The sequence below is a fragment of the Rissa tridactyla genome, chromosome 8 (genome assembly GCF_028500815.1).
Source record: "Rissa tridactyla isolate bRisTri1 chromosome 8, bRisTri1.patW.cur.20221130, whole genome shotgun sequence".
In the NCBI taxonomy this organism is placed as follows: Eukaryota; Metazoa; Chordata; class Aves; order Charadriiformes; family Laridae; genus Rissa; species Rissa tridactyla.
The window spans coordinates 30,701,438-30,762,385 of NC_071473.1; the positions used below are offsets into that span (position 1 = coordinate 30,701,438).

Sequence of the window (60,948 nt, forward strand, 5' to 3'; positions counted from 1 at the left end):
CTCCTGTCTCTGGGTTTGTTGCAGTTTGATGTGCAATAAATACAACACAGGACACTTTGCTATTTGTGACGTGTCTCCCTGCTGCCCCTGCTCCTAAACCTGGATGTGAACTTCCAGCATTTAAGAAATGCTTGATATTAAGAATGTGATGGAAGGGCTGTCAGCAGCTTTTATTTCAGATATAAATGTATGCCCCATCCTTCCTCCTTTGGCTGGTCCAGAGGCTTATCTGTCAAAACCCACTGTCACATCAACGTTAATTAATGTGCCAATTTGGAGGTACATGTTTAAATGGTATTTTTAATTGCTAAATGTTTTCTTCCTGCCAAAAGTGTGCGTATTGACAAGCATCGTCCCTAAGCTTCCAGGGAGGCAGAGATGAGTGAAGCAGAACTAGGTCTGTGTCTGACGGGAAGAGAATTAACCGGGACAAGGACCCTGCCAGGAAGCGAGCGTTTTGGGAGGAGCAAAGGAGTTATCCTGAAGCATGTGCCAAACTTAGTGAATGAAGTCTAGTATTTTATGATTATGATGTCTCGGCTGCGTAGCCTTCCTGGAAAACAAGGTACGGTGCCCTCTCACGCACATCACTAGTGAGTAACACCCTCAAATCCCCACCCCTGCTTATTGCAAGGTACTAGCTGTGGTGTCTTATCTAACTTTATTTTCTATTTTCTCTGTGCGTTCAGGATAACTCTTTTGTTCCATTTTCAGCCCACACGCTGACACAGCTCTCTCCCTCTGTCTCTTTCCCCTTACGCTGTTGTTTAAGCATGCTGTAAACTTATTCATTCCCTAAAGGCAAGAGCAGCTATCTGAGCAACACTTTGTCAGCATAATACATTTACAGAATGCATATTTATGAACCTTTGAGCCTTTATTGTTCCAGAGGGCAAATAAAAAACATGAAAAGTAGCAATATAGTGTTTCAAAGGTCCCTCAAGGAAAACAAAAGTAGTTGGAAATAAATTTAGGGAAAAAAAGTTCTTCTCCAGAAGAGAACCTTGAATTAGCAGATACAAAATACGGGCCGGTTAAGGCTGTTCTTTTCTTCCACCTACCCCAGACCCTCCTGATCCAAGTTTGAAGAAAGCTTAGGCTTGAAAAATGGTTTTAAGCTTACAAAATAGAATAAATGTCATAGATTAGACATATGTAATAGTAAACCAGAGATTTTTTTAAAGCAGCATGTTTTGCGCAATCATAGTAAAGTAAATACAGTTTTAAAATGGAAATGATCATCTTCCTTGGAAGCTACAAGATCAGTGTGGTGCGTGCCACGAAATTGCTACAGAGAAAAGGTAGCTGGAGGAAGCTGAAAAATCAATAAAACGCCCTAATTGTTGTTATTTTAATTGACTCTATGTTCTTACTAACTTTACAGTGTATACCTCGACTTTTAAAGTGGACGGGTTGCTACTTATTATTGCCGATAATAAAATAAAGCTAGTTAAGACAGTGTTTGTGTTCTTAGATGTGTCCATTAGCTCAATTACAATTAAAAGGTTATTATACCAATGTTTCTAGATTAGACAGCCTAAAAATTATAACGTGTAGTGTTGTCTCCCTGCGTGAACAGCCTCACATTTTAAAATGAGAGATGTGAGCGTGGCTGCCTGGAGCTTTCATTCAAAGTGAAAACTGGAGTGTGCGCCCAACAACGGAGCTCATGGAAATTCAGCTCAACCAAAATTTGAAGTACTAAAAAAAGGAAAATAGCTCCAGCAAGCAGGAGAAAATAGATTGAAGTTCCAAATGGTCAAAAATTAAAACAAATGTAGATTTTTAGCTCTTCTACATTTGTGAAGTTACAGGGATTTGTACGTTTTCCTTCTGGGATAAGAGTTGGTAATTGTGCTTTCTGTTGCAAAGACTTGAAAGACGCGCTCAATGGGAAACCCAACTGGACTCGATCTCTATTACTCCTTTTGGCCCAAATTAGGGAAGGAGACCCATAGAGCTCCCCGTGGAACCCTACTGGTGGGAAAAGTAGCCCTGGGGTGAGCTGGAAACTGCGGCGCCTCTGCCATAACGTGCTGGATGATTTGTGTGGAGGGATGAGGGGTGGGAGGGAGGGTTTGTTTCCTGTATCTGTCCCAGTTTCCCTAGTGGATACTTTCTTCCCAAACGGATGGTGGGTGTGTGGCCGTATGGGCTGTGCCCGGCGCTCACAGGCGTGCTCTAAAAGCTTGGGTGGCTCAAATCAGCGAGACGGGTCCTACTGTGTTTGCATTATGTGCTTTTTCTGTGAGCATGAACTCTGATGTAGGGGGTTTCTGTTGAGAGTTTTCATTTCAAAGGTATTGGCTCCATTATAATGGCACACCAGAAAAAAGGTGAGGTGATAGTTCCTGAGTGAAAATTCAGCATTGCGCAGAGGAGGTGACTTTAACTTTTATGCGTGTGTTTTGTTATTTTCAGTAGTCAAAATGCAACAGAATCCACAAATCATTCTAGTGCCTCCAAAGCTGTGGTTTTAGCCATTATTCACAAATTACAGATTTTCTTTCTTCTGTCTAAGTACTGGATGTTGAGAGCCCCAGCACAAGTTTGCCTCTGAATATCATTTTCCGATGAATTGTGGTAATCATTTGTTAAACATGAGAACAGCTTGAAATGTTATGATCACTCAGGATTAACTGCACGGGTATACCCTTACCTACCACAGTGCAGTGACTTTAAAGAGAAAAAAGGGGAAAAAAATAAAATCTAGTTATGTTTCATTGATTTCTCACATCTTCGGTGTCGCTGACAATGTTACTTTGCAGCAAGGCATCTGAAATATCAAATGATTATTTAAAAAAACCACACAAGAAACCAAAATTAACCTCTTTCCAGTTCTACAAACACGTCTGCCTCTATTGCAGCGCTTATGGCATGGGGAGGACTCACACTGCTGGGTTTCTACTCGCCCTATACCGCTGTTTAAAAGACATTGTCTTTTAAGGGTGTGTAACCTCATTTACGAATGTGCTCTAAGAAAGTGCTGGGTATCCAAAGTGCTGCTTCTCTTTTATCCAGCTGGGAAAAGCATGGTGTGATGTTGGTGCCCCAGCCCATGCCTTGTCCCCTCGGCTCCCGCCTCCTCCCCCGCAAAGCAGACCTTGCGCTGTGGGGGCAGCGCTAGCGAGCGCCCAGGGGTGTTGCAGGCCTCTAAATATTTTAGTGGAAATAATTGGACAGATCTAATTTGTTGTAGAGTACAAATTAAATTTTAGGAAAGCAGGATGGATTGTGAGCCAAGGGAGGTGCAGTGGGAGGAGGGGTACCAGGGATACCCCGGGTTAGTCCTCACGTTACCTGTACGTTGCATCACGATGTAGAGACTACAACTAAGTCCCTCTGCAGTATTTGTTATATACTGTTGTATAATACCCCTCTGTGGTATTTGTTGGGCACCCCTCCAATGGGGTGGGGGCTTATGCCGTGTCCGAAATGGGGTAAACAGCACCTGCTGTCCCCAGACTCCACGTGGGGAAGCCCCATCAGAGAGGACAGTGACGGGGAACGGAGAGAAAACCCTCGGTAGACATCTACCCCAACAAGGTGTTATCAACCATCAGTGTTACAAACATGGCTTAGTCTCAGCAGGATTCTGTGACACAGGAAACCGGAGTGAGGTGATCACATAGTTCCTGTTGTCACACAGATTCCCATAGACCCCTTAAAAAGCCCCAAACAAAAAAAAAACCAAGACAGTAGCCATCATGCTTTAATTAACTGCGGGACTGGGAGCTCTGCTTTTTACTCTCACTCTTGCTGCTGGTCATCCAAAATAGGACTGTGTCTTTTTTTAGCAAAAGAGGAGGCTCTTAGAGAAGAAATGCTGTGAACATATGAAATTTCCTATCATGAAAACCATCCAAAGTCATAAAGATTATTAAATAAAAAATAAGAGAGAGAACTCAGTTTTCTGTTTCCTAGCTTTCTAAACAGCTTTTTCAAAGCTTGTTTCACCAATGTGAAATCAAGCATAGATTATTTACATTCTTGACTCACTGTGAGAAAGACTGATATGTGAAAAGATCTGCAAGTTAAAAAACCATACATGACTACACTGTCATCTTTAAATTCCCTATACATAACAAAAGTGGCAGGATGCAAATATGAGGCATTCTAGATCAAAGCAGTAAAAATATGAAGATATTATCCACAAAATATACAGTGAGTGATATTAATGATAAATATTTTAAACCCAGTAAAAGGGAAAATGTATAGGAATCTTTCTGTTTCAGGGTTCCAGACTACACTAAGTTTTGTTATAATTAGAGGTCTCTAACACTGGAAAAATGGAAATAAAACATTTTACATTATTTCTAGGTACTAAAGAAATGAAGGGATTGTCGTCATCTTAGTCTTTATCATTTTCTTTTCATAAAAGAATAGCGAAAGTAGGGGAAAAGGGCCATATTGTCACTGAAAAACAGAATTGTACTGGCTTCTTTTATTATAATGAAATTTGCTATCCTAGCAACTTATGTATTGTTTGAAAAATTCTGGGGTTTTTTTGGTAGTGTATTTCTCTGTTTTTCCTGGTCAGATTTTTCTTAAATAATCAAAGAAAATAAGGTCTTGAATACTGTACTGGAAAATGAGTCCTATCTGATGGTCAGGTCCGAGCAATTGGGGCTGAAAAGCAGAAACTGAGTTGGGACAAGTCAAGGCCTTTTAATTTACCTAATGTTTGTTTTGAGGGCTGCTACGTTATGGCTGTATATGAAAACTTGTATCATTAGTATTGTATCCAAGTTGATAATTTGATGAATGTTTTAGAGAAAAGCTTCTTAAACCTGTCTGACACGACAGCTTGTAAAATTCTGTTCACACCATGAACATGTGCCCAAGTTTGCTCCTGGTCCCAGGGCTGGGTCTGGAAGGCTTCCCACCAGATCAGTATTCTGGTTTCGGTCTGCCGTTAGCTGTGGTTCACGACACCCTTCCATTTCCCATTTCTGACCGTATGAGTAAGCTGAGGACTGAACCTTTTCAAATAGGTGTTTCCTATGTCCAGCCCCTGCTAAAAAGTCATGTTCCCTTTTAAAAAGGTAAAGTTTCTCTCTGTTTGTAATTTGGCTGTACGTCGGTGGCTCTGCTGTAAAAACAACTAAGTGAGAGGCTGATGTGAGAGTCAGGCCAAGTCCTAGCGTTGCCGGCCCGTGCCTGAGTGATAAGTTGAAATATTCTTTCTGAATTATACCTTCTCTTCTCCAGGCTAAACAACCCCAACTCTTTCAGCCTGTCCCCACAGGAGAGGTGCTCCAGCCCTCTGATCATCTTTGTGGCCCTCCTCTACACACGCACCAACGGGTCCATGTTCTTCTTATGTTGGGGCCCCCAGAGCGGGAAGACCTCACAACAGCCTTCCAGTACTTAAAGGGGGCCTACAGGAAAAGTGGGGAGGGACTCTTGATCAGGGAGTGGAGCAATAGGATAAGGGGTAACGGTTTTAAACTGAAAGAGGGTAGATTTAGAATAGATATTAGGAAGAAATTCTTTACTGTGAGGGTGGTGAGACACTGGAACAGGTTGCCCAGGGAAGTTGTGGATGCCCCATCCCTGGAAGTGTTCAAGGCCAGGCTGGATGGGGCTTTGAGCAGCCTGGTCTAGTGGGAGGTGTCCCTGCCCATGGCGGGGGGGTTGGAACTAGATAGTCTTTAAGGTCCCTTCCAACCGGAACCATTCTATAGTTCTTTGATTCTATGAATTATATGTTTCAATCTGAGAGAGTTGTATTTCTGAGACGCAGTGCCTCCAACTGGTGCTCTTCAGGCTGGGTCCTGCTTCGCTGCCTCCTTATCTGGGGCCATTTGGAAGAATTAAGATCTGGATTTACTAGAGACTGCATGCCAAATTAAGGGGGAAAAATAACAAGAGAATTAGTTTAGAGAAAACATGTTTATTTCAAAGAGACCACGCAGTTTTTGTTTTTGCTGAGGACATGGTAATATGAGATAGTAGGAGCCGAAGGTTTTAATGATTTTACGCACCTAAGATATTAAGGAGTCTGTAAAAGTGTGTCCAGCCCTATAAAATAATTTCCTAGTGAAGCTGGTACCAAGATAAATGACAGCCTGGAGTGCTTGTCAGCTCTGTGGGCTCGGTCCTCTGGAGTGCAGCTGGAACCGCCACACCAGGAGGTTGATTATTGCCAATAGTCTCTGCTGGGCATCTGCTTTTTTTGTTGTTGCTTCCCCAGCCCTGCCTGCTTCCCCCCCCGCCCCGGTTAGGTCAGTGGCTGCCTTTTTGTCTCCTTCCTTCTCTGTTTCTCGTTTGTGCGCCGTAGGGATACATATTGAATGAACTGAGGAAAAATAAGGAAGAGAATCATAATCCTGACTAATATCCCCAGAGTATCACCAACAGGTTAGACGACTTCTGTGTTAGGAGATTTTAGGGAGTTATTGTTAACTGGTTGCTCTTACATATCTTTCTTTTTAAAGTTGGATTAAAAGTAAATATGGAGATTAACATTCACTGGTTTTGTGTTGGGGAGGGTTCACTGATTCAGCCGCTTAAGAGCAGGATGAGTTTGGTTGGAGGGTAGAAAGCCTTTTGTTGTAAGCTTTCCAGGAGTAGGTCAGTAATACCACCCATAGGCTAAACCAAAAGCATCGTGCTACTTGCTTAATAATTAAATGAGCTCCTCGTTTCAGTCGCAGTATCTAACATAAGCTAAATCCAGCAAGCCCACCAGCTGTGTACTCGCTCGTAGAAAGTTACCGCTATAATGTTGTACTGAATTTCTCCCAGTCATCCCAGTCTTATTAATGCCTCAGTGTGGCATAAAGCTTCATTCATTATTCATAATAATCCAGTCAGAGGGCACTCTGAGACCTGATAAATTCTCACCTAAATGACAACAGCTGACAGGGCCTAGGGTTTTATAGCCTTTCTCTTGCCATAGCAAGGTGCTGTGGGCAAAGGTCCAGAATGATCCTCTACTAATGACCAGTGTGATATATGAGCAGCTGCTGATTTTCTGACATGAAGTCTACTCTGCTGAGCATCCAACCCGCCAGCCGTGAGTAGTGGATGAATATCTGACAGGCAATATGCTTCAAGAACAAGTCACAAAAAAAAAAATCTGTCTCAGGTGGGAGGGAATAAAAGGGTTAATCCTGTGCTAGAGCACTGCAACATCAACAACAACAAAAATATCCTGGGGGCAAAAAAAAAAAAATAATCAGAAGTCTGTAAATTCTGGCCGTGCTGATGTGGAAATGAGAATACGATTCCTACTTCTGAAAACTCTTCCTTTCTGGCACCCAGAGGGTTGAATAATCATGGCTTTAGAAGCCTGTAAATTGCTTTATAAAAATCAATAATCATCTGCTGAAGGATATTAATTGCACTTTTTCACAAAGGGAAAAAGCTTCATAATATTTTATTGGTTTTTAATGGGCTCTTTGATACCACAGGAGGTAAGTGAAAAGCCTTTTTCTTTTGTTCAGGCACAGACCTGGCCTTTCAAAGGAACGTATGTACCTATTTGAGTTTTAACTTCTCCCTTGTGTTGTGGGTTCAAATTAAAAGCAGGTGGAGCCCTTTTATTTTGCCCTTCTGTTTTATTTTCAACAGTGATTGATTCTCTGTTATATCATCTTACCTTTCCTAAGTTATATTGACAAACGTATGTCTCTTCCTGTGTTTCATTGCCATGCAAATTTAGGCGTTAATTCTGGAAGTTTGACTTTATTGAGATACAGCAGAAAAACAAACCTCCAAGTGCTTCGAAAAGATTTGGGACTGACAGGGCCAAGTCTGAGATCTTCTGCTTGTTAAAATAAGTACAGTGAGTACTCTTCTTTTTTTTTTTTTTTTTTTTTATGTGTGCCTCATCCTTGCTTTGGAAGAATGAGCCTTTGAGACTCTTCAATGGTGCCATTATTGCATTTTCTACATCCACAGCGTGTTGAGTCTCTAGGCCAGGAAGACAAGCGGTTGTTCTGCATATGGGCTTTGCTCAATATGAATTCCTGTCCACTCCATGTAGCACCGCTCAAGTGGCAACAACAGGCAGCTCTGGCCTGAAATCGTAGAGAGCTGTAGGTGAAAAGGCGGTCCTTGTGTGACTGAAGTTGAAGGCCAGAAATCATATTTGTTTGATGCTCTCTTTTGACCTTAATCTTTCCATGTTTTGTGACAGAGAAATCCACAAGATCAATGAGAATCTTTTCCCCTGTTCCCTCTCACTGATGCCTTCTTGTCAGTTAATGGAGAAATCAGCTCTGCCCAGTTCCCACATTGAACCAGTAGATAGGATACCACCAGGCAAAAGTCAGGTTAGTGGAGGTGGATCAAGTCCTGCACTGATTCTCATGCTCTCTTTATGTACAATACGTTGTGGCTCTCGGGATAATTCAGGGCTCAACCGTTGACACTACTTCCATCATTCCAGTGCTGCAGTGGTGGGACTTGCTTTTGGGACCAGACTTTGAGGCCTGAAGGCGGCAGAAATTCACCGTCTACTGGAATTATGGTAAGGCTTGATTTCCCTGACTGAAGTCATTCTGACAGCCTTATTTGGACTTGTTTTGAGAATAAGTATTTCTATTAAAAGTGACACGGACTATTTACAAATGAGGTGTGCCTGAACTATGTGAAACCTAAACGTATTCTAGACAAGTTTAGGCTTTGTTATGTGCAAGAGCTGTGGGTGAAAGCATTCCTGGAATCTCCCATGGTTGCCAGAGTGACCTATGACTGTAACCAAAACATTCATCACTCTTGCTGGGTTCCTCTGTCAGCCTCCTCAGACACTTCTTCCTTATTTCCATTATTTTCCTGAAGAAATAAACAAAATATGACATTTGCTCTAGGGTGACCCACACCAGTCAGAATATTGGCTTGTTGAACACAGCCTGACATGCAATTTGGCAGGCCAAGCTGTTGGATTTTGTAGTTGTCCTCTATTGTCTTCACCAATGGCTTGTTGTCCTGGTTTCTTCTTGTTGCTGCTCCCCTGGATGAATGCAGTTGGCTGATGGGTTCTTTGCTTTGAGTGTTAGGAAGGTGATGGGAACATGTTCTAGTGGGTGTGGTAGACCAAGGAAGACTTATTATTCTTATTGTTATTTTTTCTTGTTGATATAGAACAGAATACTCATGGACATGGTGAAGTGCCTGTATGATTTTTGTTGACTGGGCAGGTCAGATGATTGCCTCTAACGTGGAAATCCGTCACTCAAGTGTCCATCATTCAATATCTCTTAAGTTTCCAACACCCCCCCGCTTCTGTCTGGGCATTTCCTATTACAATTTTTCAAATGTTTTTCCACCTAAGTGTGAAAATGGTTGTTTTCTTTGTGTGGTTTTTTTAGTTTAGTATGGGTTTCTTTTTTTTGAGTTAAACATCTACATTCCATTCCGTCTACTTGAAGGACCTGGAAGACACTTTTCTTTGGTTAACTCAAAATTTCCCTCTCCTGTAAAATCAAGGGCAGACAAAATACAAAATTGTTCAACAGAATACTCTAAAAACAAACTAAAAAGCATTGCAAAAATAACTTTAATAGAAGATAAAGCTGGATTAGTAAGTCCATTGGTTGTAACCTATGCTTTTGAAAATAAAGCTATGTTTTTAAATGTGAACATTCAGTTTCTTATTATTAAAAACTTTGTCCAAAGATCTTAAGTTTTCATATGAAGTAATTTAATAAAAATTAATGACGGAGAGCAGAAGAGGGGAGGAACCTACACCCATCGAAGATGTATTCAGAAGGGGAAGACAGTTCCATCTTTAATGCTCCCTCTAGGGTGAAGATTTTTGTCCCATCCTGGAGGCATCGTGTAGACCATGGTGCAGGAAATAACTGACTTTAATTCTCTTGGTCTTTAATTCCTGAGTAATGCTAAGAGTCCCTGCAGAGATTTAATGGTAAGTGTTTAACAAGGGGAACTCTCCTTTCCTTCTGTGATCTCATATTTTGTAAACTGATTAATTGAATGAGGAAAACATTTCCCTTCAGTTAAAGCCCTCAGCTCCTTACAATTGGGAGTTCTGTTCTTCAGCCATTTCCATTGCAGGCTCTCCCAGTAGGCAGTGTGCTTTGCTTCCGAGTGGAAAACAAACCATTTATTTGACAGGAAGGAAATCTCACAACTAGTCCCCTCACAATTAAAGGGACAAAAAAGGGTATTTTAACGAGCTGTAGACAGTATCTTTAATTTCGGTCAGTTGTAGACCTCCTGCCAGATTACTTGGCCATCTAACGCAGTTCTATAATGTGCCCATGGAATGAAATGTTACACAGTGGTACCCACCTTGACTTATTGACATGAAACCCAAGCAAATACCCTGCATAGCATTGCATCACCACTCATCTTCATTTAAATTGAAACATTTGAGTGAGATTGCCATACCATCAGAGAAGTCAGGTGTTTCTGGGATGTTCTCGGGCATCCCTTTCCCTGTTTGGATTCCCCCTGTGGATTTTTGTTTATGTGTGTTTTCAGGAGCCTCTCATGTTGCCATCCCAAGCACATGTTGCTGGGAAAGATGTTGTTTTCATTGCTCCGGCTTTCTCATCTTGGTAGTTGAGAGCTGTAGCTAGTTAAGAGACCACAGAAATTCTTGGTGTTCGTAGACTGCCCACTACCCTTTAAATGAGCACCCAGGTGTGTGCGCATTTTTTTTGTTGTTTTCTGGGAAGCCATTGCGCAATCTTCACGCACAAGCTCTGCTGAAGCTGTGCATTTTAAGTACATGACAAAGGTGATGTCACTTCCAGCTCATAGGGGTGTGCAAGTGCTAGCCCGTACCCTCAGCCGGTGTGGGTCCGTGGGTCCCGGTGGACAGGGAGCTTTCACCAGACTGAGCTGAAGCTGCAAGGCAGGTGAACAAACTGATCACACACAGATTAAAGCATTGCAATATGCTTAACGAATATCATATTCTTCTCTACTGTATGGAAGAAAATATGGAATAAAAATTGAATTCAGTAGAATTGCCCTAGGTTGAGACCTGGTCAATCTGAGCGGGTGCTTCCCTGGCTCTGGGTCATTGTCAGAGACGGTATTGCTTAAAGTTAGGCTCAACAGTTATGACGAAGTGAGACAGAGTATATCTGGGCGATGGGATACAGCAGAATCTCACTTTGGTGCTTTTTGGGGAGAGTTGCTTGTCTTGTTTTCTGTGGTGTGGCACTGCGCAGTGCTGTGATTGCCAAGCTGTACTTTTTGCATAGTGGGTGAATGGGGACTTCTCATTTCAAATTCAAGATTCTGGGAGATAAAAAGGAGAGAGTTTTTTGACAGTTCTTTGGTTTGTCTCTAGGCACATTGGGTGCTGATTTTCATTCCAATACATCAAGGCAACTGTCTGAACTACAATCCAAACAGAAATTCCTTCAACAACAAGCCACTAATATCACATGTAGTTCCAGTTGTTCACACTTTCTTGTGCTCTGTCTTTCCATGAAATCTCACTTCCCCAACCCACTGCCTTGGGCGAATAGTTTGTAACAAAGCTTAGTCTCTAAAACCTCCTGTATAAATGGAGAAGGGAAGATCATAAAAGAGAAAGATGAAAACATTTACCACTCCAGCTCCCGTACTCCGAGTCTCTCTTGAGTTTCCTGATTCATCAGCCGGTTAGGAGGGCACGCAGTCACCCATGCTGCCTGGCTGCTGTTGCTCTCTCCGATGCTACTGGGTACCATTCATCACAGGCTGCTAGCTGAAGGATACGGTGTCAATGCTGGCAATTGATCCAAGAAAAACCGCACATGTTATTGTACCTCACTAAGGGCACTCTTCCCTTTCTGCTTTTCCCTGTAACTGAAAAATTAACCCGTGAGGTCTTCTTGTTGAGATTGGAAAAGTGATAATATCTGTGTGTGTGTGTGAGCATTCTGTGTTTATCTCATCCCTGTGTCCTAGTCTTTATTTAAGGCTGTAAATTAGGGGGGGGGGGGAGTATTTTCTCTCTTCTAGCATATCTGATTTAGAGGAAAGAAGATCTGTAGGGATTATCAGCTTGTAACAGTATATATTCATATGATGAAACTGAATTACCCAGAAGACAAGAGAAACACTTGAGATACGGCATTCGTCTTTTGTCCCACCCTGTGCATTCATGTGTTACACCTTGGGGCAAATCCCAGGCAAGTGTTGTTTGAAGGAGGGGGGGGTGTGTGTGTGTAAATCTTGCTTTTTCTAGATCAGCAATCCCAGATGTAATTATTGTTTGCAATAATGTACTGTGCAGTAAGCCCCACTCATTGAGACCCATAAGGATATTCATGAACTAAGGTACTATTGAATAGGGGCTCACACTTTGACTCTGGCTAGAGAGTTTGGAAATCTGGGAGTGAGGAAGGAAGGCTCCTTTGGTAATTTGGACTCCTTCAGAGGGGGACGAAAATATGGAAGCAGACAGTCTATAGGGCACCAATTTAAGCCCATCTCAAGTCAGCCATGTCCATGCATGCTTTGGTGTCCGTTGGCTTAGGTGTGTGCTCACTTCCAAGCAATTTGCTGAATCAGGACTGCAGGCAGTGTCCAGCCGCTGGTGCCATAAGGTACAATACAAAAGCAGGAAGTTAGGCAATTTTGAGGGGTTTTCTTTATAGGAAGCTTTACATTTTAATAGGGCTTCTCATTTAAGAATCTCAGCAAGCTAAGCTACAGTGATCAATTAAATTTTACAGCTACCCTGTGCACTAAGTAAACACTGCATTATTATTTTTTGCTTTAATAAAGAGCAAATGCGGGATGCAGAAAGGAAAGGATTTTGAAGTGTGTCCAGTCAGCTGCGGCGGCTCCTTCCCTCATTTGTAATCCCCCCTCTGACGCCCAGTAGGATCAGTATTGCTCTTTTTGATAACTAGAGTCAGATGGACAGTTTCGTCTTTAGCGTGCTGTAAATCAGAGGTAAATTCCTGGAAGACAACTGGAACAGATGTAAATCCAACACAAAGAAAAGCAAAGTCCCTTTGTAAATTTAGAGAAATACTTTGTTTGACTTTTTTTATTCAGATCTCCCTCAAATGAGCAGATTTTGGAGCGTGTTGTAATCAACATAGATATTTGGCCCCAAGGATACAGGCCTGAGTAGCAGATGCTGGGGGAGCCTTTGTGCCTTTTTGGACATAGACTGTACCTAAATATAATCCATCCTTGCTATCTGTTAAAAAGAACAAGAGTATTCTGTCTTGCCTGCCTGTGTTCAGGGCATGAAAAGCACATGAGAGCTCTGAGATAATGCCTGTCAGAGGCAGGGGAGACAAGGGGCTGCTTTTGGCTCAGCAGATCCTGTGCATACAAGTCCTTGAATAGGCTCTTCCCATCTTGGAGAGAATACAGGAGATTAAAAAAAAAAATACAACAGGAGGATATTGAGCACTTCAGAAATAGAACTAATGTTTTCCACATAGTCTTTTGTGATAAGACAAGCACATAGGTGAGAAAACTGTTCTAGCTGTGGGAACAGTTCCTGTACTTTCTGCTATTTTCTATGATTCGTTAGGAAAGCAGCAGATATTCTAAATGAGCACCATGATTCTGGAATGGGTGGGTATCTAGTGCTGGGTATCAAAATTTTGCATGGACTCAGGAAGAGGCTGGGCATAATAATAGAAGAAGGCTTCACTAAAGGCCCTTAAATGAAAGGGCACAAAGGCCACTTGAGAAGAAGAGAGGTCAGCCTCTCCTCTGACCAGACAGATACGATTGTTCCTTATGTACATAGACAATATCCTGTGCTTTCCAGTGGGTTCGGTAAAGCCCTTGTCTCCATGAGGAAAGAGTTGTATTTCTAGTTTAATCCTTGCAAGGGACAACCTGAGCTGAACTTACACAATAGAGAGTGGCCAGTCTAGAGGAGCTTCTTTACTTTGTATTTACCAGCTGCCACCCCGTCCTGTCGACTCTGTACGAGATATTGAAAATAGAAGAAAAGCAAGGTTCTGCCCCAACGTGTGCTCGTAATGCAGCTGTAGTGCCCTTTTGATTGACTTTAGTCTTCAAGGAAGCAGACACTTAGTCAGACACAATCAGCTCTCATCCCGTGACTTTCTCCTTAAGTCTGTGCAGCAAATTGTCACTGCTAATGCTGTTTGTGGGACATTCATGTTCTGCACGTGGCGTTTTCCTCTGTCAGCCAAAGGGAAACGTCTCCTGGCTGAGCCAGCAGAGCCACGTGAAGCGTGTCGCAGCTGGAAGCTGTTCTTGGCATTATTTACATTTAGCTCATTGAAACAGCATACCTGTCATCGGGGTGGTTTCTGTGAAACTCTCTATCGTGGCTCTTCATAACCAGGCCAGGCTGGCCCCTCCAGAACCACTCCTTTCTTCCATGCACCTACAGGGGTTTTTTGCCCCATTTGATGGACTTTGATGCACTTCCAGAAAGCCCCATGTGCCATGCCAGAGGAGCGCATGGTAAGATGCAAAGGGATTTCGCAGAGCATGAGAAAGGTAAGTCCTTTATCACAGTTGAATGCAGCTTTGTCAGTACGTGGAAAGTTGTTTTTATTCTGACTCTTGGCAACTCTTACGGTCACATGTTAATTGAGGTAGTGGAAATGTATAGGGTATGGCACCGGTTCAAATTAAGAGCCTGGAGGTGCAGCCATCTTTCAGGCAGGCTGGGGATGGAGGGGAGGAGGGTGGCTGCAGCTGGCTGTGAGCACGAGGCTTGCGGGCACGACTGCAGGGGACAGAGGCAACAAGGAGTAAAGATCTGGAGTCGGATCCTGGTTTCCATGGGGTGCAGGTGTGCGCAGGGGCCCGGTTCTGCTTGCTTGTCTCTGCAGTAGAGGCGAGGTGTCAGTGGGATCATGGACACAGGGACGAGTATCCCCTGGGTGACGATGCGCGAGTATTTGGTAGCATTGTATTGGAATTACAGGTCTCATTTATTGGATCCCTGTAGGTGAATAGCTGGAATTCAGACTGAATGTGGAAAAGCAGACTCTAAAATATGGCAAAGAGCGGGTTGGAAAATGCAAAGCCCAGCCACCGGGTTTGACTGCTGAGACTGGCCCCAAGCTGACTGACGTTTGGGACCGAATAAAGTGAGTGAATACTTCACGTTTTCAGTAGGAAATTATTTAAACCTGGAAAAAAGAGTCACTGAAAAGCACGTTAAAAGTTGTTTGCAAAGTGAAAGAAGGTTTCCAAAGCGCAAGAAGGTTCCTGAAGCGCTGGTAGTGTCTGTCTCCTGTTTGTCTTCCGTGCAAGTGCTGCTCTGGGGACGTGTCTGCCCATGAGCATTTCACTGCTCGTGGTGGCTGCAGGGCTGAGCCTTGAGAGATGTGTTTGCTACCATGAGGCCGTGGGACCTCAGGGAATTTTGGATCCAGTTTTCCTGGACAGCTTTGGGAATGCCAGGCTGAATCTTTTTACTTCTTTTGAATTGCCTTTGGCTGCTCAGAGGCTGGTACGTGGTACCATCTGCCCGGCTTATTGAAGGCGTGAGGGTCTATAGCCACCCTGGGAAAAAGGGACATATGGAAAATGATAGTTGGTGAATCCCAAGAAAGAAAAGTCACGGGAAACCACCTAATTACCAAGGCTTAATAGCCGGTGAATCGACAGTAAGGAGCTTGGTCCTGAGGTCCTGTGACATAAATGCGTGATTACGTTAACGCCCCACTGCTACTGGGATACTTTTGTGTTTACAGGGCTTTCTCCGTTATTGCTGGAGGCCTTCAAATCCCAGATAGTCAAAATCTCTATTCAGTGCTGCCTGCTGGGCGTTTAACAAGGGTCCTTGTAACGGGACCCGGTACAAGTACAAACATGAATGAGGAGTGCAGGGGCCACCATAGCACCACAGGCTGCAAGGTAGCCAAATGGGGGCAGCCGCAGAAAAGCAGGAAAAAGTAGACAATGACCCTCGGCGCCTCAAGGCATTGCTTCAAAAGGTGTCAACACCAATTAAATTGTAAAGGCTCTGTCAGCTTCTGAAAAGTTATCTAGGCAGGGACAGAAAGCACAGAATCAAAGGGGCTGCAGTGCGGTTTTGTGTCTCACAGCAGAGCTGGTGGACACATGCTCCTGACAGTATGGGATCCGGCTGGGAGCCTCCCAACGGCACCCAGCCCTGCTTGGAGCGGAACAGAGGCGAGAGAGCGAGCGTGGGGTCTCCTGCACCGCCGGTTTTTATCAGCAGCGCGGGAAGTGTTTAATAACCCAAAACCGGGGTTGCTTAAAGAAAAATCTCAATGTTTCTCCCCCGTCTCAGTCAGGGGTTAATACATTTGAGAACTGGATGCAAAGTCTTCCCCAATAAATTTGCTTTCTGTGTGCTCGGACCATTTTTAATTTCCTTGTAATAAATAGCAGGTCTTGAATTTACTTTATTTGTTGCTTATTAGAGAAGGAAGTGGTGTTTTAGCAGCTCATTTCTTTTGTGGTTAGATATGTATAACTGTGAAATTCTTGTGCTGTCTTCCCCCTTTACTCGTGGGACTGTGACAGAGTCTCATCCTGTTGTTTGAAATGGTTGGAGGTTCAGGGCGAAGGTACACGTAGGCGTTACTCGGTGCCTTATCGATGAGGCTGCTGTGATACACATGAACGCTTCTCCTGGTCTTTTTGGTGTGACACTCGAGTTGTGGATCCTACAGAATGAAAGGGGGTGAATACTGAGCCTGGCACTCAAATGCGTCGTGTGGGGGGAAGAAGCACGTGTCTTTTGTGTGTAGTGCCTAAATTTCTATGCAAAAAGCTAAAATGCTTCATATATAAAATAGATTAAATGGTTCATGCTGGAAGAAAACTTCTAACTATAATATCTCCTCTACGTTGCTCTTAAAAAAATGCAAAAAGGAGTTTTCGCTCTTTTTTTAAAACCAACTTAAAGTGCTAATTAAAACAAGGAATTAAAATTGTTGCTTTTATTCTTAAGAGTTTGCTCACAAAGCATTGTCATGGTAATTTAAATGACTGAGCGACGTTGACATTAGCTCATCTTTGGAGGTATACACAGCAAATCAAAGAGGTGGTTCATGGTTTTTGTACAATGAGTCCTAAGTACAGTATTTTGCCAAATCCCCCTTGGTATGGTAACAAACTGTTTAATTAAAAATCGGTTTGGGAGGAGGAATCGGAGTTGGAAGGTTTGGGACAGATATTTAAATGAATAGATAATAACGGCATATTGCTGTGCTTTTGAAAGCCTTTTCCAGAAAAGCAGGCAATCCAGTTGACCATAATATAAAAGCAACAATGGAAATCGCTGGAGTACATTCATCTATCTACAGATGAATTTTTCTCTGACTAGAAGTTTGGAAAGTATTTATTTTTCATTATCTGTTTATTATCACGTCTTTGAAAGTCATCATTCCTAAATGTCCAGACACCACAAGAAACCCAAAAGAGCACTTTCTGACAAAGTTTAAGGACATGTCAGAAATCCTCTGAGTCTTTCTGCTTGAGTAGCAGCTCAGTTTAGCAAATGTAATCTCCTCAAACACTAGAGCAGAAGTACTTTAATGGAGGGGGGCGGAAAAAAAAGTCAGGCTGTGCGTGGCTGTGATAGGCAAAGAGCAGAGCAAGGATGCTGAGGATCCTGTCTCTGGCCTTGCTGAGACCACACGCTTCCTGGCATCTGTGTGGACAGCAGGTGTCTTTTGTACCACCTGTGAGGATGATTTCACGAGTGTTTTCGGGCGGCCAGCCATGCCCTGGGGCTGTGCCGGCTGTGCCGGCTGTGCCAGCGGTGAGGAGCAGCCAGCTGGCCCGGCCGAGCAGCCGGGTGGGCTTTGGCAGAAATGCTCAGCTGATCTCCAAAACCCATCACTGAGCAGGCCTGAGCGAGGGGAAGAGCCCCTGTCCCCTCCTGCTCTTTGGGAAGAGCTGGCAGGGGGAGCTGGACTCGGTGAAAAGTTTCTCTCGGTCGGTGAGGATTTCCGGGCTTTGCATAGGAGTCGGGGCAAGCTCTTGGGACTGGCACCACAGTGCACCTGAGGGAACACCTGGAAGCAGGTGATACTGCCTATAATCCCGCTCGGTTGAAACGGACAGTGAGCGAGAGCATGAGTACACATATGTGCGTACAGCAAGGAGCTTGGGAGGAAAATAGGAGCATGCTTGGACAGATGCTGATTAGTATTTCTCCATAGACGGTGACGGAAGACTGGACTGTGGCTGTGCTTTGTGTTGGGAATGGAAGAGCGCGAATGTGCCAGAGCTGCCGCGTCTGCACTCATCAGAGGTGCTGCTGGCGAGATGCTCCCCACAGGTGTAACTCAATCAGAAGTGATAGGGAAGGGGGACAATCGTGTGAGCCGGAGCTCAGTACCAATTTCATCCTATGCATTTGTCAACTGTTGCTAGGGAGCTGCCTGGTGGGAGTGGAGAAGTGGGATTTTTATTATTTTTTTTTTTTCCACCCTTAAAATGGCTTATTGCAAATTGCCATCCTGTGCAACTGGGGAGAACACCTCCCAGCACCGCTCTGCCAAGGGCCAAAAGCAAGTGTGGCGGCAAGTGGGGCTGTGCTCCTGTCGGTCTCTGCGTGCAGGAGATGGCACGGATGCTGCAGCTCCTCTTCCAACCGTCCATAAACGACTCGTAGCAGACTTCTCCAATTCACAGGACAAAGGGTTTAAGAAGGCCACCTGATTATGGCAGGAGAGAAAAAAAAATTACTCAGGTTTTGCTGTGGCTTGGGGCAGAATTCCTCAGTCTACTGCTGGTTTGCTTTTTACTGATTCATTTTTCATGTGAAACAAAAGAGCTCAGAAAGAAGATATCATTTCTGTGTTGTGCAAAAGCATTGGAGGATGATGAGAGTGTCGTTTCTGTTGGTAAATAGTAACACAATCAGCAGTGCAATTTTTGCCCTTCTCTGTGCATCAAAAAAAAATAAAAATGTGCAAATAGGTTGTGTTTTTACTGCAAAGAAAAAATATTTTTGCTGCTTTAAAGAAATGTCACGGTGCAGGCACTCCTCACGATTTAGTAAAATTCATACAGCTTTTTCTGGCCGGCGAGAGAAGAAACGTGACCATGGTGTCCTGTGGCCGGCGAGCGGGTAGGGACTCCTCAGGGTCTGAAGGGCGCTTTGGCTCTGCCCTGGCTTTGTGCGGCACGTACAAGACAGAGCAGATTTTACATGGCTGAATGCATTGTAAACTCTGTCACTTCAGGGTATCGCCCGCTTAAACAACATCCTCATCATTTTTCTTAGGAAATGATCTGAGACAAAATATTGAATTATTTAGAGTACCACTGGGAGAGGGAATTGATTCCTTGCTGTATCAGAGAGAAATAGCTGCTCTTTTGAGGCATGATCCAAAGCCTGGAGAAGTCAATGAGAATCTTTCCATTGATTTCAATAGACGTTAGATCATGCTCTTATTCACTCATCAACTATTTCTCTTTAGTTAGAACAAAACAATGCATCCTTTCATTGCAAGATACTCAGTTTGCCGTACCTGAGAGAAATACCTTCTGTCCCATTCTGCTTGAATATAAAATCACTTATGGCCTGCTGAAATACGTAGCAAACAGCTTTTTAACATCACTGAAAGTTACATTTAGCCCCTATGCATTTGAAATTCCTGTGGCATGTGCACAGCTACCTGCATACGTACATTTTAAACTCAATATATGAACTTGTGATACCGTCTCTTTTCTTTGCAAGTAATTCCTCTTGTTTGGGATAAAAAGATGCATCCTGCTTTTTCTCTTTCTAGGCTTTCAGGTGTATTTAGTCCTCTTTGCTGACAAAGGCAAAAGTATTCTACACTTGCGTTAGTCGTCAGTTCCTATTCTGTCCCTGGGAAAGTCAAGAGGCAGCATCTATGTTGGTCAGCACTGAAATTTCCCGTTTTGATGCTGCGTCTGTAAAAGAAGTTGTTGGAAAAAGCTGCTGGCAGTTGCAGACGCCCTGCCTAGTTTGGCTACTCCTTTCAAAGAGATGCGAAAGTTATTTTCCTGAATGTCTGACTTGCATATTCTCTTTCCTCATGCCATGTGTGTTTAAACAAAATTTAGCCATGTGTAAACAATACTACTCCTATGCGTGCATTCACAAATGAAACAGGGCAGATCGTTAATCCAGTCTCAGCTTGCAGTCTTTATAAAATGACTCAAAAATGGACCTAACACAAAACATAACAGGAAAACAAATAACAGTGTGTGCCACGCTCAACTTTTGATCTCTTAGGTTGTGTTTGAGTTAGCAGCAAGGTAGATTCGTTGTTCACCACCTGCAGTAGACCTGTATACGTGCCTCTGAGCTCAGGCTGCAGAGTACACCTGATGGCTCCTCTGGAGTTGATGGCAATACAGTGTAGTGTAATTTAGATTGGGAAGGTGACACTCCTGCTATGTGGCTCATCGCAGAGCCTGTAGGGATTGCGTACAGGTACCGGTTTGTGATACTTTGAAGTTTAACATATTGTGGAGCAGCCTCTGCTGATTATCTCGTGGCATGCCGTAGTCAGTCGCAGAAGGCCAGGACACTGGCTGGAGACGGAGCACAGGGACCCGGAGTGCTGTGATTGCGGCATGCTTTCAGTGGGGTCCAGCTTGCTGGGACCTTCCCGGGACAATCCTTACCCCCGGAGAGGCGGGGAGAACTCTGTCCAGCTTTGGCTTTGTAGCAAGAGACACGTATTATAGAATTATGTTCATTGTGTAATTCAGTGGTAAGTTACAAACTTGCCATGTAACTTCCTATCAGATAGGTTTTCTTGTCACGCCCTGTTTTTCAGTAGCGCAATTTTTTCACTTTAATAATTTAATATTTTCAGTACATCTTGCCTCTTATCTTGAAGGAAGTATTTTCAGCTAAATAATTATTCAGTCATCTGGAGGGACTTCTAAATAGCAGTTCTATAGTACTCCCAATAACGTTTTTCAGAAAATGGGTTGTATCAAATTGCAAAAATTGCAAAATGTTAAGAAATGCTGAAAGCAAGATGAGATTATCACAGCAGGGACAGGGGCAGCGTGTTAAAGCACCGCCTGTGAAGACTCCTGCTTTTCGGAGCTATCTCCACAGTCAAAGGCTGGTGAAGAGTTATGGCCCCCTTAAAGAAAAAAAAATGGAAATCTTGTTTGTATTACCCTATGCCCACCTCCAAGTAGACTAATGGAAAGACCAGACTGGACGGAGATTATTTTTGGTTTTAAGATGACTGAGGCAAGAGTTGAAAGAAGAGAAGCAGAGCGTGGTTTCAGAAAAATGCCACTCAATTTTCATAGCCAGAGGGTTTCTGTCAGGGAAAAGGAGAAATAATAGCTTATATAAAATTCTGAAATTTTATAAATATTTATTAATACTGAAATATCCACCAGAATCAATCACAGATTCAGTAATAGGAGCACATTTAAGTCTTGTTACAAGTTCTACTGAATGCAATCTGATTGCTTGCATGGATTTTGAGAAGGATGAGAGCTATCAAGATTTTGTCAAAGATTCTCCAAAGAAACCAAGAGATTCCAACTAGCAACGCTTCCCGCTCCACAGTCACAGGGCAAGGCATGGAGGCTATCATATCAGGAGACCTCGCTCAGAAATTCTGATAGCCAGTTTGGGGGGAATTTATCAGCTTGCTTTCTCACTGAGCTTCATCCCTAAGCTAAGAGCAGAGAGCTCGTTTCATATTTCAAATGGGACTTGGTGCTGCAAAGCCTGGCTTGTAGCCTGCTAGTAGGATATAAACATGTTTATATCTTATCAGTTTACCAACACGAAGGGAAAATATTCTTGAGGCAAATGAATCATCTTTGGATAGGGTAATTAATCTTTGAAAACCTACACTTGCTAGAATGCAATTATTTAGGTGAGTGAAGCAAGCAGGATATAAAGTAATGTAAAGCAGCTCAGTAATACTATAGAAGGTTTAACTTTCTCTGTTTTTAATTAAAATAACTCTGAACTATACACGTCACTTTTTTTAAAATTTTTTTAGCGTTTGAGAAGCTTATTATTTCTCTGCACACTTTATGATAACTCTTAAAATGTGGAACTTAGTGACAGGAATCTTTGTGATTTTTCTAGTTTCTTAAATTTGCTTTCTGTTTAAGTAGACGATAGCTTAGAAGATCCATAAGGGAGAGAGTTTCTTTCCCAGGGCAAGGACAAGAGCAGTTATTCCACGGAGTGGCGGGTTTATTTTCCTGCCCCATTCCTCCGTGAGCCGTCTCTTTCCCCTTGCCTTCTCCCCTTGTATTGCAGTAGAGATTAAGGAAAGCAGAGCAGCTTTAAAAACAAGATGAAGAAACTGGTCTCAAAAGCAGGCTGCCTTTATTCTGAGAGTTATTTTTTCACCAATTAACTGTCTTTTATTGAGAATTTTCTGTCGATACTGTTGACTAAAATTTGCAGTATTTGAACGAGCCATTCTACATGGATAAGCAGACTGAATTTGGAGGAAAACAGCTTTCTTATTAATCTGTATGTATTTTTTCCATGAAACATGAGGGTAAGAAGAAAATTACAAGACCTTAAAATTTGGAGATGTGTGTGTGGATAACTAGTAAGGAGTCAAACTGAATTTAATGGGAATCATCAGGGTTGGCTGAGACTGAGCGAGCTCAGTGCTACCAGCTCTGCGGTTTCCTCTTTGGATAAGAGCGTGCCGGGCTGGGTAGCTCTTAACTCTCTTGACGGCACAAAGCCAGGTCCCTAATTCGTCCGCTTGAAAAATTTCTCCTTCCAAAATAAAGTTCAGAGCATTTGGTGGAGTTAAAAATCTGTCAGTGATTGATATTTTTGTAAATATGGAAGAAACCCAAAGATAATATTAGACTCAGAGACGTGTTTCATCTTAATTATTTTTTCCTTTATCTGGCCGTATTATAAACTTCAGTAAAACTGTGATTAGCCCTGGCTATTTGCCTATCCTAACAAATACAGATAGATACTTTGTTACCCATTTGTAAGCTTAAAATATTTAATAAATGAACTGAAAGTCAGGTATTTATGTTACTAGTGCCTACTATGCATTTATAATTGGTAAGACGGAAAGCTGCCCAGCTTTTTTTACTTGTATTTTTAGGAAAGTGTTCCTCCCTGCATTTGTAGAAATTAACTTTTTTGGTTACCATTCTGATTTTAAAAGGAAATAGTGCTAGTCAATCAGACAGAAATTTTGATAGGGATGCAATTATCTTTAGTTACTTCCTTCCCCTATAGAGTTAAATTTTACTAGCATGAATACTCTCTTAAAGATGTAAATACCTCTATAGCAGAGAGAACCATATTGATTTAATGATGTTATTTTTTCGCATATAGAAAAGAAATTATATGAGGAAGTTTTGAAAAAACCCTCGTTGAATAGATATTTGATGCTTCACAATTAACAGCCATAATTTTACCTGTGAAAAATGGTTCGAGTTCTGAATTGTGATCATTGTTATTAGGATATTTTTTGCTCAGTCATCTTTTTCCTTTTATTATCTTATATGCAATCATTGTCATTAGAATCTAGAAGTAAATAATGAGTTTGCTGAATTCAGATGACTTGGAAAATATTTCATAATTACAAATATGCATATATCCTTCCTCCCATCTTTGGCAAGCTCAGCTTAAAAATTTTCATCATTATTTGTTGATGAATAATATTCAGGTTAGGTTGGGTCAACACTGCTGATTTGGACCCACTGCAGTTTTCAAAAATATTATTATGAATTTTTTGCTGCTGGAGTCCATTTCTGGAAAGAGGACTAGATCATTAGCTGGTGGGAAATGGCATAGTTACGTTGAAACCAATTTTCACTAATTGATTATCTGGCTGATTCAATTTCCAATCTTGGCTCTCACTTGGACCAGATGCAATATTCTCTCCCAATATAACTCATGGTTAAATTTTACTGAAATGATATTCCTATGAAATTTCTATTTGTACAACAGGCTTAGTATTTATCTATCCATCTTATTAAAATCTAAAATAAATTGGGGCAATCCCATCCCACATTCAGGAAAGTGTCCTATTTTTGGTCTCCATGCCAACTATCTGGAGAAGCGTCTACTATTTTGTACCATCATTAGGAGTACATTCTCTTGTTACAGATAATAAACCTGCTCTCCTTTCTATCGCCCTAGTCTATTCATTTAAAAATTGTTTCATTTTTACAACACTAATGTTATTCTCACCAGCCTGGCAACCCTGGGATAATAGCATAAATCAGTGAATTATTATTTTTGTTTAAGGCATTTCTAATTTTTAATTAAAAAGAAAAGTCAGACTCTTGCTGATCACCTACAGGATTGTGACTCTCCATGGTTACCTGTCACTCAAAGAGATCTAGCTCTGAGGAATGCTAATTAGCACTGTTAAAGCACTGGTAATTGAACTGTGGAGACAGCCTGCAGAAGGAGGCTGTTTGCATTCAGCACTGCTTTGCCATTTAAATGGACTAGTACAGTCATGAAGGTATGGTGGATAAAAGCGAAAAAAGCACTCGGGCTGTAATTTTTCACTTTGACTTCAAAGTTGTTTACCAAAGTGTTTCCTAGAAACGAGTGCCCGTACCAAAAAAGTGTCATGCATAGCAACTTCACTGACAACTGACGCCTAAAAAGTGCACAATGCCCTCCATCTCTTACTTTTCTTGTTGCCTGGAACAGCCACTTGTAGCAAGGGAGCTCCAGATGCTGCCCTGGATGACCCACGCCATTCCCCGTTTGCTGCTGGAGTTCCAAGCAAGAGATTAAAAATTAAAGAAAGCACCAAATTTAAACCAAGCTGAAGAAAAGCCCTAAAGGAAACTAGTATTCGTGCTGCAGTTGATGATTCTTTTCCTGATACTTACCTGACTCCCAGTCTGTGATATCCACGTGCCCTGGAATAACGCACCTTCCACCATAGTATTTTACAGGTTTGCTGAGGTGAGGCAGAACGTCTCTTGGTGCAGTAGCAGTGAAACCCAAACCTTCTATCACAAGGGCAGGCTTCTCGTCTGGCACCTTCAGATGGGCTTGATTTTTCTCTGAAGGTAAATGTGCAGCATCTCCTGAAGATCTAGTACTTTTCTTAAAAGTACCCCAGAAGTGAGATAGTCGTGTCACACTGATCTAGCATGTCCTTGTCCACCCCTTTGCTCATGCCATCTCTTTTCCCATTGTACAGTTTAATGTCTCAAATTCTCCGTGCCTTCAAAACGTTGTGTATTTGTTTAGTTCAGTAAATATGAGCAATCTCATTCGCAGGTATGAAGTCAAAGAGTTGGTCCTCAGGTTGTGATGTGACACCTACGTGAGTTGTACCTTTAGATACTCTGAGAATAATGCATACTGATTTTAAAATGTGCCCATCAGCTACTAGATGAAATGTGGATTTTTTTCTTTTCCGGTTTATCAGATAAGTGTGTGTGCGTTTTAGTACCTGCAAGATCATGAACTGATCATTTGATTATGTAAAGTGAATATTTGCAGCATATGACAGCTATACTTTATTAAGCTGTGACTATTTGAGACAGATGCAAACTTAAGCGTTTCAGGGTACTGATGACTTTTGTGTTAAAATGTGAAGAGGTGATAATGCAGAAAGCGTCCAAGTGTTATCTTCACTGTTGAGTTAAACTTGAAATCCCTTTTCTCTTGTGTGCAATGCTCCTGCCTATTCTTTATGGATAAAACTGACTCCAAATCTCAACGAGTCCAGGGCTTCGTGCAGACATTTCAGTGTGCGAGACTAAGTGTTAGATGGCTAGCACGCAAGTCGCAAGTGCTATCTTTATGTATCTCCACCTTAGCGTTTATTTAACCAAAACTGTTCCTGTGTGAGATGTTCGCAGGGTTTGGGTTTTTTTTTGTTTTTACTGCTCTGTGGAGAACTGTGTATGGATGCAAATTTTCCACGTTATGAGGAAAAAAACCCAGTCAGTAGTTTCATGTTCCTGAAAGATTATGATGGCAGTTGAAATTTAACACTTTCCAGTTCATATTATATCTGGAGAACAGTAAGGCTGACCTGAAGGACTGTGTGCCAGCACGTTTATGCCTTGCTCCATTCTTTCTAATGGGACGCATTGGCACGTTCACGTTTCATTTCTCCTGGCTGTTTCACAGGATGCATCGTCTCTTCTGGCCTCCTGACCGTGGCCTGTGCTGATTAGGTGGAGAAGGACCTTTTCACATGATTTACACTTTGTTATTCAAAAATACTTATATCCCGAGGTGTGCTCAGGAGTATAATGGCACGCAACCAGTTTTGATCTGAATCATCTCAGACCGTTGCCTTGGGAGCACTGGCTTTTTCCACTTATTTGCAGGTTGGGTTTGAAGGGGTACCGTCTTTCTCTCATTTATGTCAAGCTGTTATCTGTTTAGCCTTCCTGTTGCTCGTGACTTTTTGTCTCTGAAATGCTTCATGCATGCCAGGACCCTTGTGAAACACGGGCAGGATGCAGTGTATGGTCAATGTAGGGCATTATGCAGGGTCCCGACCCAAAGTGAAGGAGGGCACAGGGCAGCCGTGCTCTTGGTGGGACCTTTGCAGCATGGCATGGTGTCCCCAGAATGGTGGAGATGTGGTTTTGGTGTCCCCACTGTGGAGGTCCCTGCCTGGCATGCCTCTCAGGTGCTGGCTTTGCTGCTTCTCGCTGGGGCCAGGCGCCTGCTGGAGTCTCTGGCAGCTGTGCCCACGTCCCTCTGTGCTGGAGGCACCTGCAAATAAGAAGGAAGATTGCCCCTAGATCCCACCTGTCAGTTAAGCAAGCAAAGAAAATCAACCTCAGAAAAGGAGGCTCTGACTTAGCTACCCCAAAGAAAGCCTGGAGTCATTTTGACAGTCCAGGCATCGTCCAGCCCTCAAATACATGGCATTATTAATCCCCTAAATTTGAAAGCCCACTAGTAGGGGCATAGATTGGTGCCTATGGAGACCACATAAAGCCTTTACTGGGAATGGGGAGCTGTGGCAGAGGCTGACAAAGGGTGGGAGATGCTCTTTTGGGGTGTCCAGAGGCACGTGGGCTCCCATGACCCAGTGCCTGGCTGGGAGGTGCTGCTGATTCTGCAGCAGCCCCTCACGCTCTGGAGCGGTGGCACAGCACAGCTCTTTGATTGCCGTGAGTCTTTTAAGTAGACAGGGTGGTTTTTGAGACTAGACCAACACTGACCTATCAGCAAATAGGCTTTAAGGTTATTGAAAGCGGATAGTGGACCAACTGCGTACCCCGTTTCCTAGCAGGGCAAGAGAGCGTTGTAAGATGTATTTTTGGACGCCTGGGATGGCGGTCACCATGTGCATCTCCGCAGCACTGCAGGTAAAACGTCACACTGAAACAACAACTCCTTCCTCTGTGGCTTCAGAGGAAGTGTATTCAAATGTGTCTTTGCTCTTCCTCACCTGTCTCTGGAGAATTACACCGGTTAGATTCACACAGAGGGGCTCAGTTTTGAGCTCAGCTAGTTTCTAAACGTGCAAACCTTTTGCAAGTGTCAGGACCAGATACATTGAGCAGAGGAGCCGTATTTGTGTGGGTAATTGTCGTAGTGTGGAACACTGGAGCAATAGATGTTTTGGTTTATTTTAGTTATATTTAGTTAGTTAAGAAGAAAAATTTTCTGAATTGGGAAAATTAGAAAGTGACTATTAAATTGGCATTTCTCCTCTATTGACTTGCCAGGAAAACTATTGGTGTTATCAATAAACCCAAAGGCAAGAAGAACAGGTGACTTACCTGGTGTCACTCAACACGTGAAGCCAGAGATGAGATGCTGGCTGTCTTGAACCTGTGCCCCGTTCGCTAGCCCAAGCTGCCTGACACACAGGCTGTTAACAGACACACAGATAATCAGAGAAGGAAAAAATCTGTCGATACATTATTTGTATCTGCCTAGTCTTTTCCAGGACAGAAAAGCCTTTTGCTTCTTAGAAGTTGTCTGCAAACGGATATTTCCTCTTATGATTATGCTAGTATAATAATTATATTGCATTCAAAGCAATTTAATCTGAACTGCAAATAAGTATTTTAGTACTAGGGAGTGGCATCAGTGTGACTACAGAGGCTTAGTGCTCACTTACAGCAGTATAATTGCCTTCGTAAATCTCCCCTATGTAGACAAACCCTTAGACAAGCAGCCCAGTACCCGTTTCGTGTAAGCAGACACGTTTCAGAGCACCGACGTGCCCCCAGTGCTGATGACGCCAAGATTTGGATTTTTGGAGCAGTGGTACATGCAGACACGCTCAAAGCAGCATGTGGCTGAGTTTCACACCCGCTGTGTTGTATATGGTCGGGTGCATCCGTCCATGCATCGGGCCAAGAAAATGTATGCAGTAGGCTCTCCAAAAAAGCTAGCGCTACGGCACAGCTGGTTTTGAACCAGCAGTGGGTTTTCAGTACTTTTTATTTGAGGCTACCCTCTTTTAGACTAAAGGTTGCAGTGTGTCCATTTTAATTTGAAAACACAGAGGACCCTGGAGGCTGGATCATTTGTTCATGTAAACTAGCGTTGCACCATTCGCTTCGGTGCGGTTGAGTTACACCATCACCTCATAATATTTGTTTTACTTCTATGGCAAAAGAGAAGAAAACTTTTGGAAGTGAACAATAAGTAACTGTACCAATCAAAAATAGCTTAATAAAAACACTAAGAAACCTTTCTCTGCTAATTGTAAACAAACCTAGGTTTGCTTATGTATATTGTGAGCATATTTATATTCTCTTATTGTTGGAAACGGTGTGAGATGAACTGGATTTCAGCATCTGTGCAGGCCATACGTAGCTGCCGTATGGAGCAATACGGGACAGGTATGGCCTTTGTGGCACAGCCCCGGCGTCTGTATCGCATCCTGCTGACACCTGCCAGGCTCCGGCGAGGCGCGAGCCTCTGTGTTTGGAGGGTTCTTACTTTACGTGCCAGCCTGATGTAATTCGTTACCCTCTTCTAACTGAGTCTGCTGCAGCAGTGAGAAGGAAAGCACACTATTTAGAGCTGCCATGTCCCTTAAATGACTTCTTTTGGGGGGGCTTCGCGCGATGGTGTTGGGTAAGTGTTCCCTGGTGGATAATCTCGCTGGAGACTACCAGGCAACCCAGCACGCTGGGGGCTGCGTGCTGCAGCAAGGGTGCTGCTCGCCATCGACCACTGCAGCCTGTGGTGCTGCCCGCCCCGCGCTGTGCTGGGAGAGGGATATCACCCCCAACCCCCTGCTTTTCTGTCCCCAGGAGCTCCCCTATGGCCTCATCCCCTGCCAAAGTCAGCAGGCAGAAACACGTGCCTTCAGCAGGTGCCAGACCATGCACAGCTTCTCTGTGCAAGGATATTTGCATTTCGTTCTTCATTCTGTGCTATTAGAGCAGGTCTCACCCCATCACCTTTAATACTGAAAAATTTAGCCAGTTGATTTGAATATCACATTTCCTCTTCTGATTGTTAAACCATTCCTAAAATAGACTTGGAAACCAATTTGCAGTTTTGTCCCTGGAGCTCTCACACTGGTAGTGGGACAAGGGGCTTTGTGTCAAAGAAAGATGTCCTACCTCCAGCACTAGGCTCGAATAAAAAATGATAATAAAACACTTTTAAGAATGCATTTCACAGTTTATCCTTAGTGTGAATTGCTTCTTACACTGTGAACTTTTTGGACTATAGGTCTGAGAATTTTCCTTCCAGTCTGTCCTGGGTTACAAGCAATAAAGGTCTCGGAGCAGAGATGGCAAATCTTCTGCTCCAAACTCCAGAGAACGTGAAAATGGAGCTCTAATGAGGACGTCTGTCCTGTGACAGCTTTCCCAGCAAAACAACAAACTGGCGGGACTCCGGTTGAGCACTAGAAACCCTTAGGGGATGCTAATGTGGTATGTACTCACTTCCTGATTAACTATACCTGCTGAAAAAGCTTTTTTGTTCTCAGGATCTTATGAATTGCTCCAGTCTGAAGGATTACATTACAGAGCAGTTCATGAGTATGGCATTTCCTGGAACATATTTAAAGAAATATGGTGCAAGTGCATATATTGGCATACAGACTTCAGCTTTCCTGTAAATGAAATATTACCAAACCCAGAAAACAGCCCCCACCAAGAAAAAAAATCCCCCAAACATTAAGGGTCTGTGAGGCATCTAAAACTAGGTGTGGAATATGTCATAAAGCACATCTTGTTAGTATAATATTTTCAGCTTGCTTCTGAAATCAGAGTTCTAATTGCTACAGCTACACGTCTTCTAGGTTAATGCTGACATTAGTTCAACGTTAGATTTGAGGAATTAGATGCTTCTTTGCGATGAAATGCAGAATGTGGGCAGAAGATGATCCACAGCTCTGTGGTTGTACAGTTTGAAAATGTCCATGTTGCTCAGGTTGAATTCACCAGGCTGTGGTACTGATGTCTGGTAGAGTTCCTATGGTTTTGTGACTATATATCAAACCTCTGGCTGCTCTGAATACACTTCAAAGATTATTTTTGTCGTACTAGTGGATGGATGCTAAGCCTGCAGAGGCTGGTGGGATTTGTTTCCATCATCTTCTGTGGCTGGTGAGATGCAGTCAGGCCTGGATCTGCTGCCAGGTGACTTCTTTCCTCCTGTGCCTTGTGGAGTCCTGCAAGGGGAGGTCCATAAAAGCAAGGATGGCTGCTGCGGCAACGGGAGCGCGGGGTGAGAAGGGCCCTGGAGGGACCCGTGTGTTTCGGAGCAGGGAATGTGAGACAGAGAACTTAATGGAAAACTTTTTCAGACTCTATCGACAAATCAAAATTTGTAAGTAAGCCCTTGAGAGAAGGTCTGGTGGGAAAAAAGCTTGTTCACAAAGAAATACCCTTGGTAATTTTAAAGACGGAGTGAACAGAAGAGAGGTGTGGGTTTGGTGTAAAGGCCATGTTGCTTATCACCAGGTAGTGGCTAAATTGCAATACATATCTCATTAACTTGGCCTTGTTTTCTTCATGTGAAATAGTAATGAAAATTCACACATACCATGTTTACGTTTGTCAAATGAAATTCTCCCTGAATTACTTAGCTCCACTTATACGGGCTGAACAGCAGCGCTTACGGTGAAAATACTGCTTCGGGCTTGAGATCAGTCATTGCTACCCTCTACTAATACAGAAGCTGTCTGAACAACAGCCAGCTGCAGGTACACGAAAATTGGAAATATCAGCAGTTACGAAAACCCTGGTCTGATGTTAAAGGCTCGTCATTCTGTGATAAGGCAGGTGGGGTGGCAGGGGACGGCAGAAGGATGGTGCCAGCCTTTCGGCTGCCCTGTAGGAGCAGCAGCCGTGCAGAGGCAGCAGGCAGGCGCTCGGCATGTCTTAAAGATGTATTTTGGTCACTAGCTTAATCATACCTTCTATGGCTAGGCAAAATTCCTAATGATATCCTACTAATACACCGTGGCACAAATTATGTTAATTTTCCTAAGCCATGCTGAAAAGAATAGTTTTCTCCTTTTAAGCAGCTAGTTTTAAACAGATTTTGTCCGCGTTGAAGCTGGGAGAAGGGTATATAGGGAAACCATCCCATATCGATCATGTGTGAATGAATTATGTAAATTTGTTAGTATTGCTGCTGGCCACTTGCTCCTTGCTATGAATTGTGTAATGCCAACTTTTTTTTTCTTTTCTTTCCTTTAGAGCAGAGCAGCAATCATGCGTTGCTGTATTTCAGATTGACTACCGAGCAGGGGGTGGCTCTTGTTTCATAACTCACTCTTCTGTTATAAGCCGGCAGAGGAGACTACTTTGGTGAAGACATTGCAAATGGCCTGTAGACACTTTGTCACCAATTAAGGATCATTTCTAGTACCGGTGGGGGTTAGAGGCCTCAGGTTTTAATTAAGAGCCCACAGTCCTTGATATCACGCAAACATAAGCTAGTGTCTTGCTGTTGCACGGGCACAGCCCTGTATCCATGGAGAGCATCAGTGGTATGGAAGAACCTCCTTGCGAGCACAGAGGTTTGGCAATGGGACATTGTTTGCAACCTTTCCTGCCCTGATGTTTTTCATCTAAATAAATAGCAAGGAGAAGTGGGACAATGGATTCATTGTACCTGAAGCTCTTTGTAAAACGGAGCACAGAGAGACTGCCCATTAATGCACTTAGTTTTCCAGTTTTAAATAATTATTATTGTCGCTCCCATTTTACAGGCAGGAGGTGGAAAAACTAAGTAAAAATTCAAGATGAAAATAACGATGTCTCTGGCAGAGCTGAGAGCTGACCACAAGATTTCTGAGCTTTGTACCAATGCAAAGGATGGTCGGAAGAGGCAGGGTGGTGGTGGCTGCTCATCAGCAGGAGGAGGCATACAGAGCTACACAGGGAAATGCATCCAGCATCCCCATGTGCTACTGCATCAGAAGTGACAGGGGACTTCCCCAATCTACAGCCAACCTGAAACGTTACTCCCCAGAAGTAAGCATTTCTTATCTGCTATAATGAAACAGTAAGTTGCTATAATTAGATTCTGAGCTTATTTACCAAGACTTTGAAATCTTGCTGATCGCTCTTGTGCAAGCATTTAGACTTTTCCCAGCACAAATCTGGGAAAGACAATATCAAGGTTTAAATTGTCCATCCAACTCAGACCAGGAGTTTGAGCACAGCTGTCTCCATGTCGGTCTGTGAGGATACGGTAGCCATCGGGCTGCTACTGACCGAGCCCATCAGTTCAGTTTCCCCTGTTCAAGCTCTTTCCTTGCCTGTGCAAAACTTAACTCTTCCCTGGCGCTAAGGCTGGAGCTGAGGTTGTGTCTCTCGGGCGAAACTCCTAAATCTCTCATTACCATCTTCCCAGCCAAAAAATGTTTTCCTGGTCTGTGTAAGCTGGAAGAGCATCCGGAGGAAAAGATGCTCCGGCGCCAGCGCCCGCAGTGATTTGGGCACAATGTTAAGGGCAGGCATTGGCTCAGGGGTCCCTCCCGTCCCTGGGGAGAATGGTGTAGTTACCAAGTTAGCAGTGTGCAAGTACCCTACGTAACCTCCTTCGATTTATGGCAAGCAATTATTTTCCTTTCCTATTGCGACCGCTTGGAAGTGAGCTACGCTATTGCAGCAGGAGGGCAGGCAGGAGTTATGCTGCTGTGCAGAGGGAAAGAGTGAAGGGGAAAAAAAAAAAAAAAAAGAGAAAGTTGGACTCAAAGCAATCCTACTGTTGTTTTCCAGTCCGGACTGGAAAACAGGCTGTAAAGTGAGCGTGCGGCCGGACATGCAGTTGCATGGCCCATGATTTTTAAAAGAGCTGCAACTGCCTTTGCAGGTTTTCCCTCAGTGTGTTGGTGCAGGCGGCGAGACCTCTGCAGGGACTCGCTCCAGGTCCTCCCCTGTGCCTCTAGCAGGTGTCACGGGGAAGCCTGGAATATCTGAGCCTCGGGGATGATTTAATTCCTTGATTCTGCACTGTCATTTAATCTCCATTGTTCTGCCTTTTCCCTGCGAATATGGCTTCTGACAGTACGTTTGCTGCCTTCTCCATCAAGCTCACTTGTGCCTTGCTCTAGGGACAAGTGACATAAAGCCCTTCTTGCTCAACAAGCGAGGCCCCTTGTGCTGCCATTACAGAGCTCTGACTGAATGCAAAAACCCAAGCTGGTATTGCTCATACTTAATCAAGTGTGTCACTGCCGAAGGTATTGGTAATTCCTGAGTTGTGTCTGCTAGGCAGGCTGGGAAAATAATAAGGAATGGCCAGGAAGAAAAATCACTTTGCGACAGCCAGACATGCAGAGCCTGAGATGGCAAAAATTTACAGCATCTCCTCCTTGGGCCTGAGAGGAGATGAGGACTCCATGCAACGCAAGGTAGGCTCATCTTTTTACTGTTCTGCTGCTTTCCCCTCTAAATTTTAAACGTCAGAGTTTTCGCTTCTGTGCCATGGTTGAAACTGTTGATTGAACTCTCTCTTCTGTTGGCAAAATTTCCGTGCTTCACGTGGTAGAGCTATTGCTTCTCAGAGCAATACTTCTGTTACTGCAGATTTTAATTACCACTCATTGAGACCAAGATAAATGGAGCTTGAAGTCCACAGCATTAAAGCTATCCACAGACAACCTGACTGTGCCTGTTACTGTGCTTAGATGATGTCAGCAGCGTACTATTTACTTAACCTATAAATGTCACCGATGTGATTTGTGCTGCTGAAGAAGATTTGGGGAGAAATTCTAACACGCAGCAAAAGAAAGAAACCCTTAAGGAACAGATGGACAGGCAGGATTTTCACACTTACTGTTCATATGTAAGAGCACAGAGAGCCCATATTTGAGGCAGCAGATTTTTTTGCTGGGGGTGAGCACATCTTGCACATCCCTTAGCAGGAACGCGCCTTCTCTCTGCACTTCACACCCGCCAGCGAAGCCCTGCGGGAGGCCGGGGGCCACGAAGAGGTGCCGGGTGGGTGCCAGCTCTGTGCCTGTCAAAATAGTTCTCCTGACAGCGCAGGTTGGGATGAGCGTGGCCGGGCCAGGAGCAGAGTAAACACCCAGACACGCCAAACTGCTCCTTTGAACAGAGCTTGCCTCCTGGCAAGTGTGCGCTGCAGGCAGCGAGGCTCTGCTGCGGGGCCGCTGGCTCGCACCGCGCTCCGTCAGGGATGCTGGGCGCCGAGGGAGAGGGTGAGGCTGCCTCTGCCAGCCTGTGCATCCCAAGTAGAAAACTTGCTATTTGGGTGGAAGAAAACAAAGTCTCATGAACTCTCCTCCACCTGTCTGCTCTCAGCCTTCAAGTTGCCAGCGGCCTGTGGTTAGCTGGGTGGACTCATGGACCCCCTGCGCGCGGTTGTACACGTGCTGCAGAGTCAGAACCGCAGGGGGTTTGTCCCTGGAGAAGAAGCCCCAGGTGAGGCTTTCCTAATGCCAGGTCAACCTCTGGGGCTGGCTCCTGGGTCCTCCTGCCAGCCGGGGGAGGCCTTCTCCTCTGGAGGAGACACGGCTGTTCAGAGCAAGGGAAGGACAAAGGAAAAGGTTGGGTATTTTGGGTTTGGGGTTTTTTTTTGGTTTTTTTTGGGTTTTTTGTTTTTTTTTTTTAAACTCTCACAGGAGGTCATGCGACAATACAGGTCAGTGACAGGGCAGGGCTGGGGACGTTTCGGCTATAGCTGCTGTTTGTGCACAGGGGTGTAACACAGCATGCTCCACAGCCGATTTTATTTTTGGAGGGGTAGAATGGGGAGAAGGTTACACCCTCTGAATTTAATTCCCGATTTATGTATGTCAAGTTGGATGTATGCTTTTTTGCCTCTCTCAATTTTTTTTTTCCTTCTTTTTTTGGGATAAATTTGTACTTCAGTCTGGTCTCCATCCTGTTTGGTGAATTCATGGTGCCATCTACTGATTAGAGATGGAACTAGCACTGAGTTCTAGCCTCGGATGGCATTCTGCACTATGTATTTGAAATAAAAATTTAATTATATGATTAAACAGCAGCTTTAAACATGGAAAGCACCAAATACCTGGGATTTTTATTATTATTATTTTTTCCTCCAGAAGAGCTCAGTACCTCTAGATCGCCCTGACTCCTCTGGGATACGTTCCTCTCTCTGCAGGAGCCTCAATAAGAGCAGCGCTTTGGAAATCTTCCCCCAAATGTACAGCAGAGCCCCAAGGATTTCTCCTTCCCCCTGTGCTCAGAGCATTTGTACCCCTCTGCCGCTGCTCTGCTGCTCAAAATGAGAACTAGTTTTCAAAAACATCTTGAGCTTTTTGGAAAACCGGAAGATTATAGGGTTTTTTTTTCTTCTTAAAAAATAGCAGTAAGCGAAACCAACAGATGAAAATGTTATGTTTTGAGCTTGTTTGTGAAGCAGACAAATTCTTTCCCCTTTTATCTGGAATCGGCGATGTTACACAATCTGATCGCATGACCAAATCCGCAATTTAAAAAAAAACAACAAAACAAACAAACCACCAGAAGGCAGGCGGGGAATTCAACTCAGCCGTCTTTATGGATGATATTTCTGAATTTCAGATTTCAATAAGCTGCAAAGGTTTTGATTAGAAAATAAATAAATAAATTGGTAAATACTTCGCTGGTTCTGGTGATGGTATGTGAACGGGGATGAGATTTGCTCCTGCAGATCTCTCCTCCAGCTTTAAGTACTATCTCATGCTATTATTGTCCCTTCCGTGCTGACTGCTCCTTCTCTCCCAAACTATGTTTCTCCTGAAGCATCCTTCTCTTCAGGAGCCTGTTTCCCACCCCCACGCAGATGCACAGCATCACCAACCTAAGAACCTGGCAGTCAACCTGGGAAACAGGGTATGGGCTAGAGTGAGAGATCCAGGATATCGTCATCCCCAGGTGGCTCTTGCCTTTTGAAGGACTCTCTATTGAGGAGCGAGCAACAGAAAATCTGTGGGAAAAATACAAGCAAGTAGAAACATATTAAAAAAAATGAGTACTTCAAGGAATGCAAAACAGCTGAAAGGCTTAATTCAGATATATTGGCTTTACTTCTGAAATATCTAGTTATTTTTCCTTTGGAAGAAAACGCAAAACGTATCCTAAAGGGCAAACAATTTCCACATACACCTTTAAAGCGCAGCCCCTTTTCTGTCCTTTTTCTCTAAGCACAGTGATTGCCCGTAATAGCTTGCCAATGTTCCTAAGGTTAATAGATAAAATAGATAAGAGATAATAGTGTTCCGTGTAGTGGTGCTTTAGGGAATACTGTGAATATTGAAGTAATTGGGAAGTCTGAAAGGGGGGGTCGCCGAAGAGGAGTCAGGGTAAGATTAGAAAAGCTGAGCTGCAGATCTCGGGAATACTTGATAAAGGTCAGAACTAGAGGCCACTGGATCACTTTCTCTTGAAATACTGAGTCAAATAAAGAAAGAAGAGGGCAGAACAAGAGCAGTACCCATTATTTCCGACATCTAATTATTGTATAGATATTGTTATTTTAATAAGATTAGCCAGCAGTAGTGGCAAAGCAGTAGACCCTTTCCTCCTTGGTGTATCTGATATTAGTCTGCCCACCTGGGAGTGCAGTGGCACGCTTAGAGAGAGGCATGCTATAGTTGGGCATGAGAAATCCCAGGTAGGTTAAGAAATAACTTTGATGGTTTCCTTCTCTCCTTGGACAATTAGGTTCAGCTTTGCACAAGCTGTTAATGGCAGGTGGTGGGGAGCCAGCTACAAGTTAAGAACTGGCTCAAATCATGCTGTAAATGGACAACCAGTATTTATATGAAGAAAGTTTGGAATTTGGAGGGTCATTATTTTTAATCCCAGTCAGACCTGTTAAATTAAAGTCTTTGAGTAAAAAGCAACACAAGTGGGATTTTTTCTTTTTTTTTGGTTTATAATAGGCCTTTTTTATCCCACCCTGGGGATAAACACAAGGAATATTCTTGCTTTCTACTGAATGTGAGAGGGATGGGTCAGAATGACCCACTGCTTCTCATTTAGAAAGGCTAATGCCCCAGTTCAGCCTGCCCCCCGTTCTAGTCTAGGCTGATTTTATCAAACATTTTATTCAAGTTGTAAGCGATTTGGTGCGGGTCATCATAAGCAGGCTGTAAACAATTGTTGCATGATACTTCAGGGAAGTCAGCTTCACGTGTGCAATATTGGGCAACACTCTGAATGTCTCCATTGGCGCCCAAACATGTGCAGCGGGCTGACAAACCAGCTCGAGCCAGGGATCCCTCGGTTTGTGTAGGGCTTGGCACAACAGAACCACGAACTCTTTAAGTCAAGATCTGGCCCTCTTACAAACCCATGCTGTTGGAGGGTGCTTGCTTTCCTTCCTAGGTCTCTGTTAAGATTTCAGCTCCCAGCTCTTTCATTGGCGTGCTGAAGCCTGAACTCTGGTAGTAGCCTACAAGCTCAGCAAATGCTTGTGTGTGTGCTACTAATGTTTTTCCTGTGGAAGCGTTAGTGACTGTGGCAGTGCCGGTTTACCGGCTGACTTCTGAACTTGGTTGCTGCTAGTACCCGGCAAGGCTCCAGCCTCGCAAGAGCAGCTGAGCAGAAGCAAGGCAGTGAAACACCAACTCGGACACGCTCGCTATGTTATACCCGCCTTCAAACTGATCTTCACCTCTCGCGGACCTGAAGTTTACAAGGCAAAAGAATAGTTAAAAGAGTTGGAACAAGTCGCAGGGGGGTGAGAAAACAAAGAGGCTCATTAAACTTTATGCCTGCATCTCACCTATAAACAGCATAGTGCAGTTTTTGTTAATGCTTTGAATCTTAATTACATGCTGCCTTAACTAGTACGTATCTAACCTTATCTTTTTCCAGCTGGTATTGGAGAACGAATCTCAAGTTTAATTTAAAATCTGCACAAGATTTTCAGGAATGCTGGAGTACGTGTTTGTGCGTAAGATACAAGTTTACTCACCATTTCAAGGAGTGGAAAGATATTTTCATTCTGAAGCACATCAGGGACTTGATTTTACTATCCACAAAGCAATTAATAATGTATTTGTGTGTGTGTATATATATATGTTATATATATTATATATATATGTTATATATTTTTTTTATATATATATATGACTGCATTCAGTGTTTGCTGACAAGTCCGCATGCTTCTGTGCAGAACATATTTCTTTCTGAATATGAAATCTTTCTTAACCACCAAAGAGTATAAATATTGGTCTTGGTGCTTGAACGAGTCACATCTCAAACAAGTGAATCACATTTTTAAAGCACCATGCTGTATTGTGGAATTACTGGATTCCTGTGCAGATCAAAGCTGTAACAACTTTTCCTGTTGCCTTGCACATGGCCGTATCCACTTGTTCTGCCCAGTATTCCAGGGGATATCACAACGTGTTTCAGAATAAGTTCTTTTTAAAGTTAGTCTCATTGAAGAAGGTGCAGCATCACAACTTAAAGCTTGAGCTGATTGAAAAACTTTTCATGGAAAATTTTCTCAGAAAATGCCAATTTTACTGAGACACAATCCTGCTTTGAAATTCTCTTTAATTCTTCGGTGTACTCTGCAGCCCGTTTCATTGACAGCGGGCTATTGTGGGAGTCAGAGTGACTGCACGCAGGCCAAGCACAAACAGTGACCGTGCTCATCATCCTTATTCTTGCACCCGGTAAGTCTAGCGCCTCCCTCCATCGCAAGGTGTTTTTCCTACTGAATCTGGTTTCAGGTAGGAGCAGAGGTGTCAGCAGAGCTGACATGCTGGGACGTTACGGAACAACACAGCACAGTCATTGCCAGAGATATACGCCGATGCAGAGCTCAGAAATTTTCACAAAACGGAGTTATTGATTGCGGCGCTGTTGGCATTACCTGACTTAGAGTGATTCCCAGCAGCTGACAATCAAGTCTAAAATGTTTTTCTCACAGCAGTTCTACATAACCAAAAGTTTGGAAGGAATATTTACAGGAAACCTGTAATTGCTTTGGAAAGCATTTTCCCCGGTCAGGTCTAAAAACCTTGACGATGAATATTGGCTAGTTTTAGCAGTGATTAAATGGAAACTGATGAACAATTCAGGCTTGAATTTGACACAAACAGGTAGGAAAGTAGCTTTTGTTTATTTTTTCCAAGGTACGTAAATAATTATGGTCAAAACTGGAAACTGAATGAATAATAAAAATTACTTTAACTTTTTTAATATAAAGGATATGTATGGGACATATTTGTGCTCCTATACATACTTATCTAAGTAAAAATTGTGTATGTTAGTAGGAATTTGTGTATTATGGAAATGTGTGAAGATGCTGCAGATGCTTTATCTTGGAGTAAGTTATTGTCTCAGTGGCGCTTCTGTGGGTGACTCCAAAGGGTATTTAAGAAATGATATGGAAGAAAAAATGGTTTAAAAAAAGAGAAAAAAGTGCTGCATGTTAATTTGCTTACTCCAGAGCTAAATGGAAAAGCCATTAGGGAAAATAATCTGGACAGGTCTGGCAGCCTGTGCCACGAGAAATGTTTCCCGTAGCCCATGCAGGCAGAGCAGTTAAGTCTTAATAGGAAACAATGCTGGTTCTTTTCCTTAAAACTAATATTAGTAGATATGCTGTTAAGAAGTGTTAATCTGATACTAGACACAATTATTTAATTTATTAAATGTCCTTCACTACTGCTAACAGCTGGGAAACCACGAGTAAGAGGTGAAATACATCCTCCTGATGCGTGGGGAGTCAGGGTTATAGAGTAGGTTATAAAGTAGTTCCTGAGGTTATTAAAGAGTCGCAGTGTATGCTCCTGGGATGGTAGGATAGCCGTGCTGGTGCGAGGCAGAGGGCAGCCACCGGGTGCAGAGAAGCGATGTGGATCCGAATTCACGGCAGGAGCAATTCTCATCAGCCCGCAATGCCCTGACAGCCTGTCCTGGCTGCCATGTCCCACTTCGGCTCTCTGACTGCCACCACCCTTCACCTCTGCTTTGTTTTAGGCACACGTATAAATTATCCCACAGCCAGCAACAGGATCGCTCATGTATTTGCACTATTTCCTCCAACAAGTTAAATCTGAACGGAAAGAGGACTGGCACAAAATGCTAGATTTATTTTCCAATGTGACGCGTGCGTGGTTAAATTACCATGTTATATATCTGTTTTTATCTATCCGTTTATTTTCTGTAATAAATCAGTGCTGCAGGATTGTAAAATAAATATTTACATGAAATACATAGAGGAGGTTCTACAAATTAGGTTATATTGACATTGCTGATCTGTTTTATATTGATATTTATGCTATTTGGTTTGTTACAAGTGAATTCAATTATAAATACAGTGTTTCTTAAAGCAAAGTCTACTTAATAGCAAGTACTGACGTCATTTTTTCTGGCATGATATTTCATGGGAAGCTTGTTTTTAACCAAACTAGCAGTTTTTGGAGCACAGTTCTTCTCAAAATTTCTGTATTTCAAAAATACAGCCTGGACATCTGGGGCAAGAGGGACTTTCAGGAATCGCCCTGGGTCAGGTTAATTCACTTGTGGCATGTCTTTCGTAAAAACAACAAGGAATCTCAGTAAGTTAATAAGCTCGCAAGTCATCAGATTTTCCTCGTGCAGTCATGTCCTGTAAGTGCAATAGAGTGTATTAATAGTACTCCGATGTAACATTTTCCAAGTGTTCCGTAGTAATACTGGTTGGGTCATGTACTTCTAACAAGCGCTAACATTCCTCAGGGAAGACTCAGGGTTTGAAGTGCCTTATACAACCATAAAATGCGGAATAATCAAATCTGTGAAGGACAGGCCACGGTGAACCTGGCAGGAATATATGACGCTTGTGTGTTGTGTAACTGGCGTTTCCTCTTTTTCTGTGACGAACTGGAGGAAATTATTTTGAAGTATACGCACGGTATACGTGAAGCACAACATAACTTTACATAACGTTCAAGTTTCCTACTTAATCAACACATGAGTGTGGTGTGTTCCTGGAATGGAAAAAAACCTGGAATTGCTGCTGTCACCCCCAAATCTTTGCCCAGTATCCTTTCCTCCCCTTATGTCTATTTTCAGTAGCACCTGGCTCCCCATTCAGTTGTTGGACGGCCAGGGAATGTTCTTTGTCCCAGGGTATGGAGAAGGTGACGATGAGATGCCACACAGGTGTGATCCTCACAGGTTTGTCTTTTGGCGAGGACATCCTAGAGTTGGAACCTGACAAGTGACCGGGACTGAAGAAGAATTGTGTTTAGATAACATTTGATTAATCTGCATGCTCTTATATGTGAAAAAACAAATCTGTAGCCGAAAGATACAGAACACTGTCATACAATTTTAGTTAAGAGAAATTCCAGTCCAAGGTAATGTCCTCCCATTAAGGGGACCACAGGGGCAAGGGTCATTCTTTCTTTTTTAAGAACTGTTACTATTTCACAACAGCTATATCTTTCATTGATGGCAGTATAACCTGCCTGTCAAGATAGCTAATAGTCAATGCCACTGCAAATGTTGGAAGGTATTGCTTAGTAGCCTAAAAACGTGTTTATATTTCATCCCCAGGCTCGGTCTGATGTGTCACCCTGCCCAGATGTGTACCTGGAGTTCGACACAGCCCCTTGCTGCTGGGATGCTCAATAAATCCTTATGCATAGATGTTTTTCCTGCTTTGTCTGCAGTTAAGGATGCTTCTGGGCAAGGCTGCTTGGGAAAGTCCGTATCTGCGGGTTCACATCTCCAGTGATCGTACATCATGGCAGCCTGTCGTCACCTGTCCTGCTGCAGTTCCTGAGCTCTGCAACAGCAGGTCGTCTTGTCCCATCTTAGAGGGAGACATTGCTCATACTCCTTGAACTACAAAACCTTCTAATTCAGGGACCAAAATATTTTGTTCTGTAAAGAGCTTCACACATACACTTATACTCTATATCTGATCATTTACAAGAATGACTTATGTTTTACAGATTATATGAACTTTCAAGTGCATTTTAATATGGAAAAAATAATTGATGCAACTATATACAAGGAACGAAAACTGATTTCAGTTACTATCATAATCCATGTAATAGCTCAATATCTGGTTCTGAGTCTCCAAATCACAGCTTCCAAACTATTCAGAAATTAATGTGAAAGTCAGTAGAAAGCCTCTACATAGAGCATAGTATTAATTCTTCATGTCTGTTTCATTTTATTTTATTTAGACTTGAAAGATATTCTATTTCACCTGCATGAGTTCAGATATCTTCCCTCATCGCCCATGAATGGGAATCACATCACTGTGTCCTCATACATTATAACTCCAAGTAAAACACTCAGGGAAAAGAGCCAGAGAAATTCAGCCCAAACCTTGTCATGAGTTGTATAAAACAGTTCTTGTACTTTCCACTGGTCTGACCTTTTCCACTACTTGTTGTTAGAGGTACTTTAATCAGTGGATTTAGAATTTGTTGTATAACACAGCTCTTCTTTTTCAGACTGCAGAAGCATTGTTAACCCCTCTTGTAAGTCAGTGCGGAATTTGTCCAATGTGGGAAACTCCCCAAGTTTGTTGTTTCAGTCCTGATGTCTCACGCTGTGGGTGTTTTGCAGTTGATTTTGATGGGATCAGACAGAGACCTTGAATCGTCTCCATTCATTTTATTGATTCCTGATTTGTTGATAATTAGAAGATACTAACTGAAATACTGAAAGTGCTAATCACTGTTGCTGTGTGGAGTTATCAGTGGGCAGGAGGATGATAATTACTCCTTCCAGAGTCTGCCTTCCAAGGACATGAAGAAAATCCCTCTGTCTGAAGTGGTGTCATGGTCAGGAAACCGCCGTTTCCAAAGGAAGAACATGGCTGGAAAGATGTAAATCTTCACAGGAGCCCTTCAGGGGTTTGCCAAGACCCTGATTTCAGAAGTGCTTATGAAAATAAGATTTACAAAGGTACGCCTGCTATCTATATGTATTTTCCTATTTCTTAAATTTGCTTGTGTTCTGATATGTGAGATGTTCCCATTTTATTTGGCAATTGCATTGGTACACATTAGGTAACTGTGTGTCAGGGCACTGTGAGGGCTGAGGGCTCCCTGGGGCCCGGGGATGCTCCCCAGGGAATGGTGGGGCAGGAGCTGGCAGCTGGCACAGCCCATCCCACCCCAGCCAGGGAGCGGGGCAGGCGGGGGCAGCTCTGGGCACCTCCCTGGGGACTGGGACGGGCTGAGGACAAGCTGGGAACGTGAGTCACCATGAGAAGTCATGATGGGGGGAAAGGGAGTGCGTGGTGAGGGCCCTTACGGGCATCATTGAACTGAATGGTTGCTCGCGGGTGATCTGACCGGTCATTTGTCATCATTCATGGTAGGTGACTGCTAATACAGAGTAAGCATTTTTTACTTTTTTATGCATTGGAGCGCATTTTGAAATTAAACCCCCTTGCTTCTATTATTTCTTTTTCTTTTGTGTGGAATGATTATTTGCCGTTACCCTGAATAGGGGAATGTCACATACAAGATATTTTGTGCACTTGTAAATTCAGCAGGCATTTTCTTGGCACCTCAATATTCCATTGATGCAGCTGGTACTTTACACTCTTCCTGTAAAAAAAACCAAACCCACCACAGTATCTTGCCAAATTACATGAAGTCTAATTTGGCCTTTACCTCTGCACAGCTAAAAGTGGTGGTATAACCACCCTTTCCCATACGGAAGTAGGAATGAACATAGAAGAAAGAAAACGCACAGAGTGCTCAAAGCATTCAGATTTATCTCTCAAAATCAAAGAGCTAATCATAACAAATTCCTTCCTTTTTCATGAGCACTACCTCTTCATTCTGGCCGCAGTTCAAGAAAATAATCACATTCCGAAAGCCCGAGCGCTTAAGACCCAATTTATATCTCGGGTATGCAGGAGATGGCAAGGGTTGGGACAGGGCATTGCCACGATCGCAGTGCAGTGGCACTGCGTGAGAGGTGGTACAGATGTACCGTCCCCTCCAGACAGTGCTCGTCCACGCTGCCGGTGACTCCTGCTGTCCCCCACCACGTGCTTGGGTTTTTGTCGAGGAGGGTGTATTCATGGGATAATGTATTTTGACGAAGATTTAAATAAGAGACGTGTTTGTAGCCGTCAGGACCAAAAGGGCAGAGTAGCCTTGAAAGGAAGGCAGAAGCTTTGCAAGAGCAGCAGTTGGTGACAGCAGACAGATTTTGTCAAGAATGAGGGAAAGGGGGAATGTCACAAAATGAAGCAGGGCAATGCAGGAAGACAAATCTTTATTTCACGTAATCTGGGTTGCTGGCCCCCTGCGAAGCTGCTTCTCTAGTTTACTGCCCCGCAGGCTGTGGCAATTCTGCTCTCTCTGTACAGGGGTGTGTATTGTTATCCCCGACGGCTGGTGATGGAAAGCCCACTGCTTTAGTTCTGCAGCTGAACCTGCAGCCTTTCTGTGCGTTTAGAAGCGATAACTGGTGGAAAGGGCGCGGAGGGCGCCCAGAAGGGAAAGCGGAGCAGTCCGGAACACTCTAGTGAGTTCTTGTGAGAGATTAGTGTCCACCTTGGTGACTGGTTAAGTTCCCAGAAAACATGTGCTTCCCAGCTCTGCGTCGCGCTGGGATTGCGGCCTTGACCCAAGCCGGAGGCCGGTGGCCTGGGCGATGAGTCAATCCCGGCCGCCCTGCGTGCGCAGGAGGGTGCCTGCGCCGGCTCATGCGCCTGGGCTGGGACCCGAGTTCCTTCATCCCCGCAGTAAATCCAAGCCTATCAGAACTTGATTCAAAGCACTCCTAAATAAATGAGTCTTTCAGCTGATGTCAATAGGATTTCTAGTCTCTTTCCCGTTCCTCGGCATCCTCGTGTCCCCAGAGAATACAATCAAGCACAGGAGACTGCAACAATCAGGGCTTGGAGATTATGTAGCATCCAGGCACAGCCTTGAGGAGTCATGTTTGCTGACATTAAGTTGACTACAGCTTTACGGTCATTTTACACATGACAGCATGTCAGCTGTGTAAACCTCACTGGAACAGGAGATTGCCTATGACTAGCTGCTGTGAAATTGAAATGATTTGTCTGTGTCTACGTGGACTGAAAACCATGGCTATTGTTTGCTAGTCATTGCAATTTCTCAAGCTTCTTTTCTAATGCAGTGTAATTTTGTAGTGGAGACAAGGCATTAAGGGGGTTCCTGATGCAGGTGTTCGCCAGACCCCACTTCATCAGTGCCTCCCATCAGCCTCCCATCAGATTTAATGGGCTTCACCTTGGAAGCACCAGATCATGTTGTATTTTACTAACTTCAGTAGAATTTATTCCAAGGGAAATCTGTGCCATTGCGGAGAGAAGTATTACTCAAGGTCACTTATGGTAACAGAAGTGAGCTCTAACTGTGAACAATCTGTGGATTAAGGTACCATTTAGCATAACTGGTGTAGAGTTTGAGCCTGTGGATTCCTGCGCTTTGGGTGTAACTGCATAGATAATGATGGAAGTGCTAATCTGCACCTTGAACCAAAGCAATTTTGTAAGTAATGATTACTCCCGTTCTCATTTTTCAGACTTACAACGCTATATAAAGTTTGTGGTGTAGTTAAACAACAGGACAATGCTACAAGTGAGGCTTTTGAACATAATTCTGTATAACTCAGCTATATTTTGCTTTAAATTAGTATAGAAAAAGTGAAAATGTTTCCACCTATTCTTTTTGGCCAAAAGCTACAGAGTTCCCATATGTTCCATAACCTGACCACTCTCTGTGTGACAAGGAAAACAGAAATACTTTATTTTAAGTTTTTGTGATATTCTATTTCACGTGACTTGAAGACTGGGATAAATAGACTTTATGCAACACCACATCCTAGTACAGAACACTTTATAAGAGAAAAGGAATAAAGACTCCCACTGAAAAGCTGCCGGTGTCAAATAATCATTTATTCTGCTGTTGTTGACTTGTCCCCGTCTAAATGACAGGGGCTTAGCTACCAACAGGAAACAATACTCTAACAAATGCTTGTGAAACCCTCTATAATTCTTGTCACATCAAAAGCCTATGTGGAACTGTGTGCTTTTGACTTTAGCGTTCTTTTTTTTCTCATGCATAGAGAAACAATAAATGAGGAAATACTTATGCTTATCAAGAAAGAAGGCTATTTTTTACGAACATCCTTCCCCAGCACATCAATGGATCTTAAACTGCGTGTCTGAAGTTTGGGTGAACCTCAGGGTTGATGTCACATATCGTGCTCAAAAGCTTTTTCATCATGCTCTCCATGTTCTTGTGGTAGCTGCTAGTGAGGTTTCGGACGGTTTCCTTGGTTTGCTCTTCTATTTTAGCAGAGAGGTTACCTTGGGAGCCCATCACCTGAAAAGCAGAAGTCCTCTGAGCAACATAAAGGCTTATATATGACTATGTTTATTGTACTTTTCTTCATTATCTAGCATAAACATAATGCAAACGTATCACAGTGCTTCCTAACAGTAAGGGTATGATCTAGGCTGAACTGTATGCCTAAAAACAGGATTAAAGGGAACTCTTTCATATGCTCATTAGCAACGGGAATCTCCCCATGTAATGAAAGATTCCCAGCTCACTGTGGGAACAACTTTGTATGTGTTTTGTCTTTTATATCGCTCATTTTAATTTGTTTTCTATTTTAATGACTAGTCAACTAAGTTCTATCACTAGTGTGCTTCATTTGGCCTCACTGAGAACGAACGTGAGCGCAGCTAAGGAGAAAAACATGGCAAAGCCTTCCTGACAATGCATAATTACAGTTTCAGAGTACTTGAAATGTCTTCGTCAGTTAGTGATGTATAACCCTCAACAGGCCTCAGACAAGGTCTTTTAATGTTACATTTTCTTATCTGGCGAAATACCAGACAGCTTCTGGCACAGTTAATATCAGGACATTCACTTAGAATTTAATTGACTCTAGACTCGCTGAACATTTTAGCAAGGCTCTGTTATAAACAGATGCATGCGTTCCAAATCCGTGACTTTCCTCCCTCCTCCCCCACTGCCCCAACATCCCTTGAATTCTTCCCTTATGGAAAAGTCCTTCAGATAGCAGCAGAGAAATTGGTTTCCAGCTAAAGAATTCCATGGGGGAGAGCAGAAGACATTTCTGCACTCTGACAGAGTAAGAAAGGAATAAGTAACATATTCTTCTTGTTCCTGCCATGGTTCTCTGGGGTGGACTAGCAACTGAAGCTAACCTGGGATGTTAGTGGGATACCTAGAGGTTGACCAGAAACAAGGGAGGCGTCATTAGCTTTATTTTTCCATTGATTTCAGCCCAACTTAGTCCTTAAAAGAAGGAAAAGCAGCTGAGTTAAGATCCTTTGCGCAAATTACCTTTCCAATTCTATTTATCAGTATCTGACAACGTAGTAATAAGTTTTTCCATAATCCAGATGTAAAACGTTTTCTGATTTGGAAGAAATAGAGGGCTTAGACATAATTGTAAATATCGGAAAAAGATTATAGTTTTCCATGCTAACTATTTTTAGCTGGCATTTTATTTTAGCTTTTAGACAAGTTGTAAGGATCTCATGTGAGAAAGATTGTACAGCTTAGACCAGATTTATGAAGCTGGTTTTTTTCCACTGGGGAAAATAACTTTCTAGAGATCCCAGATGGTTGCATATTATCCAGCTACTAAATACTTTTGAAAAACCTCAAAAAAAGTATTATAGTTTTAAGAAGAGCCTCTGTAGATTGGGAAGCTGCGCTCTCTGTTCATGCTGATACTGTAACTGGAGATAGTTGGTTCTTACTCTTCTACATATTTTTTTCCCCTTTTCTTCTTCTGAATTTGAAGACCTTTTTCTTGTCAGAATGCAGACAATGCTCTGCTTGGTCTGTCATTTCTGCTGACCTTGAAGGTCTGTCCCTTATTTTGCCCATGCTGGTTTTACGCTAGTGTCATTCCAAAGTCGCTAAAACATTACACTGACTTGGAAGCCAAAAAATTCAGAGCTAGGCTGCACATCTCCAGAATTCAGTGATCTCAGACCCTGAGTACAAACACCATGAACACGAACAAAACTGGTTTGAGATCTGGGCTTAAATTTTGTATATTTTTGAAAAAAAGATCTTGCGTATTGTCACTCCAACTTCAAATTAATCATTATTTTCTGTTGCTTCTGTTGTTCATTCTGCACTGATGTGGAATATCTCACAGTATGAGAAAATTTACCCTAGTTTAGATACAGCAATACAAAGTAAGAGGAGGAATAGCATTAAATGAGACAGGGACAAAGAATTAAAAATATTTGTGTCCAAACACTTGAGCCAGTAAACTGAACTGGGCATCAGACTTCCCTCTGCCCTGGCTTAGCTGGAACTCCTGACCGCCTTCCAGGCACAGGTTAATGATGATGACATTTGTCTGGATAGATAAATGTTCGACATAATGGAGTCAGGGAACGTGAAGGAGGACTGCAATGATCTTGTACAACTTGCTGTCGTTTGAGGAGCAATATGTGCTCTGTCCTGCCTGTGTGAAACGTTCAGTCGACAAACAGTGCCCTTTCCCTGCAGCTTTAATTTTGCTTGGGATGAAAAACTTGAGTTCACACCAAGGCAACATCTTTTCTCTTCTGCTGTTTCAGACCTAAACCAAGAAGTCTGTCTTGAATGAAAAGGTGTACAAATTTTAGAGGTGTTTTTACTTTATTTTAGTGTCAGTAAACATCTGAAATTGTACCTATGAGACAATTCTACCTGGCCTGGCTGTGTGACAGCCTGTCTGGGGGCTGGCAGCGTGCGTTAGAGACTTTGTGGGAATATCTGTTCCTAAGGCTTGTGATCTCTGCTGGAAAATGTTTTATGTGAGGTGTGACTGAAATGGCAGTTTTGTAAAGCAGTTTTTATTTGACCTCTTCGGCTTTTTTTTTTTTGGTGGCTGCTTTTGCACGTGTAGTTTCCTTGCCTTTGCACAAAACAAACAGGGGAAAAAACAAGAACAAAAACAGAAGGGGAAGGTTCACAAAGGAAAAAGAATGGTTTGTGAACCTTTATGAAAATACTAGAGAAAACTGCAAGACGGCGTAAACATATAAAATGTACTATAATTCAGATATGGAAATATCAGCCAGACCACTTTTACTATGAAAACATAGTGAAAATCTCCAAAGTTTTGGTGATTTCAGTTTATCAACGATGCAGTCTTGTATGCAGTCAAAAAAGTCAGCTAAAGTAGAACAGAAATAGAAAGAAAGATTTTAAATCTTTGCTTTTGCTGAAACATCCACCGTACTGAAACCTCCAGGTTCAAGACAGGAACAAGTTCTGTCTGGAGTTAAAGAAAGAGGACCCAAAGGTATTTTTCCTTAAGGGAGATACATCTTCAAAGGACAAGCATGAACCAAATACAGAATCTGGAAAATTTTAGTGGCGAAAGTCCGCACTAAAATGCACAGAATGAAGCCAATACACATCATAGATGATCTCTCTGTTTAATCAGTAAGATCACGTTGGTTTGCAGAAGTCTCCATGTAACACTGAAGCGATTTGTTTTACCATTGAGCAGATTGACACTACAGAAGAACGTATGCAGGTTTCTTACTCACATTTGTTTGCTTGTTCCTAAATTCCTTCTCCCTCTGTAACCGGTAGTGGTCTATCTCGGCTATGGCTTCTTCTTTGGCCTGCCTCAGCCTCTTTCCCTTTCCTAATGGGGCAAGAAACAGGGATTTACTTCACACATGTCACTGCATCCTAAGAGATTAAACTCTATAAATCAGAGGTATTTTACATGGCACAGTAAAATGGACAAAGCTTTGAGCAAAGTCAACTGCACAAGAATGGTCAGGAGAGCCAAAGTGATTTAGGTAGGGTACTTTTGGATTGAAAGCCAGTCACACAAGTACCCATCTTCTGAGACCAAATCCCTGTTCGAAAGCGTGTTGGTTTGCTAACAACACAAGTCTTTTTGCAACTACACATTTTCTCATAACACAAATGCTTTTTTTTCTTTTTTTTTTTAAATCACAGCTTGATGTTTAAATAAATATCTATCTTTCCTTCATCAGCAATAGTAGCAGCCAGATAACAGATTTTAGTTGTCACTGATGGGAAAAGACGTTATTCTGTAAGATTTGCTGTATTGATTGGTTGCCAGCATCCTTTCATCCCACACCAACTGGATTCTGCTTAGAGCTGGCAGATTTCCAAAGTACTGCAAGATATGTCTTAACCACCACCAAACTGAGTTACAACCTTCAGGCTTTGTCCTCTTCTCCCCCACCCTTTCCCCCTAACATTGGTTGAATGCAGAGGTGAGTGATTAAGAGGAAAAAGGAGGACAATCCCTACCGATGCATAGAAAATATGAAAGTGATTAAAAAGTTTTTATGTGAAGCAAGTGTTGAACGTGTCATAACTAGCCCATGGTGATGCATCTCTGTCTGCCTGTTTTGTATGAAGTCGGTTAAATTGCATGGATCTCCACAGGACTCTGCTACACTACTTTGTGAGGAAAAAGTCTGACTGATGGGGAGGTAAACCTCTTGCGTTGAAAGTTGACGTGTTGTATTTGAGACACCTGGGCTGATGCTGATTTTTGGAGTCTCTTTTTGCTGTACAGCTAGAACTTTAGGAGTGGGAGGGGATAAGCTTGCTCCCTTTTCTTAACGGGAGAAATGTCTGATGGCTGAAAAAGCTATTGCTTAGCTGCTCAAATTAGGATATCACAAGAATGAGAGAGTGGAAGCTAGGCAACTAAAAAAGGCATCTTGATCTGATGCATGAAACATCCATTTACTTATTGTAAATACATACTTAACACCACTGAGCAGTACGAATATCTTTATGTGTTTATTTTTTTTAAAAAAAATCTTTCAATTCAAGCACAAAAGTTGAAAACAGTACCTTTTCTGAAATCCTAAGGAACATTCTCCAACTAGGCTAGAAGGACAAGCATTAGTAATTCTGACTTACTTTCTCCAGGCTGCTACCTTGGATTGGTTACACCTGCGCTGTGCTTCTGAAGCCTTATCAGGTGTGGCATATAGCAATCTGGTTCCACTGCACGTGGCACAATGAGGAAGCTGAATCTTGGGAGAAAGACTGTTGTTTTTGATACTTCTGAGGTGCAACAAAAGCCTGGGTAAGATGCTTGATCCAGCCATAAATTATTTGCCGAGTTGATGGCTCCTTCTGAAGTCATTAGCTGCAGATGGGTGAGTAGAAGCAGGGAGGTGCCTGAAATGTGAATTTCCTTTTAAAGTCTTGATTCCTGGACTGTTTGGTATTGTGGGTGTGCCTACTGTGGGAACTGGGGTGTGTGATTGTATAAAGGCTTTTTACAGGAAGGAGCAGCCCGGTGAGGAACTAGATGGCTTTACCGACTCTCAGTTCCACCAGTGCAGCATTCTCTTGTGTGGTTAATTATATTTTTTGGAGTCCTTCTGCCACTGAGGCACTGTGCTTATGTATAAAGGGGCAGAGAGGCAGTTTAAAATCTAGCACGTACTTTCCCAGAGTTTGTATTTGTTTGATAAGGGCTGATCCCCTCAGCTTCTGCCACTCACTGTGTCAAGTCTTGGGCCCAGTATGTGTGAACTGAGATTTGTGTAAGAGCCTGACATCAGTCTGGACAACAAAGTTTGGTACGAGGTTTAGGTTTGTATTTTGAAGTTTCCCTTATTCTCCCCTCCAAATTTGGATCTGATCAGCCTTTTAAAGAGTTTTCCTCTTGGAGAGGAGCTGTGGGGTGATTCGCTGGAGCTGGAAGTCGGGGGGAGTGACTACAATGAAGCTCTGCCAATTTCACCAGCTGAGGAGCTGGATCTCTATAGCAAATTAAATTATTTCAAAATCAATGGGATTTTAATTTCAAATTCCATCTGGGGGGCCATCTGTAGTAAATATGTTGCATATTTGGCCACCGGATAGTTAAATAAATCCATTTAAAATGCAGAAAATGGAAAGAGATTAACTGTAAAACAACAGTCCGTTTGCCTCTGACAATGTAGCTAGTGAACCAAAAAGTATACGTATACATACGTGTCAGCTCTTGGCAGTGCACTGGAGTAAGCACAATGCACAGGGTGTCGCTGTAGGGTGGCAGCCATTTCATTTTTCTGTGATGCCTTTAGGATTGGCACAGCAGGAACCTGCTGCTTCCTATTTAATTAAGTGGAAAAGCTGTGAGTAAATTACTGCTAGTTCAACAACGTTGTGGACGGAATCGGCAACTGCCAACATATGCGATAGTGCATATGCTGCACCTGATTAAGTTAAGCAGAAACTAGAGCTTAACCTGCTGTTTCACTAGAGACAAACCAAAATTAATTAATCGGTCTGTTATTAACCACTTGTCTGCTACCTTAGTTGTGCAATATGGGATTGCCTTTTCAAAGTCTTCCTAATCTTCTGGATGGGATTCTCTGCAGAGCACAGCTGAGCTGAAACCAAACCTTACACGCCGAAGGGTGGCAGGGCATTGAAATCCATCCAAGATCATGCAAAAAGAGGGCAAGAAACACAGGAGGACAGGCAAACCAACTTGTCCCTACGACGTTTCCTCTAGGATCAGAAAGGTGAGGTACCGACAGCTCCAAGTCTGAAGAGACTTTTGCCCCTGTGGGGGCCAGGTTTGCTGCTGCCCCTTTGTCCCTCCTTCCCATCCTTGAAGACGGGGAGCCGCAAAGCAGCTGTGCTTTGGTCCCGGTCTCCTTGTCCACTGTTGTCCACGATTACGGTAGCTGACAGCCTATAAATTTCTAGGCAACATGTTAAATTGGCTAAATCTTCACCAATTTTCTGCAACAAGCCAGCCCTGTATTAGATTGTCTTACCTAACCTGGGAAGGCATTATTAGCATGGAGAAAGGTTGTATTCTTCTTTCTAGGCATTACTGTGATGTTTGTGAAACACCTAGATCTGGTTAGATCCAAAAGAACTGGTGAGGTTTTTTAGGTGGTTGAGGGTTTTTAGATCTTGCAAGAAAAAGAGAGTAGAAAGCAAAAATGTTGCATTCTAATTTGCTCAAACACTGAGCTATCTTACTTTCCAAAAGCTGCCGTGCTAAAACTGGCTTTCTGTTTTCAAACACATCATCTAGGCTTCTAGCTGAATTTCTGCATAGAAATCACGTCATATGAAGACGTTGCCAAAAATTAATCATATTTTCTTTAAATAGGACCATTTCAGTCACTTCAAGAGTGTTAAATTTTCTGCAAAATGGGATTTAGGGATGTTCGTTTTGAGAAGACTATTCTGCACTTTTAATAAAATACAACAGAAGAAGCTGATCAGTACGTATAGCTTTTTCAGTAGATAAAATACAGCCTGGATATTATCCAAGAGAATGCCATAGATATAATTCTGTTTACAGCATCTTATTTTGATTAACATTTGTTTTTAATCTGATTTCCTGAAATCTTTCATCTGAGTTTTCATTTTATTAGGCACTAGAAATTCAAGCCAAGATATAAAAATCTTTAGGAAAACAAGTTTTGCTACACACAGTGTTCATGACACATTTGTTTCCCTTGTTTTACCCAAAAGGATTTTCAGGAATTGATGTCTTGGCTCTGACAGCGCTTAGTGATTTCTGGGATCTGAATTATGCTTGAAGCAAAAATGACAGATAAAGCAGTTCTGTCTACAAAAGGCCCAAGGATTGCAGACTGTTTTGGCTTGTGTTTAATCAGTTTAATAGTTTCAGCCTTCCATGTGTGCATTTACCAACAAACTATTCATAATTTGTCAGGTATAAATGACATCAGCCAACGATACAGTAAAGGTATTGCAAGCCAGGATAAAGGCTATTGAGCAGGAAGTAGGAAAAAGCTTGAACAGAGGAGCTTTAGGGCTATATTTTTGCTTTGCTTCATGTCCATAAATATAGCTTTATTTATTTGCTAATTTTTCAGTTGTCCAAAGTGGACTTTGCATTACAAACACCTGCACATGTGTCAGCAAAAACTCGGCCCATTATCTGTTTATATACAATATTATGTGTGTTGCCCTGGCTATGTGAGTATCAACTGTAAACACTGGAGGGTTTGCATAAGGGCAGTTTTGCCTATCACGGTTCCTTGAAAACAGCTTTTCCTGGTTGTGTCCCATGAGCGATCTGCCTTTCGTTCCTCTCACGTTGCAATGCAAATAGAGTAGTGGGGCTGGTTGGTGCAGTGGTGTCGTGCCGGGGCTGCGTGTGGTGACAGAGGAGGTCACGGGTAGGGGGTAGCAGGGAGGGGACTGTGTTAGCGCTGCCCGGACTGTTCGTTGCTCTCGTTTGCAGCCCGGACCCGCTGGGTGCCCGGCCCCGAGCAGGAACTGCTGCTCCCAACTGGTACCAGGTGGATCTGGGGTGGTGTTTCCCAGGGCAAAGCAGCACGTCCTCGCCTTGCTTCGCTGAATTGCCTGTGCACAGATTAACTGATTGCGCTGGATATATTGGTTACGTTTTGTGTATTTCCTTTTGTTTTAATTTTTACGCTCTGAGACAAACTATGCAACCCTTTATGCTGATCTAACTTCAGAATCACTCTGGGAAGAGACTATTTGAGTTATTCTGACTTGGTGCAACAAGATTTGACATGAAAAGAATCTCTTTTGTCCTTGTCCCAGAGTATTTAAGTTATGCTGGTATAGTTACATATCTAAGGTGGTGTAGTGACATTGTTATGAAAAATACTAAAATTAAGGGCAGCATGGAAATTTTTAAATTTTTATTTTGTAGATTCACTTGAAAACCTATTGTGATTCTGAATATAATAATTATTTTCTAGGTATAATTATTCTGTTAGATTAGCTATAATGCTTGGTTTGGCACAAAATCCAGGGTTGAGCAGTCCTTAGAAAAACCTGAATCAGGAACGTTAAGGCCTGACCTTGCTCGTGTGATCCATGAGATCTAAAATTCACAAGAGCTTTGCTGTTCGCGCCCTAGTAGAAACTGTTGGCAGTATTTAAAGTGAACAAAAAGATCCACCAAAGTCTTTAGGCTACAGATGAATATGCCACGCCAGCAGTTATTTGAACTTTTTGCACTTGATCTGCTTATACCTAGGAATAAAATCTCTTAGGAATGCTTGAGGTTTTTCATGGGATTGTATGGAGCTGCTGAGGCTGGAAGGGGCCTCTGAGGTCCACCCCAACGCCCTGCTCAGAGCAGGCTCGGCAAGGGCAGCTTCATCGGGGCCACATCCAGTGGGTTTTGTGTGTCTTGGGGTAGAGGAGACTCCACAGCTTCTCAGGGCAGCCTGTTCCTGGGTTTGACCTCCCTCACAGTTATAGAGTTGTTTTCTTACATTTAAATTTATGCCATTGTCTCTTGGCCTTTCAATGGATACCACTGGAGACTGGCTGTCTTTTTATCCCTCTCCCATCTTTTTAACTTTTTTCTTTTTTTCCTTTTTTTTTTTCAGATTTTTTATATATGAGAAATTTTTATTTTCCTTCATAATTTTTATAAAGGCAAAACCCCAATGTTTGCCTTTAAAAGTAATAGAGAAGAAAGTCATACTGATGACATATTTTTACTCTAAATATTTTTACTGATAACAAAATTCTAAATAGCTGTTTTTCTGTAGTTGCTGAGTTACTCCTACCTCAGCACTAATACACTGGTAGCGTAGGCAGTGGTTTAAGTCAAGTTTCTGACTCAGAGGTGTCTGGAAGATACTTTGTCTGACAGAAGCCCTGTGCTTATCACAAGCACTCTGTGTGGGGCTGAGGTGATGACAGGGAAGTGTGGGTTTTGCAGACTTGAGTAAAGGCACCTGTAACCACGTCTGGATTCCACAAGACACTCATCTTCGATCGTTACTTTTATGTTATAATGATGGTTTTTGGTTTTTGAGTTTCTTAATTTATGAAACCTCTTTTAACTGGCTGTTTAGAAAAAGCCAATCTGAATATTCTTTTTGTTTTAAAAACAAAAGCAAACCAAACCAAACGAAAAAAAATCAAAACCAAAAGTAAAGGGTGATGAACATCAAGCTATCAAAGCTAGAGGCCTGATTCTGCAGCCGGTGTTCAGACCAAACCCCTGCTCCCTCCACTGGGGGCTCTGCCCTTCCGGGCCGTATGTTTTCTTGCTCCTGGGAACAGAGCGTTTCCTCTGCTCGCTGTGAGAAGGGAACAACCATCCCACTGAGAGTACCTCGTCTGGCTACATAAGGGTCGAATCACTTAATTATTCCTTGCTTTCAGGCTTTCAAACATCTTTTTATGAGCCTTCTGTTTTATGAAGATGGGAGATATTGGTTTTCTTCCCCTCACCCCATTCCTTTCGCCAGGCAGTGGCTGGGTGCTCGGGGAAGGGGTATTGCCTTCCTACTTATTTTCTGTGTGCTGTTGTACAAATTAACATGCCACGTTAATAATTAAAGAACACACAGCAATGCTGATTTCTGTGTAGAAGGGATATAGGCACTACACAAATTATTTTTATTCAGTTCCTATTTCTCTGTGGAAAACAAAATATATTCCTTCATCACACTCTTGCAGCACATGACATCTTCTTCATGCATTTTAGTTGAGTCCTGCAGGACAGTGTTGTTCCTGCTGCTGGTTCCTAAATCAAGATAACTCCATGAAACAGTATTAATATTTCACTGGTAATGCAGGTCAGTGACTCAGGTGGTTGGTACCTACGTTCAGGAGAATAAGGTCACCATATTTTGCGTTAAATGACTGGGAGATGAATGCAGAAAATGAAGGAAATAGATAATGGAAAGAGTGCCAGGAGAATTATTTCTTTGATTGAAATTATTCTAGCAGATACCTTAATTTTTATATTATTATTACTTTTTTGCTTATATTTGACTAGAATAAAAATACATGAATTTATTATTATTGGATATCTACACGTGCTTTGCCCTGGGCATTAAGCTAACAAGACATTTATTTTAAATTGAACATTCAATCACTTGCTGATTGCTTGTACCATGTAACAAGGCTTACAGGAGTGACCTATGGCAGTACTGACAGTTCTTGTGATTGTACTGTGCCTTTCATTACTATCATTTTGCTGAAGTTTTTTTTGTTTTCATATAGTTTTTTTGAAGCCCAATTGGGATTAGAAGGCAAGTTACCAAATCTTGTAAGTAAAGAGGAACGCTGAAAAATTTATATAAGACCTCTAGAGAGGCACAGAATTTGGAATCTGGTCCTCCAGAGCTGACAGCCAGAGGTGTGTAGGTTTCTAATTTAAATACTTGAGGAAGGCTGTAACGACATTATTGGCGTTGAGATAAAACAAGAATAAATCTAGCCGACAGGATGAACATAACAAAGAAAACCTTGTTTAATCTACTAAGGCACGTGTGTGCGCACACACACAAGCACACACAGTTTTAAGCAAACTCCGAATGTTGAGGTTTGGTGAAATGCCTGCTGCAGTCAAGGCACAGCACCTTGTACAAGTGAGAAGAAAGAGCAGGAACAGCACAGCTGTGATGTACACAGATAAAACAGTGTTGTTTTTCTGTGAGCCACTCTAATTCTGAAGAGCTTACGGTACAAAAGTACAGTAAAAGCAGGCCAGCTACTCACTTTTTTTGGCTTCCTCTAGTTTGTCCTTGGCACGTTTTTCTGCCTGCAGAAGCTGCTGGATTCCCTGAGACTGGCTGGTCATGCTGATTGCTGGGGCTGGTGCGCTTCTGCGGGGACCGGAGCTCAGAGGGAGTTTTATACAGCCGCCAGGCTCTTCCTCGTGCTTTTTGTTCTGTCTGTTATTACAACAGCCTTCCAGATTGCGCCAAACCAGCCGGCTCTGCCTGGTTTGCTGCTGGGCAAAAAGGCCTGCTGGTGTAATCAGAAAAACACAGCAGCGAGGTTGAAAGGAATGTTCTCCCTCCTCAGGGTCACCGAAAAGCTGAAGTGTCCGATTAACACATTGGGAAAAGAAGAGAAGAGCACTCCAAGTGGCTTGTAGTTTAATGGGGATTTTTTTTTTTTAATCTTCTATTGTTGAAGCAGAATAGAGCTAATCTTGTCAGAGGAACCGAGGGAAAAAATAAGTGCTTCTTGGAATTTCTTTTTAATAAAACTTCCTATGAATGTGAAGAATCAGACTCGGTCAGCAAGTAGTTGCGGCTGAACACAGTGAACTGGTTGTAGGCTTCTGTTTGGTGTTACTTCTTAACATTCTTCGTTAGAGTTTTTTCACTTTAAAAAGAAATCTTCATTGGAAATTAATTCGTCAGGGACTAAAGTTTAAAAAAGTATGTGGTGGTTGAGGTGTGCTCTGTCTTTGATACAAGGGAGATGAGTGCTGTGGTGGGAAGCTGTGGGATTGGCTCGAAGATACAGACTCTAGCGAGGTATGACTGGTGGTCGAGGTCTTGCTTTCGAGCCACGAACACATACAACAGCCAAACGAAGGTGCGAGCGTGGCCGTAGATGCACATCCTGTTCCCTGCGGTAGGAAAGAGTGTTTTGTGAGCTACTGCACGAGTGTGCACGTTCATATTTTGAATCCTTATAAAAAACCACAACAAATCCCATTGTCAAAGATAATTCAGCCATTGCACAGGAGGGGCACATGTCAAGACTCATAATTAAAATAGCTTTTTTTTTTTTTTAAATATTTCATAGCATGAGTGAAGCATATTTATTGCAAGTTCTTCTGACACAGTTATGTCAGGACCAGACATCACATTCTGGTGTAAATGGGTTTTTCTGGCTGCAATTACTTATATATATTTACAGATATATGTGTGTATGTATACTATTTCTGCATATATATACTAAAATACATATATATATGTAGATAAAAATTAATTGGTGCACTCTGTGAATGGCCCTTGCTGTAGGGCCCTTTCTTTTCTGGGGCTTCCTAGGGCAGTTGTGCCATGCTACTTGCTTGCTGCAAGGCTGTTACCTGGTTCTTATGAAGAAATGTGTACCGTTGTTATGAAGGTAGTTTCCCCCTGCCACCCCCACCCCCCCCCAAATAGCTGTAGTCATGAGGGAAAATGGAGGGAGAAGCCTCTTGCCCTGTTACTGTCTTCAGCTGCGCTCCGAATGACAGTAGCACTGAGACTTTGAAAAGGAAGTTGTTTTGTTTTCTGCTTTGTGATATTGTGGAGTCCAATTCCACTCAGGCTCCCTCTTGGGAGAACGCCTATTTCTTACAGCATATTAGTCACTGAGTCCCTTCCTTCATCCAGAAACCATGCGAGATGCCTCCTCATCTCCAGCACTGAAATCGGAGATCTGCTCTAGCTGCAAGACAGCAGTCATAGCGCTATTTTTAGAAGATTTTAATGCATAGCCTTGAAGCTTGTTTTATTCAGACATATGAGAGGAAGCGATGATCAATTGTACAGCAAACGTGAAAACTGTAGGGTTAGGAAGCCTGTTGTGCCACTGGGGCTCAGCTCCAAATGATCTGACCGGCAAAGAAAAGCAGAAGTGGAAAATGAAAGTAAAAAAAAAAAAATGAAGAGATTTGGTTTACTTGGGGCAGGAAACTTGGTCTCAGAACTTTAAAGCAGTAGTTACTTAAAAATTAAATAGGAAGCAGAAATGTCAGGCTTGTCTCAGACATCAAAAGTATGTTCCAGGGAAAGGGTCTTGTCAAGCAAATCTCATTGCTACAAAAAATGTTACAAAACTGCTAGAAAACTGTACAGTTTCAGAGTTTCTGGACTTGGCTGAAAGCATCAGACCCTTTGATTTTTCAGAGCAGTTCTCGATGCTGTCATGATGTTACAGGGGCCTCAGTAATGATCTGAATTTTGATATTTACAATCTGTTAATTTTAATTAATATTTCACAGAAAGTAGTTCTAGATGATGAATTTTTTTAGGGAAAAGAATCCACCTTCGAATAGATTGCAAAGCTTTTCCATTGGTAAAATATTCATATATTTCTTAAGCAGATCGTTTGAGCTGCGGATGTCACAGTTCACATATTTCAATGTTTTTCTGAATCAAAACAAATCTCAGTTTATAATTTTCCTACTAGTTAGTTCATGTACAGTGTGGTGGCGTGCCACGCTGGCACTCCTCACAGCATCAGGAGGCACCGGTACACCTCTGCAGGGGAGAAGCTGATCATTTATTTTGTCTGGTGCTTATGCGTATTTTGTTAGACTCCACACAAAGTATTGCCACTTAGAACTAATTTCAAACCTTGCCTGATGATGATGGTGATGATCTCAGACTATGTCGACATGGCACCTCTGTGTGTCCCACTTCATGGATAATTCATTAAAATAAAGTAGGTTAAGCCACCAACTGACCAAACAGGCTCCTACTTCATCACACAAGCTAATAAGAAACTTCTCTGTGTCATAGTTGCTTGCTTTCTCTCCAGGCCAGCTCCAGACCCTATTTAATTAGGGAAGAGAAGCCAATGTGGTGACTGGTGATGGGGGCGAGGAGAGGTTTTACCGGAGGGGGAGAGGACAGAAAGAAGTTTGGTGGTTTCTTTCTTTAAAGATTCCTCTCTTTTCTTCTCAGCATCTTATCCAGCTATCTCAGTCCCCAGAATTTCCTGAGCCTTTTCTGATTATCCCCACTGACAGAAGGGGAAAACCAGGCTCAGTTCTGGCATCCTCGCTCCCCCAAAGCCGTGGAGCAAGGAAATGAAGAGTCTTACAAAGGATGAGAGACCCTGCTGAGCTTCGCCTGCTCATCCACAGCATAACCATCAGAAACACTCCAAATCAGGCATTTCTAGTTTAGACAGAGACTGTGCAGCTGCTGCCTTCTCTCTGCAGCTGGACGGTCAGGGCTGGTGGGCAAGTTCACCCCAGGTAGCTCAGATTATTTTC

General features: G+C 42.7%; 1 protein-coding gene across 1 annotated transcript; it reads right to left on the bottom strand.

Annotated features, from left to right (window-relative positions):
* Positions 1-44,253: 44,253 nt before the first annotated feature.
* Positions 44,254-57,881, bottom strand: ATP6V1G3 (ATPase H+ transporting V1 subunit G3). Its single transcript, XM_054212009.1, has 3 exons — positions 57,720-57,881; positions 49,778-49,878; positions 44,254-46,565 (listed from the first exon to the last, which is right to left on the bottom strand). Exons 1-3 carry the CDS (start codon positions 57,799-57,801, stop codon positions 46,392-46,394), a joined length of 357 nt encoding a protein of 118 aa, XP_054067984.1. The 5' UTR covers positions 57,802-57,881; the 3' UTR covers positions 44,254-46,391.
* Positions 57,882-60,948: the final 3,067 nt, after the last annotated feature.

What these genes read in the sequence shown, in the direction of transcription:
- ATP6V1G3 (XM_054212009.1), bottom strand. Translation starts at nt 57,801, where the DNA reads ATGACCAGCCAGTCTCAGGGAATCCAGCAGCTTCTGCAGGCAGAAAAA. An exon ending in ACTAGAGGAAGCCAAAAAAA is followed by an intron (nt 49,879 to 57,719) that starts GTGAGTAGCTGG and finishes TTGCCCCATTAG; the next exon opens with GAAAGGGAAAGAGGCTGAGG. An exon ending in TTAGGAACAAGCAAACAAAT is followed by an intron (nt 46,566 to 49,777) that starts GTGAGTAAGAAA and finishes TCTGCTTTTCAG; the next exon opens with GTGATGGGCTCCCAAGGTAA.